The sequence below is a fragment of the Charadrius vociferus genome, unplaced genomic scaffold, assembly GCF_000708025.1.
Source record: "Charadrius vociferus isolate BGI_N301 unplaced genomic scaffold, ASM70802v2 scaffold278, whole genome shotgun sequence".
NCBI lineage: Eukaryota > Metazoa > Chordata > Aves > Charadriiformes > Charadriidae > Charadrius > Charadrius vociferus.
Window position 1 is genome coordinate 2368746 of NW_009649705.1, and position 63093 is coordinate 2431838.

General features: G+C 41.1%; 1 protein-coding gene across 1 annotated transcript; it reads left to right on the top strand.

Annotated features, from left to right (window-relative positions):
• The first annotated feature begins 3953 nt into the window (after positions 1-3953).
• Positions 3954-45288, top strand: LATS2 (large tumor suppressor kinase 2). The gene is made up of 7 exons (XM_009890623.1): positions 3954-4292; positions 32981-33113; positions 36980-38517; positions 41300-41882; positions 42513-42695; positions 43984-44090; positions 44794-45288. Exons 1-7 carry the CDS (start codon positions 3954-3956, stop codon positions 45286-45288), a joined length of 3378 nt encoding a protein of 1125 aa, XP_009888925.1.
• Positions 45289-63093: the final 17805 nt, after the last annotated feature.

The following is a 63093-nucleotide window of genomic DNA, read 5'->3' on the forward strand; positions in this document are numbered from 1 at the left end:
CGGGGGCCCTGCTGTTCCCAGTCAGTTGAAGGTCACTGCCAAAATTCAGCACTTCGCCACCCTCTCTCCTGCCTCGTGAGTGGTGTGCGTGTTGAAATCCCCCCTTCCCCGGCAAAGGCACTCGCGCAAATGACGCAAAAAAAGAGCTTACTTGGAGTGTCCAGGCTCTGCGGTCAGTTACTGCTGGTCTTCTGGGGACGGGGAAGGTGAGCTGTTTCCCACAGTGCTGGTTTGGGCCAGTGCTTATGGTTGGCAGTGGGACATGGGCACAGAGTTACTTTGGGACAATTTAGCTAGCAGGAGGAAGGAGAGGAGGAATCGCTTTCACTGTGTGACCACTTATAAAGGGAAGCATGGTTTGTATAATAATGAAATTCCTGAAACACCCACTCCCACCCAGACAATCTTAGACCTCCAGTACAAAGTGGACAGTCCCAGCTTCCTCGAATTTTTATCCCAAAAGACCAAAGCAGTACCTGTAAATTGAGGGAGGGAAGGCAGTTGTAGCTGTTTCTTAAAGCTTTACTTCTTCCTTATGCAGTGATGGCTAGTTCAGCTCACCACAGTGCCTGCACAGTTATAGGCAGGGAAACAGCTCAGGGTTTGGGACTTAGCTCTTGAAACACAACTGAGCTTTAGTTTCTTGCCTGTGTCCCAGCTCCGCAGAGCCACTAGCACATGCAGCCTGTTGGTGAATGAAGAAACAGGAGAGTGAATAGCTAGTGCTGCTGGGACCACAGACATTGGCATATAATTTCAGAGTGGTTGGTTGGTTCCTGCCAGAGCAGCAATTATTGGTATTCTTCAAATGAAGAAAAACAATCAGTTATTCAAAAATTGTTCTACCTTGATGCAATTAAAGTAATGCTGCACGTATTTGAAATATTATATCTTCAGGATAATGGACAAGCTTCTAATTAGTGCAGAACACGTAACATTTTGGAAAAAAAAAAAACTTAGGATTTTTTAGTCAGAATGGCTTGAAGCTCAAAAATAATTCTGAAAAATCATTTCTCATGATGGCAGGAAGGCTATTGATACATTTGTGCTGTAGGCAAGGTGCGGATTAGAAGGAGTTATACAAATCCAGATGTACAGTCAGAAATGCTTAAACAGAGTTAGACATGCTATGTATCTTTTAAAGCATACGAGTCTTATTTTTTGCTAAAAATGCAAATCACTGGAAGATTTTGAAAAGCAGGCAGCTTGTCTTTCTTTGTAAATCATCTGTAATATTTAATGTTCCGATTTCTTGGCTTATTTTACATATGTAGTTAAAAAACCCTTCTGCAAAATATGAAACACGTTTGCAGTTAGCTCCGGTACTTACTGTTGTTGCTGGTCTCATTCATACTCTCTAAGCGATCAATGTTTCTTTCTCGTTTAGCAGCATTGTAAATGTAAGCTGAGGAAGTTGCCAGCTGGCTTGACCTAGCATTATTAGACTCGAGCTTAGGCTAAAGGTCACAAAAGTTCTTTATGTGAAGCATGTGTGTAAGTGGGAAAGCAGTCCTTTGCTGCAAAAAGGTGGTGGTGGGAGGGGTTTGCAAGCATTTCCAGCATGTCCCAGGCCTGAGGATTGGCACAGGGACTGAAAAGGAAGAACAACTCAGATTCCTAAACCCAGCCATATGGTGCCTGCTGCTGTCAGGAAAAGAAAGACAGTTATAGACCAATTAATTGCTCTGTATCTTTTAAGCACTAGCTAGTTATGATGTAATCCTAAAAGCCTGCAATACTATTGTGTTTTTTTTAACAAAGCTATGTATTATCTTTTGTTATATTCTGTTTAAGTAGAAAATAAATCTGTTCTTGGGATCCTTCATTTGCTTTTGTCTTAATTGAGAACAATGAAAACTTGATCTGTTATTGACTAATACCTGATCTGTTCTTTGTGGAAATATCAAAATCTAGGTGAACGGCTTTAGCTCTTCCCTTAAAACAAGTGACAGACCCTATTCAATGTGCATGTGGGCATTTATGTCACTCTTAGTCCTGTATGAGTTAGGGTTGCAGGATATCCTTAGAGAGTACCAAGTGGAGGAGCTCAAGACCTCAAATACATTATAGCTGTCTTTTAGTTAACTGAGCATTTAAATCTTAGCAAAAGAGGTTGATATGGATTACTCTCAGTCTGTGCTCCTGCATTTCAAACTGGTGAACCATCGTAAGAGTCAGAGGTCTGACTTCACTGTTGCATTTCAGTCCTTGGTTGTAAAGGAAAGCTTGAAGTGGACCCTGTACCGATGAGGAAGTAGTGATGGGCTTCAGAGGTGAATTTGTCCAGATTCTCTTGGCCTTCACAGTAGTAAGCTGTTTGCTTGGCAGTGAGAAGTGGCGGTAAATGTATGGAAATGGTGGTTTTGTTGGGAAATCATATAGCTATCACAGGAAGAGTTGTTGCAATGAGTTGAGTTTTAATGTGAGCACATGAAAATAAAGAGCAATACTTTCTGGACAAACTCTTTCCAAAATGGGCTATGATCAGGAATGAAGTGCCTTAAAAAACCAAAACAAAACAAAAGAAACAAACAAAAAACCCCAACCACCCTAACAAGTCCAGTCAACTTCTGAGTGACTGAGAGGAACATACAGTCTGTTACCATCTTCTGTATTTGCGATTTGGAAACAACAGAATTCTAACCTTCCCAACCGAGTGGCTTGAGCACCATTCAGGAGTCACTTTGCAAGTGCTCATATCGGCAGCAGAAGCGAACTTGCGTAAGCAGCATCGCTAGTGAGATGACATTTCTGATTAAGCTATCTTTTTAGTCCTCTTCCAAATGCACCATTATTTAATATTTCTATTATGGTGGTGCCACAAAGACTTAATTAAGGTAGAATTCTTGTAACTTCATGTTGCATGGAGATCTCAGGTTGCACAATAGCTTGGCTATGCTGCAGAGTTGTTCTCTGCTGCATGTCGGAAGAGGTGCATAAAGCTGTCTCAAAGTCTTTTTTTTTTGTGTTGAGATGCTAACTGTGCTGGTTCTGCCTCTTCTGCTGTTACTGAGTAGCTCCATCTACCTCTCTTTTCTCTTTCTTCCCTACAAGGCACAACTAATGAAATATATACACACACACCCTTTTTTTTTTTTTTGTTTTCCCCCTCCTCCTTTCAGTTCTGGGGAGAATTCTTACCTTCAGGCTTTGTTAAGATATTCATGTGGAAAGGCAAAATATCTTGTGTTCTGTTATTCAGTTTGTTATTGAAATACTAGAAGTTGCTATGGTTAGAGTCATCAATATTTCCATTATAAATCTTTTTCATAAACTTCTGAAACTGAGCTCAGCTAGTGTAAAACAAACAAAATCTTAAGTGGGGGAAAAACATTTCATGAGCATACTCTTCCCTAATTATGAAATAGGATAGGCTTGTCCAGGATTTGGTTATGCAATTGGGTGGGAAACTTGCTGCAGTTAGGTACTGTAAAATTCTTAAATGTTGTAGTTTCTAAAGGTTTTAGTTTCATTTATTTTGAAAATGAAACTTTAAAGAAAAATGGATTATTTATTGATTATGTTGAGAAACCCTTTTGGAATCCTGTTCTTGAAAGCAGATAAAGTGAAAATCATTAAAGGGAATCCAGCTGTGACAGCTTAATAGGTTAAACTGATTCACTTGCACTTGATTAATTGTCATGCTGTCCCTTCAGAGGCATTTACAATACCAACCTAATTGCATGTACTTTCTATTTTCTTTTGTTTCAGACACTGTCAGTCTGCAAAACGATGATTCCAAGGATTTTCATTTTCTGTAGGAAATGTGAAGATCGTGACCTGAAGTAAAACGTTGGCAGAAATTTCTTGAGAATATTGCCTTTTCTTTTTCTCGTCGAAGGATTATGTTTACAAGAAATTGATACCATCAAGTGACACTTTTTTTGAACTAAAGTAATTTAAAAAAACTAAGAATAAATCTGTATTTATGCTCAGAGAAAACTGGATTAACAATGAGGCCAAAGACTTTTCCTGCTACGACATATTCTGGAAACAGCAGACAAAGGTTACAAGAGATTCGAGAAGGTTTAAAGCAACCATCCAAATCTTCTGGCCAGGGACTACCTATTGGACCAGGCAGTGAAACTTCTCTGGACCCTAAGATTTTAATAGGGAAGGATGCTGCAAGACAGCAGCAGATGAGACAAACGCCTAAGTTTGGACCGTATCAGAAAGCTCTGCGAGAAATTAGATATTCTTTGCTGCCTTTTGCTAATGAGTCAAGCACTACAGCAGCTGTTGAAGTAAATAGGCAGATGCTCCAGGAACTGGTGAATGCAGGTTGTGATCAGGTACGTATGAGTTTGGAGGGGGGATTGTCACTGTGTTCAAAACACATTCATACTCAGGACTGAAGAAAGGATTTTGATGGACGTTACCAAGCTTGCCAGTTGACAGGAGGCATCGATTCTTCTGGCAGTCGTGGTGCTGTATGACTAGCAGAGTAGATGGACTTGCTGTTGAGAGATGTGCCTAGTATGGGGTTAACTCATGTTAATGATGGTTATGGTGACCTCTAGGATTCTCTTATGATTTCTCCAGTTGATGTAGAAGGCTGTATAGGGTAGCTTGTCTTTTTTTTTTTCTTTCTTGTCTTTTTTGTCTTCTTTTTTTTTCCCCTAAATACTGGAACAAGCCTTAGCTATGAGTAATAGGGTGGAATTTAGTTTAGCACATCTAAGCTCAGTTCACTGTCAGAAGCAACAAGCAGAAATAACAGAGACATTATATGGTCTTTGAAGAAGGGCACTTGCTGTTTGCCACAAGCGGGTGGAACAGGCTGGATGCTAAGCAAGCAGCAGTGGTTGGTTTTCTTCCTCACCTTCTCTGCTTCTATCAAGAGGTGGAAGCCATGTCTCAAATAAGGGACTTGGCACAGAGGTGGTTGCTTTTGTCATTCTAAGATTGATGCTAGAACATATTCTTAATTCAAAGACTGTTCACCTGGTGCAAAACATGGTCTTTCTGTGTTGAGCTGCATTCATCTTGTATGTGCTTCCAGTGTTGGTATTGACTTTCACCTCTGTCCAGGAATAGTTCAAAATTTTGCTTTTTAGAGATGAATTGCTCTTCTGGGTTCGTATTCTGATTGCTGTAGAAACAACTTTTTTTGCCATGTGATCGAATGGCAGTTGTTGACAAGCTGAAACATTTCCATTTATAGTCCTTATTATAAATTGGAGAAATTTAAACCCAAAGTGCTTTCAGTGGCATTTCCTTGATTTCAAAATTTGACCTCCGTTCACTCGTGGCAGAGTGTGAGTCTCTTGACTCTCCTAGACCACATTCAGAATCTGTATAACAACACTAACATCAGGCATTATTGTAAACAGTCTCCATTTCTGTGGAGGTATATAGACATTAATTAGTGCTGTTTCTATTCAAAACAGTTTACGCTACATGAGACAGTCGGAGCTAGAGTAGATTACAGATCCAATGAGAAGTGCTGCAGTACAACTAAACACCTCCTAGTCCAGTGAACTAAGATACTGTACTGAATTATTTTACTGGAGGAACCAAGGATTTTCTCTGATCTTCAGCATACCATGAAAACACTGTGTTTTTTAGAACTCTACCCTCTAAATTTCCCTAGCTGTTTAGGATGAGAACACTCCCTGTGCATATGAGCCAAGGTTAAATGAGCACAGCTGGATTCTGGATTGGACATGTGCATTTGGTAGGTTACATAGACAAATTGTTCACACACAGAACAGGCTTGTTGGACTGAAATCTTGGAAAATACTTTGAGCACACTACAGCACAAAAATTTTAAGCCAATGTATAAAACAAATACCTGAGCACCTGTTAAAATGTCTTGGTATTAAAGGCAGTGTAATGTACTATATATGCAAAGTTTTTAATATCTTTAACTGTTCTGACTTCAATGTTCATACAATGGTATAGCTTCTTAGAGCACTGAGAATGAACCCAGTTCTGACTCTGATGCGGAGATTTTTGCTACCTCCTTGAATTTGGCAGCATGTTTTTGGTTGGTGTGTTTCTTTTCCTCATTGGCCGTGATCCTTCCATCATCACATTTAGGTTTTCTCCCTAGCTGTGACCTGTTGCCTGGAGATGATGTTATTTGGCCTATCCCTTCGGTGTGTTTGGTGTTCAGACCTAAGCATAAGCAGCATCACATTTGGCTAGAGTCCAGATAGGGGTTCCAAAACTGGAGTCTTGTGGCTAAAACTGCTGGGTTTCCTAATACGGGTCCAGGCCATATGAAGGTTGGCTGTCCTGGAGGGTTGTGAATGAATGGAGCTTCTTGAGATGGTGTGAATGGTATCTGGTCCTGGGGATGGTATGGTGTAGGGTGACAGACTTGATTACTACCTCTGGATTCTTCCTTTCCTCCTGGTGCCTGAACTGATTTGAATCAAATGCTGAACTGTTTCAGAGCATGATGTGTAGTAAATCAGCCATCCCAAGCTACCCTGTTCCTGCTTGTGAATCAAAGCCTTTAAGTGCCTACTGCATGGGCATCTTCTGTAGTCCTGTAGGCAGCTAGCAGATCTCTGATTTAACAGAGAAGTGAAGTCAGCTTCAGTTTCTCTGGGGAAAGAAACTTTATGCTTCATTTACCTGTGGACTAAATGCTAGTGTGAAGTTGGTAAATGGGCATTGAAGCCCATTAATAGCTAATGGTCTATTTGAGCTTTCCCCTCCAGCAAGGCTGCAGAGCACAAGATCTTACACCTCCTGATCCTGCTTCATGGTACACTAATCAGCTGTTCAGTGGCTGCAAGTGTCCTGAAGTTGTCAGCTTGTTGTAAGAAGCTCTAATCATGGACATTCTAGGAAATCGTGAAGAACGAATAAATGGCTATAACACTGTTGTTCAGTTTGATCTTATGTGAGCTCCATTTTCAAGTTGGGTTTGGGCTGATGCTTTTTGGTGTTCTAGGTGGAATACCAGAACATAATCCTAACCTTGTGGGTAGTCTGTTCTGGTGGACACTATGCAAGGATCAGGATTCTTCGGTGTGTTTATTGGGCCACAGTAAGGATTTTTGGAGGGGTGAAGGGGAGCAACGACAATTAAGAAGGAAGAAGTATAAATTTTAGAGGCCCTCAGCTTTAGAGGAAGGATACTTTATTTATTACTCTTACTAGCTCCACTCATTTAGCATATCTGTAGCATGGTGAGATTTTAACAACCATTTTACATACTACAAGAAATAATTGCCTATTAGGTAACATAAAGGTAGTGTTCCTAGCTCCCTGTTCTGCCTAAGTGACTAAGTTTTAAGATTAAATTGGTTTAGTTAAAAAAAAAAAAAAAAAAGGAAACATTATAACATGTTATTACTTTATTCTTACTCTATGAAAGACACACAGACAGGAAATTGGTTATAAGCTGGTTAGTAAACTTAATGAGTATATAAAATGTAGTGTAATTCGTGAAGTAAATACAAAATTCTTGTGTCTTTGTTACAGTCATCATAGGTGTTACAGTTGAAAACAGTTTCTTTTTTAATTTATTAGGAAGTTGCCAATGCCTTTTTAAATGACCCAAGTTTTCTCACAAAGATTTCTTTTCAGCTATTGTGAACCTTATGATTTTGTAGTGAAATCTGCCCCCACCCCAGTGAAATCTGCCCCCACTCCCCCAATTAATGAGGACTTTGCTGTTGACCTGAAAGAAACCAGGATTACACCCTTTTTTTTTTTTCTTTTTAAGAGATACAAAACAGAATTACACACATAATTAGTCATAGTTCTTCTCAAACAAATGGAGTAACTTGTCTGTTGTTTGCTTAAGTCATCTTTTCAACAGTAATTATGCAGCAAGTCTCAATCAAAAATAATTAGTGCAACATAAATTGTTTTGAAACTTGTAGAACATGACTGCAAAAGGCTGAACTTTTTTTGTTGCAAAAGCTTGAAGCCAAAAGCACTGCTAGTATACTGTTCGTTAGTAAATACAACTCCTCGGGCTTGGAAGTGTATCTTGCAGTCACTGCAGAGGGACAAAAGTGTGGAACGTCTGTCCTGGAGGCTGGTAAACCGCTGGAATCACCTGGGGCAACTGGATGGCGCTTGGGGTGTGGTGGTAAATGCAGCTGCTGTTGTGGATTGAATTTTTCTAATGAATAGATGCAATTGAGCATATGATCAGTGACATTCCAGCAACCTGAATGGGCTGTACTGTACTTACTGTACTTCCTTAGAGCATAAACAGCCACTGACATTGTAATTTAGAGTGGGCTGCAGCAGTTCTAGATGAACTGTGGAATGTTACACACGTGTCACTCCCTCCCCCCAGCAAACTTCTTTTCTTTGATCAAGGGTGCCTTTTCTGGGTGAAGATTTCTAGACATGGTTTGTTTGGGCAGCTATTTTTAAGAAAAAATGATGTTTTAGGATTTTTTACAGGCTACGTACCTTCAGTAGCATGCATCATGTACTATACGCTGAATAACTGTGTGAATTTGTGAAGTGGGGAAGTTCTTATGCTTCATTTTTTTCCAGAGGCTTTTATAAATATCTCTGTAATAAAACATGTACACCCCACCTGTGCCAATATCAGAACATTCCGAAGGGGAAGATGTGTCCTTTGGACACTAATTATAGTGTCTTTCAAGGAACTGGAATGGTGTTTGTGGGTACTGTAAGCGTCTAAGAATATCAAGCTCACCATCTTGTCATCTGTGTTGCACTGAATTAATGGAATTCACTTTGTAGAAGTGGGGTGGTTTGGGGATTTTGTTTTGTTTTGGTTTTTTAGTTCCTCCTTCTTGCATTCCAGGATTCTTTTGAGCTCCTTGTCATGGATGACATCCTTTTTATTTAATCCGTTTGGCAAAGATTCTACTCTGATTTGGGAACTACCGCTTAACTTTGGGAAACTTTGAGAATGGGGAATACAGTTTTTATCTCGGTTTGAACAAATATTTGCACTTTAAGTGAGGGAAATTAGTATTTTGTTTTTTCTTTTCTCTATAGAGTTTTAGTCATGCTTGTTCACAGTATGACTTCTTCATCCTGTCATTGGAGCGATGACAGGAAGCAGACACAATGCAAAATTTTGTTTTGGTAACAGACAATGCATGGTTGGAGTTTTGCTTGTAGGAAAATACCTGTTGTGATGTATATACAACTCTAAAAAACCAGCTTGCCTTCAAGGTGAATGGCAGCAAACTTTGGGGGAATTAATTTCATAACATTGGCCTGTCCCATAACAAAATTTTGTCTTTTGATTGGGTAAGCTTTACCTGTGTTAAGAGTTCTGCTTGCCCAGCTACGTACCAGAACCTCCAGGTTGAACATCTTAGTCATCAACTGTGTGGTTTGGGTCCAGATTGTTTTTTTGATGAAAAATGGCTGAAGAATGAGCTATTAGAAGATTGCGTAGGTTATTCTGTGGGACGTATGTTAAAGGTGGCAAGAGTCATTACAAGCTATGTTGCAGGCTAGGAAGAAATAAGTATTCTGGGGTTACAAGGAGAAAAAAGGGGCCTTCAAATGAGGACACTCACTACTGAATGCAGGAGAAGGATTTTATTTTAGCAACTGAAGTAGATTTGATAATTCAGGCCAACAGTCTCTTGGGTGTTCATTTGCCTCCCTCATTTTAAGGTAAGGTGTTCAGTCTGTCTTCTATTTGCTAGCTGTGTTGAGAGCTTGTTTCATAACCCTTTCCTATACTTTTTTCTTTTCTCTCTAACCTCCCTTTTTGGTTTCAACCTTTTTTCTCATTTCTGAGAAGTTTCCAGTATCATCCAGTGTTCTTCCATCAAGGCATATGTTTTCCCACCAGCACACCTGAAGTTATCCCCTTAAGTTTTTTCAGTTTTTAGCTGCTTCAGAAAAAAAAAGTGAGTCATAGCTTTTCAGGGGCTGAAAGCAAGAGGTGAGGACTGCTCTTGAGCTGATACCTTCTGACATTTCTCTCTTCTATCCTGTTTCTCTTGTCTCCAGTCTTCCTATGTTGCTGTCACTCCTTCATGACACTGTCTTAGTGAATATACTTAAATCCTCTGTGTCATGATGCAGTTCCTGCAATATATTTGGGAATGTGCTCTTGGATTTGTTCTGTGTGAGTGTGGCTTAGAGTATGCTCTTGTGCTGCAGAGGAAAGAAGAAGAATTTTGTGTCTTCCCTTGCGTTTTCACAGTGGTAGGTGATTGCATGTGCTCCTTCACATGACAAGATGTGGCTTCTTGGCAGCTGGGCAGTAAAATGGCACTGAACAAGACTGCAGTGTGTTTTTAAACGGTGCCCTTTATTCTTGTTAGTCTCCTTTCTTCTTTGGCAAACTATAGAATAAATTGCGTCTTGGTAGTAGAATTATGTTTGAAATGACAGGACAGGAATCAGATCCCAGACTTCAGCTGCAGATAAATGTGAATCTTGAGTTATGTTAAACTGATGCTTCCCTATTCCTCATGTCAGATAATCATTCTAGAAGCTTGTGAGGTAATACAGAAGTCTAAAATTGCTGTAACAGGGTGCAGGTTTAACTTGCATTGGATACTTCAATTGTATTTATTAAAATTTAATTGCCAGGAGAAGATTGAGCTATGGATTATTTTTTTTAATAAAAAAAGGAAATGCCTTTATCACAGTCACTAAAAATTCTTCATAAGCATTAACTTCAATCTCTGAATAAAAAAGCCCTTGTGACCAAAAGTGAAGATTGCCATTATTATAACAGGAAGTTGATATCACAATAGTAGTAGGGTGTAACTGTTCCTTTTGCATTTTTTTTGTTATTTTCAGCCTAAATCTCTGCTGCTCTTTTCAGCTTGTATCTGAGAGGAAACAATGTGATTTTATGCTGAGACTGAAGAATAGCATCTCTGCATGGGAGTGTGTGTGGGGTGTTTTTTTCATTGTGTTTGTTGGTTGTGTTTCTGGTTTTTTGTTTTGTTTTTTTTTTCTTTCTCAAAAAAATGGAATGTTGTTGTTAAACTTACAGAGATTTCAGTAGAAGGACTGGATGCAAGGCTTTTGCGTGCTACAGTCTTTAGAGGTAATCCAGGATGTGCATTTAGAACTCATTTAATTCAACCTAGAAATGCTTTTCTGGTAGTTGCTAAACTAAATAAAAGCTTATGTTAAAGCTGCTAATTGGATATCAGTAGAATGCAAATAAAAGTCCATGACTACTTCTTATGTGATATACAGGTATGGGCCATACTTGTGTGGAGTGATTTTTTTTTTGTTGTTGTTGTTGTTGTTTTAATTTTTTTTTTTCCTAAAGCATGGCTGAATATACATAGAGTAACTTACAATGGCGCTCCTTTTTCCTCACTCTTTTTTCTTGCTACACCCACAAAAAATATTTTGCAGACATTTTGAAATTAGTTGATCAGCAGAACTGAAAATTAACAGGAAGAAAAAAAAAATGAGGAATTTCACCTGTACCCTGTGTAGAAATACTAATACTGTCACCAGGTATGTGAGTTTATAGTAATTTAAATTACAAGAGTGTAGCCAGGCATTCAATTGCATAATATAATCTGATAAACTGAAGGGAACTAAACTACTTTTTCTTCCATTTTATTTGTAAAATATCATTGCCAGATACTGTCATATTTGCCCAAAGGCAGAATGAAGTTACTGTGACTGCATTTTCTGAAAGCGTGGCAGTATTACAACTGTCTGTCTGTTTTCTGGAAATATTCAAGATGCTGGCTGAATTCTTACCAGACCCCTGTTAGAAGGAGAAACAGCAACCAGCGTGGTCATGCCCAGGAGGTAGGGACTGAGGATCACACCACTGTTGCTCTGAAGGTGGATGGTTATGTGCTACAAAACACAGAAGTGCTTTTTGGTTGTGAGGTTGATCGTGTCACTCTCAAGCAGAGCACAGTTTGTTGGTGCTCCCTTGGGCACAGCGTTCAAATCCTGCTCAGCAGCTGCTTGTGGTGGTCGTGACTCCTATAGAATGTCCATGTCCCATATGTGTTGTCTGTGTATCCCTCCAACCTACCATAAATCAGGCTCCAGTACATGTAGTCTTTGTTCTTTGGGTACTGGCTGTCTCTGTGCCTTGCAAATGCATGTCTACAATGCTAGCTAAAATAGACAAGGAGAGACATGAAAAAGACCTTCAAGTCGAGTTTTCTTGGTGATGGCAGCTGCTGTTTTTCTCATTTAGTGGGTCTGTCCATTAATTCCCCACCATTAAATTTTTTCTTTTTTCTTTTTTTTTTTTTTTTTAATCTGTCTTAATGAACAGCTGGGCAGGCCCAGGTTTTCCTTTATTTGACTTAGGAAAGAATTCTGGCTAGATAGCAAGCTGCCTCATTATGGATATAGCTACTCTAGAGTAGATGTTTTACAATCAAGTACTGCTGGAACAAACGCAGTACTCGCTAGTAAAATCAAGGAGGGACAGACACCCTGTCTGTTTGCTTAAAGCTACAGATGTTTGTGTTAATTTGGGCTTTATCCTTATATAAGTCATGTGCACAGCATGTGAAATACATTAAACTTTTTTCATTCTTTCTGCTTGTGTTCGTAACCTAACCATGAGTGTAGCTTTGATCTGGCATTTTTGTGTTGCTTAGACTGGAAAATGCTAGTCCTTATTTCTAGGTTTTCATCGTTCCCTAGCTTTTTGAAAAAAAAAAAATAAATTAAAAATGCCTTTGATTATCAAAATAGAGGCTGAAGTTGCTGTGGCGTTGTGGTCTTTGGTGTTATCCTACCATAGCAGCCGCAGGCTCGTATTGTCCAGACTTGAGAGGGATCCTGATTTCCCATTTTCAGAAGATCCTTAAATAAAAACCTGGGGAAAGTCAACCAGTCAAACTCTTGCTGTCTGCCTGCTCTACACATCTGCTGCTGGTCACCCAAAATACTGTTGCTGATGGAATATTTTCGACTTCATGTTACTTGGCAGCTGATGTGTCTTCCCCAATACCATGTGGCTTCTGCTGAGGTGGTTCTGTCAGCTCTGATCTTGATGGGTTCACCCAGCTGGTTGTAGCACAGCAAAACTGGTTTTCTTCTAATGGCCTTGTCCTGCCGTGTGGACCGCCACTGGCAGTTCACAAGAAACTTCTTGTATACAAATTGGCATGTAGAAATTAGATTTCACCCAAGAGATGCATGTGTGCACATGTGTATAATGACAACTGCGGTGTTTGCATGGTACCAGCTGTTTGCAAAGAACTTAATCTGTAGGCTCTGGTACGGCACTGAAGATTATTTTTTTCAGTCTAAGTAAATAAGACACTAATGTTTGAGGCTGTGTTCTGCTTCCCTGCAGTGTAAGAGATGGATTTTTCCTGATGAGAAACTTGTGCTCTTCACTTTAACTGAATCCAGGCAATTACAAATATTTCCCCAGGGAAGCAAATGATGAAGAGAAGAGGAGATGATATGAAAATACTCTTAAAATAAAATTATTTCTAGGTCAGTTAATTTTCAGAACACTGAAGCCAAAGAACGCTGTGTACTCGTAACTTTGTGAATCAGGTAACGGCTATGGCAGGGACAGCCTGTGAAAATCACTATGTTCTGTGCTGCTTTGTCTTTGATTGTTATCAGTGTATGTGTGCATATGTGAAACTGTTAGTGCAACACATAGTCCTCTATGCATTTAAAGAAATATAAGCAATGTAAATATGTTGTGGTTTAAATGTAGATTGCTTGAATGACCAAGCATTTTGTAACTGTTTTCTATATCCTGTTATTCTAATGCATGGTTTGTAAGTTACTCATTCCATCCAAAGCATGCAACGATGCAGTGTATTACTCCTCACAGACATAAAATGCTAGAAAGAAGGCTGCTGATACTAGGTGATAATAAAGTTCTTGCCCTTTAAAGAGATTGACTTCAGTAGGACAACTAGCAGTGTAAAATTACTCCTCTGTGAGTCTTTATATGGTTAGGTTTGGATTTTAGCCACCATTTATGAATCCATTGGATGTGGGTTATTTCAAAACAGAAGAAGATGTCAGCACAGACTCGGAGATCATTGTTGCTGCTCTGCAGCTTCCTTCTCTCACTGTTCGTTTTGTGCTTCCACTATATCAAGTGTTAAATATCTTCAAGGCTATTCAAGTCTGTACCTTCCTTTACCTGTTGTGCTATCGCATTGTTTTTTCTGCACCATTGGTTTGAATGACTAATATTCAACAACTCCTACATGCTTTTCTCCATGTGCCTCTGAATACCCTAAATGAATTATTTTTTTTACTAATTGCAAACTATTAAGAAAGAATTCTTTTATAGGCATCAACCTTATTTTTTTTTGGTTTGATGTGACATCCTAAAGAACTATAGATGCAACTGTAATGTGACTTTGACAGCACACCCCATATATTTTCATTTCTGCATCTTTTCTTCCATTCAGTGTCAGGACTCTCTAGTCTGTGCTTAAACTAGCCACCTGTCCCATTCATGCTTTTCTTCCAGCTTTGGCGCAGTCACTGTGTTCATGGCACCTTCCTGCCAGACGTCAGCCTGATAAAGATGCATAAAATCTAATTTAATTAATGTAACTGGAACCTTGGAAATACTAATATGTGCAGGGTATCCTGGTTTACAAAACCAAAACAAATCTTTGGCTGTCCCAATTAAAAATACAAAAAGTTGTGACCATATGACAGAGATCTTTGAATCAAGGCAAATCCACTCCATATTGGGCTATTTTTGTCCTGGCTCCAAATGAGTGCTGAATAATTTTCGCCAGAGACGGGCATTCCACCTTGCTGGTGCCTGTTTTTTTCTGATTGTCCAGTGCAGTTCCTTGATTGTGCTTTTAGATGATCCCCTGATTGCCTGTGTAATGTGTGCTGCCCAGACATGGTAGTGACCAGCTGGCTGTGTGCTGGAGCGGGTTGGTATTCCTCTTTTTCTTTCAAGTGCTCCAGCAATTGCTGTGCTGGAAACTTGCTTCCATCTCCTTCCTGTGATTGTTTCTTGCACTTTGGCCATCCTTCCCATTCTGAAAATCTTTTTATTATGTTCTCTAATGCAAGCATTAAGTTCATTGAGTGCTTTCTTGAAGGTGTTTTATAAAGTACCTGTGAAACGTGTGGTGGTGTAGTCACACAGGCGGTGGGGAGAAGATGTTGGTGCAGTGCTCAACAGGGCAAATCAAAGACCTAGAGCCTTGGAGTTTACAAGCGGGCAAAAGTCATCAGTCTCTGCCAGGGCACATGGCGAGCCAGCTCCCCATACTACAAAAGCAGGACCTCACTGGGAAATGCCAGCAAATTCAAAAGCAAGCCACAAGAATTTTCATTTGCGTTGGTGTGCCTCCCCCCACCCCCCATCTCTCTGTTTACTGAGAAGTGAACCTTCAGGGTGTTTAGCCACATGAAAGTAACCTAGAAAAAGTATTTTTCAGTACTACTTTGGTGCTGTAAAACCTTCTGTAACAAATCGGTTCCACTTTTCCAGGAACTTCCCTGTGGTTTGTAAGCATTAGAAACTGCTGGAGGTTGAGAACTTGCTGTTGCAGGCCCTGCTCTATGCTTACGCTGAAATGGGTGCTCAGATTTACTGCCAGAAAGAAGCTGTTGCCTCCTGAGCGTGGAACACCTCTGCTCAGGAGGCAGAGGAGAGTCTGAGCTTCAGCACAGTCTGTGGCAGAGCTCCTGTGTTGGAGGCAGAGCTGCCTTCTTCCAGATTCCTGGGAAGGTCAGAACGTCCTGCTATGTGTTCAGCATCTCCAGGAACGCTATTTTGGGCAAATAGCAGTGCTTTGTGTTTAACGGGATTCCTTGGGTTTTTGCTAAGAGCCATTTTCTTCCTCTTGCTTTGTGGAGGAGGGTTTGTGCTCCCAGGTTCACTGCTGTCTACTGGAGTTGTAACTCAGTCATCACCCTGCCCTACAACAAGCAGTCATAGCATTAGTGGACCATCGAGGGGAGGCCTGTTGTCTTACTGTCAGCTGTGCATAGAACTTCCTTCTTTTCCTCTCTCCCATTACCTTGAAATAGGACCATTGCCCAGCACTAGACAAAACCCTGAGTCAAACTTGCAGGGCACCATCAACCCTCCTTGCACACGAAGTTTTGAGTCCATGAATTTGGGGAAAACCCTGCACCTAGACCGTAGATCTGGGGGGTTTTTGCCACTTTCGCGTGGTAGTTTTGTGGTTTCCCAGTCTGGGAATTGGGGATAGAGGAGGTATTACTGATGATTTCTCTGACAGGAAAGTGATAACTGACAATCATGAGGGCAAATGGGAAGCATAACAAGTCTGAAGCCCCTGCTAAAAAGCAGGAACTGGATGTGTGAGCAGAGAGGACGATGTTTGGCATTTACTTGGGGAGAAGGGCAATCAGGTCACAGACCTGGTAGTGCTGAGTTCAGCCGTTAGTAGCAAACTAGTTGTTTTAAGTGGAGGAACATTAGTGCTAATAAAGTATCTGCCTTGAAAATGGAATGTTGTTTCTGAGGATTAAAATCCTAATTGTGCACACTGAACTGCTGTTTTGATCTCTCAGCCTTCAAGCCAACCTGCATGACTAAAGCCACTGAACTAAAGTTCAGTGAGGGCTCGTGCTCAGGCGTTAGGAAGGTCCTGTTCCTCAGCTCTGCAGCGTGGAAGAAACAGCAGCCTGAGACAGAGCTGCTCCCTGCACCCCAGGGAAAGCAGCTTGGGGCTCCCAGCAGTGCCCCCCAACAGTGAGTGCCTGCTGCTTGCTCTAGCTGGCAGGCACTGCAGAGGAGGAGAGGGGCGTATTCCCCACCTTCCCAGCCTGTTGAATATAAAATATCCAGGTTTCCTTGCTTTCCTCCTCCCCGCTTCCCTCTTTTCAGTGTTTTTTGTGTGCTTGCTGTATTAAGTCATGCTTAACCCCTCATCCTGCCCACACGCTCTGTTCTCAAGGCTTAATTGCTTTTTGTACTTGTAGGTAACACCCTCCTCTATTCTAAATGCCCGGCTTCTATGCTTTTGCAGTGGTTGTTCCTGCTTTTGGGAAAATAAAGGATTTGCTTTTCATGTAAAAATAGCTTTATTATTTCCATACGCGAGTAGCAATCGGGGCAGGCATGTTTCCAGGTCAGCCAGGAGATGGGGTTGGATAGTGGAACCCTCTGTTCCAAAAATGGGCTGGAGCCGGCAACAGTTCTTGATGTGCTGAGCAAAGTTAACTGGCTTGGAGAGAAGAGGGATCCCTTTTTTGGGTGCACATGCAACATGCTGGTATTCTTCTGCTGTGGAAAGGAGCCAAACATTGACACAATGAGCACTTTACCCTGTTAAGTACTTACGTTAGTTTTACAGTTTTCTCATAATTGTATTCTTTTGGTAGTTGTAGGCATGGGTTTTGAATAAAAGATTACAAAGGAAAGTTTCTTAGGGCATAGTTTATAACTACAAGTGCTTAGAGTATCAGAGTAGAAGGGTTGTTTGCAGGAGCAGTCTGTATTATTCCACAAGATTGTGCTCAGTTGGGTACTGAGTAAATAAACAGTAAATGTGCAAATCTTGGATAATGTTGCTCTATGCTTGTTTAGATAGTCCAGCTGTACTTTGGATTTTGTTCTCTATGGTAGCTGTCTTGTGAGTCTTCTGGCTCATTGCCATGTGTTTCTAGATTTATATGAACATGATGTTGATCTTTTTCATCTTTGTATTTTGCTAGTTCATAGTTTTACTTCCTTCAGGCATATTTTAGAGGTCTCTTTAAGGCTTTTAAAAAATAGTCAACTTGAATTTTCCCTTTATCTTCACAAAAGTCACTACAGAAGTAAGAAAAAAGGCACAGAAGGGGAATTACAGGCAGCATTAAAAATGTTCCTTCAGAACAGAAAAGCAGATTTAACATGAATTAAAAACTCAGCTCTGTTTCAGAGTTGCAGAAGTCTTTTATTCACCAGAGAACTGTTAAAACTAGTCATTTTTGGCATACTATCGGTCAGGGAAGCGTGACAAAGTGCACTGGAATGCACTGAGCTGCGATCCAGCTTGTAGTGGTATATGACTTTAGTGTATGGAGCATTGCAGGAAGTGCTGGGGTGGGTGGGGAGGCCTTTTCATTTCATCAGCTACTGAGTAACAGCGTTCTTCTTCCTCAGACCCCACCTGCAACAACAGAGGGTCCCTTGGATGCTTGGGTCAGAAGACAAAATGTGAAGAGCCTGCACAGTCTGAGTTTCTGGCAGAATTTGGCTCTGTTCTCTGAGCACTGCTGTGCAGAATGCGGTGAGATGAGAAAGCTGGGAAGAGTTGTGTGGTTAGGATTGCAGATCAACTGTGCATATCTAGACTGGGACCGTGTCCCCAGCCCCACCATGCTGGAAGATGAAGATTCTGGGCTGAAATTCTGTTGTCATTGAAATCAGCAGTAAAATTCCTATTGATTTCATCAGAACTCCTGTTCCACCAGTACACACACATACTAAGTCCATTTACTTAGACTTACATTTTGGCACAGATTTTGGCCTTAAATGGAAATCTGTTCAAATCCATTTAATATCGTTAGCTTGGATTTCAGATTACATGGACAGTTAAACCCAGCTATATGTGATAATTAATAACCAGTTAAGATATTCCTGTAATTTGAAGTGTACCTGGTATTTTCCTTCTTTCTTCTCTAAATTATGATGTTGGTGTCCATAGAGTTTTCCAAGCATTTGTGATGACATTACAAGAAAACATGATGGTACCTTTCCTGGCAGAACAGGCTCTCTGGTCTATGACCTGTGTGCTGGAAATTGGGAAAAGCTTGTTGTAGTATTGATCATGTTACTAGTGTAAATTGCCAATGAGAGTTTTACTGTTCACTTTGGGTTTCACATTTGCATTGCTCCGTTACAGTGATAATCAAATATAAAGCCACTGTTACATTGGCATTGCAGTAAAGCTGTGTGGTGCAACATCATTGCAAAAAATTGAGGTCTCTACCCAGAAGATGTTACAACCTGAATTGGTGTTCCTAGGGTGGGGATGTAGGAAGGTTGCAGCACAGAGAAGATAAAAGGATAATGATATTTAGTATTTTTATTGTTCGCATAGGTATCTGTCATCCTTACTCTCTGCTTACTTAATGCTCTTCAAGAGGAGAGCTTGAGGTTATATTGAAAATGTGGGTAAATGTTCAGAGCAGGAGTAAATGAGTAGTCAGGTGGTGGGATGCCCCAGCCCACATGCTTCAGGTTAGAAAGAAAGCAGAAGCTGCTTGGCAGATAGATGGCTTAGATGGGAGCATTGTTATACTCATCGAAAGCTCGTTTGGCATTTAGGATATAGATCCTATTTAAGATGTAGACTGCCAGATTATTACAGGTTAGCGTACTTATGCTCTAGATTTTTAGCTGTACCCTTTTGCAGAGATGAAAACTGGCTACTAAAATTAATGTACCAGAATCATTATAGTCATTCGAGTAATGGGTTGTATGTGGAACTGCTGTGAGTATATTGCTATTTTCTTTGCATGGCAGTACTTCAGATAGTTCCAACACCTCAGATATATTGCATGTTGTGGAACATAAATCCTACAAATTTCAGTTGTGGAAAACAATTGTCTAATTCAGGTTTTCACACATAATTCTGTATATGTGTGTATATATACACATACTTCTAAGCTTTCTTATTGCTGGCCTCTCTGGTTAGTCTCTGAAGGTAGTGGCAGATACTGGAAAGCTTGATTAAAAATAATTAAACATAACGTCGACAATTTTAAGAGCTGATGGATGCCTTGGAGAAAAGGAATAGACAGTTGCAATGCCTGTTACAGGAAGTGAATGTTGACCTTGGAAGCAGAATGTCTTCTTGAAGACTGCCGGTCATGAACCATTGCAACTGTAATTATGCATTTCTTAGCATTATCCAAGGCAGTGTGCACACAAATGGGAGCCCAAGTAAGATGCACACACAGAAGAAGTGAGTATATAGTGTTTCTCTGGAGCTGTAGGAATTACTCCAAGACGACCTCTTGGAGCTTACTGGTGTAGCGTGAACTTGATAATCAAAATACAGGGACTGTCTCCATGTATCATTGCCATGGAGGCTTAGCTTTGTTTTGGGCTTGGCATGCTTGAAGAGTCTGAAGACAGATTTTCTCATGAACCTGCAGGGTGGTGTGATGCAATGACATCTGTTTAACAGTACTTGGCAAGATGCACACAGGTTAGAAACCAGTAGGAGTACTGTCTCCACCCAACTCTCTTAGGGAAAATTTAGGGACTTGGAACTTGATTGCCTAACCAGACTTATATCCTCACCTTTGGCAGCTTTGTTGAACAGGTGCATAGAAACTATACTTTTTTTACTCCTCTAGAAAGGGAGACATTCACCAGTGCACTACTGCGTATTGCTGAGTTCTAATTTCTGGGACTCTGAACTAAGCAGCCTCCCTTCCATGGCGTGTAGTGTTGTGCGTGTTACTCCTAGTATTATCCCGCCCAAGCACTGGCCAGGTTTCATTCCACATCTGAAATAATTGAGAAGAATTTTGTTCAGTGTGATTTTGCTGTAGACCTTACTTTTAAGAATATGTTTTTTCAGGGAAGAAAAGTGATTACTTGTCTCTTATTGGTTTCTTAATATTTTGTACCCTTAAAGATCTCAGAAGAAACATTGCTGTCTTTGAATAGTATTCATGCAACTGAGCATGTACTGTAATAATAATAATAAGAACAACAACAATCATGAAGCCTGAAAACAATTGCCAGTTGTTCTCCTGTCAAGTGGCATGGGTTGAGAGCATTGGAAAACAACAGTCTCCTAAAAATTTGAGTATAGGCTTGAAAGAAGGAGGTGAGGAACATTGATCTGTTGCCAGGATTACTGGGAACTAGTAAGCAAATGTGTCAACACTGAGTGACTTGGTCAAGGAGACGGTTTCTTTATTTTTTTGAGCCTTCTTAAGCTTCCTCCTCAGACTTCAACTGTAGAGGAAGGATGAATGGAATCATGTCCTCTGCTCCGCTTTCCTCCCTTTCCTTTGTTTCAGTCTAATCAAGTTCAGACTTCTTTAGAGTTCAAAATACTGTGTTTTCCTAAGAAATATAGTTGTTATGGAATAGGTCCAATATCTCTTAGAGTCAGTGTTACAGGGTTTTTATTGGCTTGATACAGTGCGATTTTTTTTTTTCTTCCTCCTGTGGTTTAAAATTACTTGTCTAACATGTTGATTTATAGCCTGTCATGTAAGACTGTTTCCCCTTGGCTATATCTTTTTAAGATGATCAAATGTATTTCTGAAAAATGTCCTGTTGTTGCCTTGAAATATTAGGTGATAACTGCACAAATAAGAGAGGGATTAGCTTGTTAAACTTAATATGACACCAACACACAAAATACTGCAATTAAAAACTTACTTAAGGCAGCATAGAGGAAAAAAAAAAAGAAAAACCTTGTGGGCTGAGATATCACAAGCATATTTCATTCACCTGGGAAATTTGTAAGTTGGTGTGAAGGAAGAAGAGGGCTCCAGGAGAGCAGCTTTTGGTGGTGCTGCCAGAGCCACCATCTTCCCACTGGTTCCTCCCTGGTTCATTCCTGAAAGCTGTGCCAGCACAGTGTTTGCGGAGCGGTGACTGATCAGGGAACTGATCCAGGTTAAAAATAACTTTTTGGGGATGGTGGGAGGGACATGAGCACAATTGGGGGGTACGGCAGGGGGGCACAGAAAGGAGCAGAGAATTTGAGAGTGGTGGCAGCTGCCTTGGCTGTCAACCACCATCAGAGGAAATGCCGAGAGAAAGCTCAGCCTGCGCTCACGTGCTCTCCTTCTTCCAGCTGTGCTCCCGAGACGGCCATCTGCTCAGTGCTGTCTCTTCTTACTCCTCCTCGCACCCAGGTCTTACCGCCCCAGCTGAGCTGCTGCTGGAGTTAACCCTAGCTCACTTGGGTCAAAATGAGCTGAGTTAGCTTCAACAGCTAAGTCATGCTAACCCAGCTGTCTCTGGTAGCAAGCAGACCGCAGTGTGGTCAGGCAAGAGGGAAGCAGGTGATACCTCGGGCACAGGGAGCAGTGACAGGCAGCCAGGGACAAAGTGGAAGTAGTGTTCTGCCGACACTTGCAGCTGGAAGATAATACTTGAATACTAAGTTATGAATGCTTGAAGTAGTACAAATGGTCTTTTTTCATGTTGCTGCAGCTGATTTCATTGATGGCTAATGGCAGGTTTGTGAGGAGATGCTGATGTTAAGGGGGTGGCATTGAGGAGGATCTTGCAAGAGGATTTCTTTTCTCACAACAACCTAAAATACGTATCACAGCCTTTGCACATAAATGGAGTGGAGCAAGAAAGATGCTTCTTCAGTACTGTGTGTCTTGACTATTAAAGTGTGCCACTTGGCCAGTAGCCAACAGAAATAACGTTGAGGTGAACTGAGTAAAGATACTGCTAAGGAAGTACCAGATAAAAAAAGGTAAATTTAAGAGAGATATTGTAAAAAAACTAGAAATAAATGGTTTTATACTTTCAAAAGATACTTTTGTAAATAATTGCGCAATAAAAGCAAACCTGGGTGACTGTGTTCTTTTTAGTTCTGTTCAGTATTATCTAATATTTCTCCCCTTACTCTTCTCTGTTGAACTGGACTTGGGTGCCTGTTTACAAGGTTCCTCTAGGACATCAATCAAAGTGTGTGTTACCAACTGTCTCTATTTCTATTTATTTATTTATTTATATTTAGACTTCTCTGTTCTCACTGAGCACACAAAAGGAGCGGTCATGTGAAGCATTACCATGGAGCAGAAGCAGTCTTGCATTTTCTTCCTGCTTCTGGTCAGTTTTGGGGACCCTGGTGGGCATTTCTGCCTCCCCCCTGTAGCTCTCGACTGAGGAAGATGCAGCTGCTCTCTTGGGGGAATTGTTTACCTCTCTGTGGAATCTTGTCCCGGTCAGCTATGTGCTAAGAATGTGAATAATTTTGCTGCGGCTGCTTTACATGTAAAAAGCCTGACCTTAAGATATTTTATCCAGCTGGGTTTTTTTCTTTCTCTTTTTCTTTTTTGCCTCCAGCACTGGTAGACTTGAGAGTTTTATCTTGCAACTGCAGAAGGCTGCAGTGACTAGCAGTCATATAAAGCATTTAGTACAAAGGAGTATTTTCGTAGTCTTAAAAACCATTAACTGTCAGTCAGTAGTAGTAAGAAATTTTTACTTTTAGACCTGTGGTTATACATGTGTATTTGATGGAGTTAATGAAACTAAGTGCTGCGTGGAGACGTCTGGAAAAGTGTCTAATGAGATCCCTAGTGTTGCAGAGTTTGAGTATATTGTATTACAAGGTTGAGCATATTGATTTTAAAATGTTAAAAGCGTTTTTTACATTTTTGAATGAAATTTTTTAAAAAAAGATAGCTAGCATTACAGTTAATACATAAAATTCAAAAATGCCAACAAATTTTTAAAAAATAATATTGTATGTAAAAATTCCACATCTTCCTAGTCTTTGAACAATAAATATGCCAAGTTGTCTTGCCCAGCACACTTGCACTCTGCGTGTGTGTGTATGTGTCTGTACTGAAAAATATTAGGAATCTCAAGATAAAACCCAGATGTTTCATCAGTCACGTGAGACGGGCTGCATTGCACTGTGAGGCAGAGAGAGATGTAGCCTTCATTTGTCTCACAATGGAGCTGTATTTCTCAGATTTTTATTTTTTTTTCATTTTGACTGTGCATTACTGCTTGATGTCAGTTGGGGTCCCATTGTGGTATAAATCCTCAAAGGACAGAACAGTTCAGTGGTAATGCATTCCAACCAGATATCCTGGAGGTTTTATAGTTCTATTAAATACTCCCCAAAGAAAAATTAAGGGGGACAAAACTCTCCTAAACTTCTAAAGGCCGTACCAGGAATACACTTGAACCTTGTTTGGAAAATTATGTTAGTATTTGACCTTGAATATGAATGGACAACTTAATTTTACTGTTTTTACTTGAATTTTTCTTGTCTTGGAGAAGAGGTTTTAAAACAACACTTGAAAGTTCTAGTGGTTTAAAACTGAAAAAAAAAACAACCACATAAAGTTACAAGAAAAGGAGGGGAGAGGAGTATCACCTCAAATGTTACAATCTTATGAAATAGAAGAAAACTTGTAATGCTTTAAGTAGGTGGCACTCAGTAAAAATGAAAGAGGCACCGTTAACAGAAATAGATGCAAAATTCAATTTGTAGAGTTGGACATGGAGAAATGCAATAAACAGTACTAAAGCATTGCATATTTGCAATACCATGTGACTTTCTGGGGAGCAGCTGACTTTAGCAGTGCAAAAGCTCTTCCAGTCTTTGACACAATTCTTTTCTGTGCTTCGGGGCTTTATTCCTGGACAACAAACCTCATAACTCATCTTGCTGAATCTGAGCACCCAGTTTACAAGTCTCTTGTATCCAGTTTGTCTAAGACATCATTTGCAAGCTCTGTGAATATTTGTAAAAATCCTTTTTTATGCATAACTCGATATGTATGTATCTTTATAGTAGAAGGAAGAGCAATGGGAAGCACTCACCTTAGTGTCTGTGACCACTGAAAAGAAATGCTTTGATACACAAATAGCATTATTGTAAATGCAATGCCAGCCAAACGCATATTTGGCTAATGTGTGAGCAATAAAATTAGCAAACACATCACTTGCTGCTAATGAAGAGGAATAAGCTCATCATGAAGCCTTCACTGAGCTGCTATTCTATCCAGCTTGATTTACTTGCCCTGCTAGAGTAAGAAACTGCCGTTTCCAAAAAAAAAAAAAAAAAAGGAGGGGGGCAGGAATGTGGGCTCTAGTAGGAAGGAGTCATGCTATCATTCTGACAGCTCAGTATGTGAAAAGTGGGTCTGAAGGAGAGCAGGGATGGCCTGCTGTTCTTGCTTCCCAGCCTATTTGGAAGAAAGGAAAGAAAAAAGTGGTATTGACAGTGGCTTTTGATTATTTTCACTCCCTTTCCGTTACTGTTGTTAATGCCATGGCCTCTCTTTCTCTGCCTGTTTGTCATTGTTCTTTCATGACACTTGAGCTTCATGTGGAGTGCAGGTTTGTTGCCTGGGGCAGGACTTCTTCCAGCTTCCTGCAGGCTCTCCCCTTTCCAAATCTTTTCCAGAGCACCTGACATGCTTCCAGAAATGCTATGATAAATGTATCTATAAATATATATAACGAAATTACTTGTCTTGTCTGACTGGTGACATAAATAAGAAATAAGGCTCATTTCTTCATGAAAGAAGGTGTCATCTTTTTTAGTACATTAATTTCAGAGGGCTCACAGGCTTACTTGAAATTAGATTAATTTCAACAGATTCACGTACACAGGCATGCACACTTTATATTATATCTGCATGCATGTCTGTATGTACACACGTACTCTCTGGGACATCAACAGGAGATGTCTGATTAAATGTTCTGATTGGATTTGAAAATTGACATTGCAGTGCATGTGTGTTTTTTCTCTAAACAGATTGCATCTCTTGAATAGTTCATCAGAGCTTCTTGAAGTGTTTACATACGCACTTCTTGTCTGGAGATGCCTTGTTATAAATAATCCCTTCATTTTACAAGCATTTGTTTGGAAATATGTTGAGCAGCCATGCTTGGTTTGATTCCAAATGTCTTCACTTTGGGACTTTAGATTGGCTTATAGTCTGAAGTTTGTATCTCTCCTTTTCATGCAAAGAGCCATATTTGAGCAACTCGTGGAACACAAGGACTGTAGTGTAAGATGGCAGGCATCCTCTCTGAAACACCCATGGCCAAACACAGGGTGTCTTAAAAGGAGCTGCTGGGGGGAATGTACTATTCAGTTCAGTTAAAACAAACAAATAAAAAAAAAAGTTATATGCTACTACTTCATATAAATTGCATAGTGTTAAAAAGTATTTTGATGTCACTGGTGTCTTTTGAGGCACACCTGCTAAGGAGCTATGTCATGTTTCCAACTGTTCTCAGCTCTTGGTTTTTTCTCTCTTGCGCTTTCCAAGTTGGTGAAGGTGTTACGGTAGTTGTTCTTTATAAGTACCCTGCTGCTAAGTCTAGAGAGTGTTTTTTTTCCTCTTGGAAGAACTTAAATAGCTTTGATTAGTCATGAACTTAAGGAAAAGCACCTGAGGAAAAAACAGTACAAAAGTTTCATGATGGCCCTTTTATTTTGAGTTTTTTGTGATACTTGTGAAAGAATTTGTATTAGCTCTAGCGCTAGTAAAATACAAAAACTAATGTGATAAATTTCAAATTTTGGTTTCATTTGTCTGGTTTGTTTGTTTACTTTTTAATCATCCAGAGCTATTATAATTCTGAAAAGATACTGGAAACATTTTGAACACCTATAATTTTAATCATCAAAAGATGCTTCTCAATCTCTAGTTACTTTTGTTTTATTTTGCCTCATTCCTTCCATAGCTACAGGAAATGTGCCATGTCCTGTGGCTTGGAGGATTAAGGTAGTCTTATTTCAGCAATGGTTCATGGTGGTTTTCATATGAGGGTTTTCATCCTGGGACCCAGGAGAATTGATACTTTAGCCCTCCAATGTCTTTTTGCCTATTACTCCAAGTTGAATATTTTGGGCTGGACTTAATTACCTTACTTTAGTAGTAAGTTGTCATACTGCCATAAACGCAACAATAGCAGGACCCCAAGTACTGGAGGTTGCACAAACACAGAATAGTAAAGATGCCTACATTCTGTAGGTGACTATCTAAATCAAGACTGAAAGTCTTTGAAGGCAAGCAGAATGAACGGTGTCACAGCAGCAAATGTCTTGTTAGTTTTGTGGGTTTTTTCCTTCTGATAGGATGTCTACCACAACATTGTATCATTTCCAAAATTCTCACTATCTTTTCCGCATACTCCCTTTGTTAGTTCTTCAAATATGCCTTGGAAATGTTATATAAAAACCTTCTGGTTAAAGTTGTTTCTTACCTGTAATTCCCCATTCCTAATTTACAGTTCAGTTTCTGTTTTTCATATGTTGATGCGATTTAACTTAGTGAGTCTTACATTTCATCACCTATCCATATTCTTTTTCTGTCTGCCCCAACTTTATGTACTACAGGGTGTTCCTCCTGCATGCTTTTCACATTAATAAGTCTGGTAATTAAAAAAAAAAAAAAAAAAAAGAAAGGAAGCACTCTGACAAAGTGAAGTGGGAATGCACAGTCAGTGCAAAGCAGGGCAGGAGCATCCGACCAAAATAATGGATGACTGTAAGGGCTGCAGTGCTACCAGAACTGAAAAAAAAACTTCAGGAGCACAAAGGGTAGAAATGCTGCAAGCAAGGACTAAAAGCCAGGATTAAAGCCCCAAATTCAAACTTCCTCTGCTGAAATCAGCAAAGGGAAGGAATGACTTTACCACAAGGATAACTTTTCCACCACCGTTCACGTCTCATCAAGAACTGGTGTGTGCAGTGCTTATCAAAACCATGTCCCGGTCTGATCTTTCTTGATACAGAGATGGGCTACTACAGGCATAAAGAGAATGAAGAGCCTCTTCTACAAGAGAAAACTAAAAGAATGTGGTTGTTTGAGCCCAGGAGCCCAAGCTGCAAGCATCCCTTGGGATGAAGGGGGCTCGCTCTCTGTATCTAACAGCAGAGCTGCTGAAGCTAGAAGTCAATCGAAACTAAAGGCAGAGGGAATAAACTGACCCTGTGTAATTTAAACTGAAAATAAGAGGGAGGTTTGTCACTACTAAAGCAGTATAGTTTTGGAGGAGCTTTATAACAGGAGCAGGGGGGACAGAAAACACTTAACTAGCCATGGGGTAGATATCCATTAGTTTCTGAATGTGTTATGTGGTTCATGAATGGACTTAAGTGATACTGCAGCAAACAAGTGGGTACTCAATAGGTTTCTGCCCATGCTGATTTCCTCCTGCTTTTTTGATACAGTAAAATCGAAGAGGCACTAATGATTCTCAGGATAGCTTCTTAATTATGTGGCTAGAATTTTTTAATCAGGGTTACAGTTGGGCATGGGAATTTGTGGGCAAAATTTAACCCCTGGTGTTAGCAACCTGAAAACAAGCAAAACAGAAGTAGAGTACGAAATTGGATCAAGCGTCCAAGATAGAGAATATTACAAAATAAGGTTCTCTGTTCTGCGGGCCTGCAGCAGTCCTGACAGAGCATATTGTACACATTGTTTCCTGGTTTTCTTAGGTTTTGTAAGTTGAAAATCATGAATGAAAATTCCTACAATGGTGGGCTATCGCAGAAAGGTTTGTAATCAATTCTGGATCATCTCTTCTGGCATAAGCTTCATTTTTTTCCCTTCCGCAGGGAACCTGTATCTGTTTCCTGCATCTGTCGCCCATCCTTCTTTGTGAATGGAAAGCAAGTAATTAATTTTTGTTGTTGTTAGCAATTAATTACCCTTGCCAAATCTTGGAGGACCTATTGTCTCCTTCAGACACAATGTTCTTGGGAAAAAGTCTTGCTTATTGTAACCTCTTGTGCAATCTTCACTTGGATAATAAATACATCTTGGCAACTAGGAGCTTTCTGAATGAAAAATGTTGCTGGACAACCCCGTAGTACAGCAAGAACGCAAGCCTCTGCCAATGCTAGTGGAGTACAGCCAGGCGGGAGGGTAAAACAGGGAAAGCCTTTCCCATTGCCTACAGAGCACAGAGTGATATGAAGTCTGTATATGCACACATCCAAATATCTGTTTACCATCAAACGAGGATTTTCCCTGTTGAGCATCTGAGCTCAAAGGTGGCCTTCCTTCTAGCAAAATCTTGAAATCTCTTGGAAAGCTGCCTTCTACCAGCATGAGACTGGAGAAATAACAGACCATGTTGACCGTGCAGCTGTCTGGTTTGGGTAGCCCACTGTAGAAACTAGCTGGAAAACACCCCCCTCCCCATTTTTCTCTGTGAACCCACAAATTTGGGATCATGCAGAGTTGTCTCAGTCTGCTTCATAGTTCATGGCCTGACTTTGGTTTTCCATTAGATCTGTCCAGAACCACAGCTGACCACTGAAACCTCATTTTAATATTGCAGCTGTAACATTTATTACAAAATTATTAGAGTTAATTGTAAAAGTGCGTTTTCTCCCCTTGTAGCTTTTCACCTTTACTTTTTCTGGTTTATTTTTTCACCAGCAGCTAGTGATGCCTGGAAGCAAAAAGGTGCATAAAAGCCCTGCATGGAGAGATGTTTGAATCCTCCAGAGGGAATACACAGAATGCAAAGAATGAGTTGGGGCCGGGACTGCTCTGTTCCCTTGTGGTTTATGTGCGCGCTGCCAGTGGCTTGTGTTTCTCCTTGCAGCCTGACAGCTGGCTGTGGGGTTAGCAGAACGCAGCCAGCGGCCAGGTTTCTCAACCCGTACTGCGGCTGACAGCGTTTGGCCTGGTGAAAAGGAAATGATCTGAAGCGGAGGGCCTGATGCAGTGTACCTTGCAGTTAATGGAAATCTTTGTTGACCTCAGTGGGAGCTGGATTTGATCCTATGCCTACTTGAATGTTTTGGCATTGGATACGGCTCCAAGCGGATTATTTTTTTTCATGTCTCATTTCTGGTCTTTTTTCTTTCTTTCTAAAATGTACTTACCTTAGAGTGGCATAAAATCAAGACAGGTCTATCTGTGTTGGTGTAGCTGTATACTTTTATCCTTGCCCAGTGTCTCTCCTCTTGTTTCCTTAGCCCTTCTACTGCCTACAGTATCAGTTTGCAAGATTTTGGCATTGATTTCTCTCCTTCTTCTTGAGCCATTCTGCTGCCTCTCACAAACACCCTCCACCTCTCTTAAGCCTCGGCTCTCCAACAAGTGTAATTACTGACACTGCTTAATCTATCTTCTGCCCTTCTTCCCATCTTTCAAAACAGTCTGTATATTGATTTCCAGCAAATGCAGCCCAGGCTCTGTCCCCTGCCACTAGCAGGGAGCCAGCTTCCCCTTCAGCAGGCTGCTGGAGGCCAGCCCTTCGCTGCCTTTACCTGGCTGTGCTCCCTCGCTCAGCAGAGCTCATCACTGCATTGCGTATAGGAAGGAGGGGGCCACCATCCCCCATTAGCCAGCGGCCACCTCGGGTACAGAGCATACCCTCTGTGAGCCTCAGCCTTGCATCAGCTTGTCCCCCATCCCTAATGAAAAGGTGCTGGAGTGGAGCCCTCTTCATTTGGCTGCCACAGAGGAGACAGCTGTGGGCATGGAGGATGGTGATGGGAAAAACAACGCGGAGGAGGCCAAAGGCTATAGCAGTGCAGGAGCTTCTTGTTGCCCTCCACTCTCATGGAGTATTGCATGCCCCCAGAGGGATTTTTCTCCTGACTGGAGAATTATGATTATATGTGATCTGCCTCTGAGAAAAACCTTTTCCTTTTGTATGTGGAATGTTTATTTTTTGTTGGTCGCTCTCCATTTGCTTGGAGATGATGCAAGACTTGTGAACCAGCATCAGAAACTGGAGCTATTTGTATACCGTGATAGCTATGGGGAAAGGGCCAAAGCTATGGGATGGTGTACAGGGGGATCCCAGGTGTTCTTTTGAACCGCAGAAAAACTTACTTCATTTTTTCCAGCAGTAATGTAAATGCTAAGCAAACAGGGTATATAATGAGGAAACCCTTTGGAGGGTGGCAGCTGGCCTAGTGAAAACTGAGAGATGGTGAGCTGGAGCACAGGGCTCCAGTGGGGTCTTGCAGGGGGAGGTTGCCAGTGACACAGCTGCCAGTCCCAAGGTCTTGCTGGCCCTCCTAGCTTGTCGTACCGTCCACAGTGAAATGTATTGGAGTTTTCTCCTCCTGTTATTCCCACTAAAGTTTAAATATGAATCCCCTAACATAATCTGCTGAAGGTAGAACACGCAGCTTCAAATAGACCAGTGTAATTTTTACTCTACTTTTCTGACATAAGCAATGGTAAAAAAAGAGAACAGTAATGCCACAGTGTGTGTGTGGGGGGGGTGTGTTGTTTTCAGAGATGATATTATTATGCCGGTGATAAAAAAACTAACCTGCTTTAGCCCCTTTGAATTGTATATAGCCAGCACAGCTAAGAGAGGGAGAAGTGGATTGTATGGACTGTTTTATTAATCATTAAGATAATTGCTTACCAAGCACCTATTCTCTTGGTACTCCATTCCAGACAAAATAACAACACAACATCCAAGCCAGCCCAAATGTGTGCATGGAGCACATTTGATTTAGGAAACTTTAAGACTTGTGATCTAAGGCTAGATCCAGCTGGTGTAAATGGGCAGAGGTATTAGCAGCCCTGTGGAACTGGGCTGTAAAGCCCAGAGTCCCTGGATGATGAGAATGCTGAGCACTAGGATACGAATTTGCTAATGCTTTAGAAATGCATCCAGAAGAAGAAAAAAAGAAAGAAAGAGGAATAAAACATTGTAGGAAATTCTTTCCTTCATACATAATAGTTTTCTGTTGATTTAAAATTGCCCTTAGTAATGTGTTGGTGCCAGTGAAATATTTCAGCTATAGGAAATGTGAAACAAACTACTGCCTTTCTATGAATTATGAGTCATAAATTGTATGAAAAATATTCAAACTTGCTATAGCTATTCCCCAAGCAGAGCCTCTGAGTAATGGAGAAAACGCTGCCATTTTGGGGGGCGCAGGGGGGGACTGAGCTAAGCGAAGCAAAATGCCAAGTGCCAGCATGTGGCTCTGTGCTGTGTGAATTAGTGTCATCTGAGATGATCCTCCCTTGCTAAGTAAACAGTGAGTATGTTACATGCACTTGCAGTGCAGTCGGGCAGAGTTGCTCTTTGCTCCAGGTGGTATGGGAAAGGGGGATACATGTTGGGGCTACCTGACTGCTAGCCAGGGTGCAGAACTGCCCTGTGGGAGAGCGATGTGCTTCTGCCAACCCAGCCATCACATCTGCAGTCCATAAGCCAAGCCAAGAAGGCACAAACTCCATCTGATTCCGTGCTCAGTGGGCAGGTTGTGATCACAGAAATCCCCTAAAAATGGCAGTAAAGTGGCACGATAATAGGATACTGACATTTGCAGGCAAGTCCTTGATGGTGACATTCATTTCATCCAGCTTTAGCTGTCTAAGAGCTAGGAGTCCAGTTCAAATTGGTCCTCTAATCTCCTGTCACCAATGGTCAGCTTATCTCCTGTTTTATCTTTTTTTTTTTTATGAATTGGCTTTTGGAGGTGATTATAGAAAGGATCTCAGCAACTACTTTTGACTAAGTATCTAACTTTTTGATGGGTGAAGTTCAGTGTGTTGAATTCAGCATTAAAGCTCTGGATTTCAGTTTCTCCATCATTTCAGGAAAGACCATGCAGCCTTGTGAGGATTTGTGAATTTTGCTTTGCAACCAGAGGCTAGAGTCATTGTTGAAAGGTATTCTATATACCTGACCTGTAAGTAGAAGGGCAAGCAAACTGCAGGAGAGTGGGACTTGCTGACTGTAAAGCAAAGGATGCTAACCATGGTTGTGATAGTATACTTCACTAGAGTACTCATATTTGTCCCAGTTTTAGTTTTTCAGGTTGTGTGTCTGGCACCCATATTAACTTCTCAGTGATGGATGCGTGCCCAAGAAAATACAGCTAAAAAGACTGACAATGTGAAATGCAGTTCGGTGTGCCTAGTCATTTTCCAGATACTGAATGATGTCCCAGCTGTACTGAAAACAGCAGTCTTTCTTCCCCATTGACTCTAGTGGGGCGAGGATTTGCTCAGCAGAAATCAACCCCTGCTTAATTAGCTTCTTGTGGTATCTGTGAAAGCATAAAGCTTTTACTGTGTTCAGGTATGACTAGAAGATGTGCTCTCAAATATCAAAAATTGTTTCATCCTATTTCATCCTATGTCAAACTATGCTGCCTTTTCGAGACCTGATTCAAAGTTTATGGAATGCTAAAGTACACATTTCAGTTTGGTGCTTCTTTAATTGCCATAGTCTAGGTAGGTTGTGTTTTTTATTATTCTTTTAATTTTTGAACTGTGTAAGGCATGCAAATGTTTTCAAAATGTGAGGCCATTTTGCTTCAGGCAGCTGTGATCTGGTGTGAATTATAAAACGTTTCTATAAATGTAAGAACGTTTACGGCTTTCTAGCCTGCAGTACAGTGCTCGGGTTTTGTCTCAATGTGATTCAATTCTTGTTTGCTTTATACAGGAGATGGCTGTCCGAGCACTGAAGCAGACGGGTAGCAGAAGTATTGAAGCAGCTCTGGAGTATATCAGTAAGATGAGCTACTTGGATCCTAGAAATGAACAGATAGTACGTGTAATTAAGCAGACCTCACCGGGTAAGCACGAACTTCTTTAAAAATTGTGTTATTTTTTCTTGCAATAGGGTTTTTTTAAAGTAGAGTCGGTGCTGGGGAGAAGTAGTGGATTGGCAGTATTCAATAGTGCTCTTGTAGGAGACAGCGATGTGAACATGGCCCTGCAAGGTGAGCTGGGCTGGAAGCTGGACGCAACTCACCTGCTTTGCAAGAGCACATTCATAGTCCACCTTCTTAAACACAAAGCTGTTTATCCTTCAGTGCAAATCACCTCAATCATATCAAGCTTACCGCAAAGTAAAAGCTTGCCCATAAGTAATTGCAATCGAGTTGTGAGGTAGCTTACTTCCGAGGAATTCATTCATGTTAACGTCCTTGTAAGTACACTGCAGAAGTAGCTTGGGCCAAGGTAACAGAAGCTTCTCCTCTCATCCCTGCTAGCCTGCGTCACTTCTGTTCCATGTAAATTAGCAAATGGGAGTATTTAGGCCCTGCATATGCCTTATCAACAAACAGCTGACAAAAGGCCCTGCAAGAGTTGTTTCCATTCAGGTATTAGCACTTACAGCACTGCAGAATGCTTTTGATCTGTGATCAGGATACAAGGTAGTCTGGATAGAGTTTTTTACTTTTATCTTCTTTCAGTTTCAAAAATTGGCCAAGCAGACAAATAACCATCCTCTGACTGGCTAAACCTGTGTAATCACACAGTGTTAGATGCTGCAGAGGGGTTAGTGGATGAAGGGTTGGGCAGATTCGAGAGCTGTTGTCAGGGGCCTGTTTTCTTGGACAAGTAACTTCTCTTGTGTCAGTGGCAACATTTATACTTTAAAGGTCTTGGCTGTGTTGGACTAGTTGAAGCTAACATATCCATTCAATCAATCCGATTACAGTAGTACAGACCTCTAAGTGTGGTCCGAAGTTGAGTTTACTGAGTGCAAGTGATTTCCACGTGACAAATCTCTTTGTGGCCACCTCAGCACCACCTTCGTCCTTGCCTTGTGATCAAATTGAAAATCTGCTTTGGGAAGGGTGTTAAATTTGGGTTAGTTGATAGAGGGGCATTTCCAGAGATGAGGAGAGTCAAGGAAGAGAAGGCCCATTCAGTTTAGAAAGAGAAACTGCTGGACAGAAAGGAGGTCTTCAGTAAAGCGACTGCTTTCCTGGGGGACCCTGAGGGTAGCCACATATCTAGAAGATGGAAAAGGGAAAGGAGCTCATCTTCCAGGTAGTCACTCTCAGGAATGGAGCTTCAAATATGATGAAAAAGGGTGCATGGTTCTGCCCTTTCTGTCAGTCTTAGGCTTCCTGTAATATTATTTAGGGAAATTCTGGAAAACCCTAAGAAAATACTTCCCAGAGTGTTACCCTGCAGGGTAAAAGACAAAGTAGTATTGGCCAGTATATTTGGAGAGCTCTGTCCTAATACATGCACAAATGTGGCCTCAGCTGAGCCTTAAGAAGAATTTAAAATAACTTTGACAGAATTACTGTGCTATATTTTGCTTTATATTATAAAGGCTTTATTCCTTAAAGTGAAAGAACACACCCAGTCCTAAAGAGCATACATTTCCTCTGAAAGGGTTGCAAAATCTTTCCAGGCTAGCATTTTAATTACTCAGTTGTCTTTCATTTGCATTTGTTTTTGCTTTCTTAACATTCCAATGCATGCAGCTGCTTTGAATATTTAACCTTTCAAGCTGAAGATCCGCCTTTACTTTTAGCATACACAGAATGCAAAACTTAAATATCATGCAATTAGTGCTTGCCTGCCTGAAGTGCCACAAAATCATACTGATTTGTTAGGTATGGTCTTGTTTGTGCTAGGATAGCATAGGTCTCCTCTAGTTGATTAGAAAGCATGCAATGCTACTTGGGAACCTTTCATTTGCAGTTTGAGAATTTAAATCTTCTAGTTTTGAATTCCATATATTGGTATATGAAAATAGATTTTCAAATTATTCACTTCTGTCCTGCTTTAACTTCAGTGGTAAAGTTAACAAGAGTTTCAGCATACTGGCAAGACTGGAATAAAACTTAGCAGATATTACTGTGGGACAGAGAGCTATGTATAAAAACAGATGATCCCATGAGTATAGTTGATTAATCTTAAGAATACAGACTCATCTAAAACCTTCACAGGCAAGAGATAGTCATAACAGTTACCGTGTTGGATAGGAATGTGTGAAAAAAAAATCATCTGCAGCTACCACATTTGGTATCTTCACAAATCCAAATATTCCTCTGTCAGACTACAACAGACTTACTGGTATGCAAATCTAGGAGGTGGACGCCATATCTCTCTTGACATCTGCAAGATTCCTTGCACAGCTGAAGTACGTGTCCCAAAGGAGGACAATTATTGCTGCTACTTTCCTTCATGGCCTCTGATAAGGAAAAACAAAGTCAGTTTTCCCCAGAGACTCAGCATGAATCCTACTTGACAGAGCTGACAAATGGGTCTTAGGGCTGCCTCCCACCTCTAGGCCAGAGTAGCCCCTTCTTAGGATGCTTTGGATTGCCACAGCCTCATCGGTGCATCTCACTGTGTCGCAACAGATGAGCTGTCAGGGAGTGCTGTTAGAAGTACAACCTCGTGGTATCATAGGAAAAAGAGCTGCCGATTATAGATTTCATTTTAAAGGATGCTTATTATTCGTCCAACTTGATTCCATTTCAAAACAATGCATTGTTTATGAAAGTGTAATTTACTATGGGGGCAGCCTTTCAGTGTGGAGAGATGGTGCATAGACGTGCACGTCCTTGTGTGCCTGTGTATAGCAGGGCTTGTGTGTATGGAGGTGAGGAGTCAACAGCTATGCTCAAGTGTGTTGCATCTGGCCCAACTGGGACATGCTGTAATACAAATAATTGGGAAAGCTTGCAATCCAGTGTCCAAGCCTGTTAGCGCAATACGACTCTTCTTGTAGACCTTGTGAAGTCAAGATTTTAAAAGGAAATTGTTCAGGCGTATATAGGCCAAGTCCTGTGTTATATGAAAATTGTAATAACCAGAAGGGGAATAGAAAAAAATAGCAACAGCACAGTCTCCCCTTGTCTTTCTAGCATAGCCAGTGCTTTATACACCTGCAATTTGTCCTCAGATCAAAGAACTGATGAAAAGTGCCATTGGCGCTTCCAGTGTAGGAATGCTGCTATCTTGTCTCTGCACATTCTTCCAGCTAAGATTAACATATTGACACCCTGAAAGATTTGCCTTCCAAACAGATGGAAGATGAGTAATATGAGGGGATACTCTGTGTCCAACACGTTGGAAAGAATACAGGACAAACTTTGTGATGCCTTTGTTGCAAATGAACAAGAGGGAGACAAGGATTTTTGAGGAGAATGATGGAACAGAGAGATGTAAACAGATCCCCAGCATGAGCAAGTGAGCTCACTGTGCTGAAGATGTGGACTGTGTGATGACCTAGTAGCTTATAGTAATGTTGACTTTAAGTTGTTTTGACAGTCCTTCCGGGAGCTTTTTTTCTCCCGTTGGTGCTGGATTTAACCCCCTGCTCTGTAGCTTCCTCCTGTCTGAGAGTAATGACTGGTAATACTGGCCCAGCTTTAAAAAACAGGCCGTAGTGTAATCTGATGATTTCATAGTTAAGGAATTTGTGCTTCTATTTTCATGATTTGGTAGAACTCCCTGATGATTCCTGGCATGAGCGGTGTTGTGGGCCAGTAGCTCATTATCAGTAGTAATACTTGGCACCTATAACTTTAAATGTGCTTAATTTAGATTTTGGAAGGTGTTTTTGTAACACATACTCCCTACACAGTGTGTGTGCATGTCTGTATGTATAGATGGATGAGTAATGCAAAGAAATTGGTTCACCTGAATTGTTTCCTAACATTCTTCTGTGTTCTTTTTTATAAAGGAAAGGGTATTGTGCCAAATAATGTAACCCGCAGGCCAAGCTTCGAAGGATCAAACGAATCTTTTCCGTCCTACCATCAGATCAGTAATGCAGCCTATGAAGGGACAGGCTTTGGAGCAGAAGGTGCAAATATGCTTACTGAAGTTCCAAGGCCATACATGGATTATTTAATCTCTACTTCACAGCCTACTGCTATGAATGCTCCTGTACAGCGACCCTCTGGAGTAGGCACTCACAGCACACCAACAAGCCATCAGCAGAAAACATACCCTGCAAGTATTGAGTCTTCTGTGATTAATTACCCAGTGGCTAATCACAGCAGTCAAGCTTTGCAGCTGCAGGCATCCCATGGCTCCAACAGCCAACATTACAGTAGGCAGCACATGATGGTGCAGGGGGAACCTATGGGGTATGGTGTTCAGCGAAGTCCATCCTTCCAAAACAAGATGCAGCAGGAGGGAGGCTACACCAATCTCCCAAATAAAGGGGCAGTTGTTCAGAATAATTCTGGTCATGCATTTCAGCAGGCACCAGCAAGCCTGTATATATCACATTCCCATCACAAACAGACAAGTCCTTCTTCTCATCAAATGCATGTGATATCCAGAGGTCCAGCCTTTGCTAATGAATTTTCAGACAGTCCACCACAAAATCTATTAACTCCATCTAGAAATAGCCTAAACATGGACCTCTATGACATGAATAATCCTCAAGTTCAGCAGTGGCAGGCAGCAACACCGTCACGCCGAGATTCTTTACAAAATCCAGGAATAGAAACATCTCCAAGGCAACATGTATCCTTCAGACCCGATGCCACAGTGCCGAGCAGAACAAACTCCTTTAACAACCACCAGCAACAGCCACAAGTGACAGTGTCTATAAGACAGGTTCCTTCAGGAAAACCCGATACTTCAATCACGTCTCCAAACACTATCACAGCAGTCACATCTGCTCATATTCTCCAGCCAGTGAAGAGCATGCGAGTGATGAGACCTGAACCTCAGACTGCAGTGGGACCTTCCCATCCTGGTTGGTTACCGGCGCAAGCACCAGCTGTGGATGGTTTGGAGATCATTGAGCAGCACGTGCCACCTGTTGGAGCAGCTAATGCCTATCAACTAGATGTGGATTACGGTAACCAGGAACTGCGGTGTCCACCACCACCGTATCCAAAGCATTTGTTACTTCCTGGTAGCTCTGAGCAGTTTGATATCAACTGCTTATGCATGGGCGTAGAGCAGACCCTCCGTGTAGTCCCCAATTCAACGTGCAATAAGGCTGAGGAGAACAGTGAGCGAAATGACAAAAGCAGCAAGAACGCTAAAGCTGAGAAACCAAGCAAGGATAAAAAGCAGATTCAGACATCTCCGGTGCCTGTGCGAAAAAATGGCAAAGATGAGGAAAAGCGAGAGTCCCGAATAAAGAGCTACTCACCTTTTGCCTTCAAGTTCTACATGGAGCAACATGTAGAAAATGTCATAAAGACCTACCAGCAGAAAATCAACAGAAGATTACAATTGGAGCAAGAAATGGCTAAAGTAATTCTCCTTGTTTTGTTATAATAAAAGCTAATGGGGTCAAATTGATTATTACTATTTTTAATCAGTCAAAAAATTTATAAAAGCGGGCTTTGCAGGAAGTAGTAGGTATCCAACACCTCCCTGTACCAGGCTATTTTTACTTAGAAGCCTGGATGCAGGTCTGGGAGGCTATTTGAAAAATCTGAGATGTGAAATAATGTATCTTCATACCAGAAAAGTAAAATGAAGCAACCCCCCCCCTCCTCCCCATAGTAGGAAAGTAGTACGTTTGCGTAGGCAAGAACTCAGAAGCCAGATAACCCTGGCAATATTGTGGCAGCTTTTGCAAAACTCTGTAAAAGGTTTTTTCTTTGCTCTGGTTCTTCCTCCCTGTTCCATGGTAGCCACTCACACACCAAAGCCATGGTTCAACTTGGCAGTATATTCACTGTGCCATATTTTGAGATGAATATGTAATACTTGACTGGAAGTTGTCTGTTGAACACATGTAAGTAATAATATTATGCAAGTAATCATATCTTGGACAGCTTGAACTGATCTTGGGACCCTTGCTGGAACTTGTTCTAGAAGCAGGTCTCAGGGAGGTGCACTTTTTAAGTAAGAGAGCTTCTTTCATGCTTAATTGTAGCTCTCAAACCTAAGCTGATTCACTGGTAGAGCTGCTTAAAACAAAGCTGCCAAGTTCTGATTGTTGCTCTGGCAGTTTTGTTTTTAATTTTTAAATGTGGAAGAGTTTTTTTTCCCAGGCATGACTGCAATATGACTAGTCTACTTTTGTATTTAAGGATAAACTCTAAGGAAAGCTATTATTAATGCATAATGGATAATAATTAACTACACGATCTTCCCTAACACAGTCAATTTCTGGAGTGAATTAATTTGATGCTTACATTGCTCCAGAAAACTCAGCCGTTTGTTTGTTGAGGTTAAAATTAAACCAGTATGATTCTAAATTCTCTTGAAAGGTTGGGCATTTTAGTGACAGTTAAGTTTGTCCTCACTGCAAGTACAGATTGTGTTGCATTGCTTGGATTTAGTGAATATCTTCCTGAGGTTGAGATAGGGAATGATCTCTAGAGAAGTAAAACAGCTAATTGCATTAGTTCTTCTCTTCTGACTCGTCAGCTTTCCCTCACTTCATAACTCAAAGATAATTCAGCTATAAACAAAAACAATTCCTTTCCCTAGCAACCTCATCGCTGGTTGGAATAATACACTGTGAACTCAGGAGATTTTGGCTATCTGAATATCGCATTATTTTTGAATTAACCAAGAGCACAACACACTAATTATTTTACCTCAAAACAATAAACACTTCCTTTATTATGGATTGATGTACTTGCCTTACATTTTAAAAACAGTATTACTTGTTTTGATTTGGCTGGTGCCTTCAGTCTGAGAATTCATCCTACCTGTTCTGCAAGTTTCTGCAGACCTCCTCCATCCTTTATTCATACAGATTTCATTTTTATACTGTGGGGATCTCACTGCATAGTCTGGCTGCCCACATTCATCTTTAAAGGCATAGACTGCAGATGTGAAATTAAATCAATCTAAGCAGCGGTCCTGTGGGTGTATGCTTGGATGTCTAGCCTGCTAATCAGTCAGCTTCAACTCCCTCCACCCTCCTCCCCATTGCCCCTTCCCACCAGGCACTAGTCTTCCTTTCAGAGTGCTTCAGTTGATGTCAGTTAATTCAGGATTCTGGAAACGGGGTATGCAAAAGAAAGAGGCATGCTGCAGAGGATGAGTTATCAGAGGATCCTGGGGATCAGCCCACGGGTTTCTACTGGTGAAGGCCACTGGTGGCTCTCAGGAGAGGGACAGGCACCAAAGCTGGCAGAATTGGCAGTGTGCAGGCTCTGTCTTGAAGGGTGAGGAAAGTCTGGCTGGATACTGCTGCTTCTCCCTTTCTCAGGAGGTCTCTCCCTGCAACCATGTGAAATGTTACTTGCAGTTACTTGGAGGCTGTCTGGGAACAGGAGGTAGGCAAGCCAGCTTTTTTACAGCTTAGGTGCAGAGGGGAAAATAATATGTTTAGAGGGGAAATAGCACCAGGATCTGGGCTGCAGTGGCTGGGGAGAGGCCAGAGCTGAGGGTGACATGCACGTATTTTGGGAGGAAAAGGGGAGAAATTTATAGAACAGATGGTCAGGAGATCTACAGACTTTGAGAGCGGAGGCTGTGTATGGCAGAGAAGAAAAGCAGTTTCTAAAGAAGGTGGTTCCCAAGGCACTTGGGAATCTGTAGGTCAAAACCAGCTTCTTAATTACAACACAAAACCCAACAATCAAACAGCACTTAAGGTAGGAACTGTTAATGTGAGTTGCCCTGGAGAACAATTCATGAACAAAGTGGACTGCTGCATTTAGGTTTAAGTTTCAGTTTATGTTAAGGTATACTGCAGTGTGCATACATATGGTGGAGTGCGATGGCAAAGTGCACATTTGAAAGGTGTAAACCAAATCCCATGATCAGGTTTGTTATGTTGTATTCCCCTTTCTGACAGTATTGCCTCATGCCTCTTTGTTCAGTCAAATGAGAAAGGCAGACCAGCTGGAGATATGGCAAATTCAGGTAACAAGTTAGGGCTCAGTGAATTTGCCGGTATTTCAGAAATGCCTCAACAGACAGACAAGACAGTATATCTCTCATGAATACATCTTTTCTGGTTCTTCATTAATTTTTCTGAGAAATGCATTTTGGGAATGCTAGTTTATTGTTCTCTTGCTATGAATGTAACAGTACTAGCTCTTGTGGTTTGCTTTCTTTCGTAAAGGCTGGCCTTTGTGAAGCAGAACAGGAACAAATGAGGAAAATTCTCTACCAGAAGGAGTCCAACTACAACAGACTTAAAAGGGCCAAAATGGACAAATCTATGTTTGTGAAAATCAAGACTCTGGGTATTGGTGCATTTGGAGAAGTATGCCTGGCCTGCAAAGTGGATACCCATGCCCTGTATGCCATGAAGACTCTGCGGAAGAAAGATGTGCTTAACAGGAACCAGGTGGCTCACGTCAAAGCAGAGAGGGACATTCTTGCTGAGGCAGACAATGAGTGGGTGGTTAAACTCTATTATTCCTTCCAAGATAAAGAGAACTTGTACTTTGTGATGGACTACATCCCTGGTGGGGATATGATGAGTCTACTGATTCGAATGGAGGTCTTTCCAGAGCGTCTGGCTAGATTTTATATTGCAGAGCTGACTTTGGCTATAGAGAGTGTGCACAAAATGGGATTTATTCATCGAGACATCAAGCCTGACAACATTCTGATAGACCTTGATGGGCATATCAAACTGACTGACTTTGGACTATGTACTGGATTCAGGTGGACTCACAATTCAAAATATTATCAGAAAGGTAGTGTTCTTAGGCTTTCTTTGTGATGGTATTGCATTACTTGTTTTGAAACAAACAAGTACCTCTTAGCAGAAATGCCAGTTCAGAAAACAGAGGTGTGTACATTAACAGAGAGTCAATGACAATATGAGGTGTCTGTCTCTCACTGACTCATTCCATTAGTTTGTTTCCAGTCCTTTGTTTCCAATACTGTTTAAATCCCTGTCAGTAGTCTGGCTGACCACTGCAGTAGTAGCAGTTTTTCAGTTTATGCTTGTTTTGAGGGTCTCTTTTGATGGTGAAATAATTTAATCTCAGATTTAAAGTAGTCCATGCACCTCCTGTGTGTGCCATTGAGAAGTATTGGTGTCCGTTAGCAAAAAGGTCATAAACAATTGGTATAGCTAATCTAAATGTACTCCATTGTTCTGTGTCTCCCATATGGGAGCATACTTCCTTGCACCAAGACAGGCATTTTGCTGGTTATGGAAGACCAGTTGTGAAGGGGAGGGGAGAAGGAAATGCCTTGGGTTTAAAGTTTAAATGCTGTTCTTCCATGAAAGATGGCACAAATAGATCTAGATAAATACTTTTCTCTTTGTGTGTTGTATTTTATGACCATGAATGTAAACTTTCTCTCCCATTTGAAAGGGAGCCATATCAGACAAGACAGCATGGAGCCCAGTGATCTTTGGGATGATGTGTCCAATTGTAGATGTGGAGACAGGCTGAAGACATTGGAACAAAGAGCTAAGAAGCAGCATCAGAGATGTCTAGCCCACTCGTTAGTTGGAACTCCTAATTATATTGCTCCTGAAGTCCTGCTTCGTAAAGGTAGATAACCTGTATTTTTTTTCCTATTTAAGTGAGCATCGATGCTTTGAAATACTTTTTTTGTTTGTTTGTTTGTTCCTTAAATAATCTTGCTGCTTTGGAAGACTGTCATTCTGAAGGCTGGAAACACTTAGCTCAGATTAAGGAGAACATATTTCTCTACATGCTCCACTGTTTAGCATCACGTTGCTGACATTGATGGTGGTCATACTTTGTGTGTCTGTGTATATCTACACTCTGAGGCCTTTGAATGAGGCTGCTAATAAATGTGTCAAATGATGTTGGCAGTGATACTTTTCAAGTATAAAGCAGATTATCTGTGCTCATGGAGTACGACTATGACCACTAGCAAGTTTACATAGACCAGTGAGTAGCCAGCTGATGGTTCTGAATCACCGATTCAGACAGACCACTTGAATATGGATTATATAAACTTGTGGGAACATGTCTTCCAGACTCCCAGCCAGAATCTTGGGGAAACCCAGCAAAACATCTTCCACAATTTACACTGGACGCCCTGCATTCAAAAGCTCGGCTTGAGGAATTTAGACAGCACTCGGTGTCTATCCGTGCAGAACAGACACGGTCTGTTCTGTAAGACTGTAGTAAGGAGATTAGATGTTCAGAGTTGTCTACAAGTCAAAGCCTTTTCAAGTTGAGAGATTTCACACTGGACCCTACATCATCCAATCACACAAATCTCCATTGAAATCAATGTTTAAATCCTTCATTCCTTTTTCAGAGGTCTCAAACATAGTTGTCTTGTCACAGCAATTAAGTGATTGAAATTATTCCTCTGCTTGGAACTTGCTCAAAAACTCATTGGTGGCTTTCTTCTGTCTATAGAGCCAGGCTGTGTCTTTCAACAACTTTTCAAACTCGTCGTGTCGCCTCCACTGAACTTAGGGGGGACATCAGCCACTAAACCTTTTTGTTATTTTTTGAGGTCCAGTTTGTGCTGTGTAGTGATGTAGTTGTGGGACAGGGCATGAAAAAAAATCATTCTTTCTAATTATATGATTTCACCACTCACTTTTGTTGAGAATTAAATTTATTCAGAAATATTCCCAGACAACAGGATTAGATCTTTACTGACAGCAGTAGAATTCAGGTCAGCAAGCAGAAACGACTTTATGATGGAAGTGGATATGGAGTCCTTTGGTTTTAGGTCACAAATTGTTTGAGAAAAGGCAAAAATCTCTGCTCTATGTTTTGATACTTAATTGCAAGTAGCTCTGTACGCATTCTCCTTGGTTGGTGGAGGACAACCTTTTGACTTGCCTTTCAGGATACACTCAGCTCTGTGATTGGTGGAGTGTTGGTGTGATCCTCTTTGAGATGTTAGTGGGACAGCCTCCTTTTCTGGCTCCTACACCCACAGAAACCCAACTGAAGGTAAGTTGAGAATTCTAAGCTGTGGCAGCAAAATTTTAACCTTTTCCCTTCCCTTCTCCTCCATGCACAGACCTATCCTCTCTCGTTTTACTAGAGAAAGGAGCAGTGAGTACAAAAGCCCTTCCCAATCAATGAAGATACCGAGTATCAGACTGGAACTGACTTGTCCAACTGCACAGATAGTTATTAGTTTTATGAGTCTTCTCAGCACAAGTTCATCCATCTAAATTTCTTAGAGTGCCTATCAGATTTGAGTAAGCTGTTATACTAGTGATAATTACAGTTGGCAATGTAAGTGTTTCAAAGTCAAGCAGTGAGTAGTTTTTTATTCGAAAGGATCTATCTCACGAGCACTTTTCCTAGTTCGCATTTTGGAGATGAAAGGAAGTAATTCCTTGAAGTCATTCCATGAAGTCATGTGTAAAGTGAGTATGTTCTCAAATGGGACTATGGGAGCACTCAGGAAGGAATTTGCCTTTTTGTAAAATGGAATCGCTCCTTTTATCTGCTATCCGACAATGTTTCTTGGTTCATTAAAGTAATTATTAACAGCCAATGCAATCTCATCATTGGGTTCTTGAACCTCTAAAATAGCTATACAGACTGTGAATTGACTCGTTATTTGTATACTTCTGTACAGTTGACAATCGGAAGGATTTTGTATCTGAGATTAGAAGTTGTTTAATACTTTTCTTACCTCCAGGTGATAAATTGGGAAAGCACACTGCACATTCCCTCACAGATCAAGCTAAGCCCTGAGGCAACTGATCTCATCACAAAGCTCTGCTGCGCTGCTGAGGACAGGCTTGGAAGAAACGGAGCAGATGATATTAAGGCCCATTCTTTCTTTCACTCGATGGACTTCTCTACCGATATCCGTAGGCAGCCAGCTCCCTATGTTCCAAAGATCAGCCATCCAATGGACACTTCAAATTTTGATCCAGTTGAAGAAGAAAGTCCTTGGAACGATGCTAGCGGTGACAGCACCAGGACATGGGATCCACTAGCCTCTTCCAATAGCAAACACACAGAACATGCTTTTTACGAGTTTACTTTCCGAAGGTTCTTCGATGACAACGGGTATCCGTTCAGGTATCCCAAACCTTCTGGAATGGAAGTTGGCCAGTCTGAGAAATCAGATGCAGAAGACAAAGGTGTGGTGGATCAGACTGGAGCTTGTCAGCCTGTATATGTGTAAATTACTGTATAGAGTACTCCAGATAAGACTAATCTCAAATCCAGTAGGGCCTTTAACTGATCTTTTAGGAGCTGATCCTGCAGTGCTTGTTAAGGTGTAACTTCAGCTGGAGCTGGAGTTGTCCTGGGGAGTCAGAAGCTTGCAGGGCCAGGTCCTGAAGATGGCACTCTTGAAAGTTCAGGTCAGTTTTACTGTAAATAACTTTGGTGATAATTACACTTGAAATCCTGGTCTTCACCAAAATCTCCAAGGCCAGCAGTCTGTCATTTCTAGGCCTATTTTTATTTGAGGTCAGCATCCCCCTACTCAGATTAACATTTACAGACTTCTGCAACTGTCAGCGTTATTTTTTAAATGAATAAAGAGCACTTATATTTTGTTTATAGCAGGGTTTTTTTTCCTACTAAATTATAGGGATTAACTTTGACAAATCATGCTGCTGTTCTTCTTTTCTACGTTTTTATTTTATCCATAGCACTTATTTCACATTTAGGAAGATGCATAAAGCTGAAGAACATGTGATGAAAGGTCTCTGTGCAATAATGTAAGAAAGAAAAATGAAAAAAAGAAGAAAAATGAAAAAAAAAAACCAAACCTGCTCTCTAATTTTCTAAATTTACTGATGCCATTGTATTCGCACCGTGATTTTTGTTTATTATATGTATTTTCCACATTTCAAAATTGTGACATAACCTTAAAGCTGCTTTATTTCCTTCTGCTTATTGGAGTGTAATAGAAAGTGTGAGCAAGTGACAATTTGGGTGTGATTTCATTGTCTAGTGTGTGAAGAATGTTGCATGAGCAGTGTTTTTCTATTTGAAATGGCCTTTTCTTGCCATTCACAGGCAGGTCCTGTGGATCCATTTTTACTAAGGGTCTAAAATGAGACCGTTTTAAACAGTGTGTTGATAATGTATTGTGTGGGTGGTTTCCTCTTATGATTGTATCCAATATTAATTTTGTAAAACAGATTGCAACGGTTATAACTGAATAGTGATTTTGTGGTCTGATGTAATAGATCGTTTTAGTAAACACGTGTCATCGGCACACACGTTTCCCCACAAAGGATCGATAGCAAGACCACTTTACAAAGCTGATTTGTGGCAACAGTCTACATTGGGCTCGTTCACGTAGCATGGAGCACAGTGTCCGTTGTTTAATACTAGCAGTAATGCAGAGCACCAGTACTAACATATGTAGCTCAACGTCTGCAAACCAGAAGGTCGAAAGCTGTGCTCCCGTAACACACCGAGATCCCAAGTGCGATGAGGCTGATGTTAAGTGCGTGCAGCTCCACGGACATCTGTGGAACCTGGAAGTACGTGGCTTTTCCAGACATCAGATCCCTACGTGTGACTGGCTGTGTATCCGTTTAGGATCCTAATGTTTTGGGCACTGACATCTGAAACTTGCATTGTTCATAGGTCATTCTGTCCTGTTGTCTGTAGATAAAAATGTTGCTGTGATGGAGCACAATAGTCCTGCATTTCTCTCAAATTATAGGCATACTTTGAAATATCAATTCTTAACTATGTTAAAATATGCATTTTTTTGTATATGTATAAGTGAGAATTATTCAAGGTGATATCAGAATACTAAAGATAATTAAGCCATACATATTTGCATATATATTATATATAACTAAATAAGTAAACACACACACAAATCCTTAATTCAGATTAGTGTAACAGTCCTATTTAAAGTGATTGACGTAATAACATTTGAGGAAAACACTCCTTTAATGTGTTTTTGCTTTATTTTATTTTTAAATCTGGAGCTTCATTATTTTTTCCGTATATTATTCCACATATTATTCCTTAATGTTTTAGCATATCCTATCCTATCCATTGTTTAGATATCTAAGCAACAACATATAAATTCATCAGCCTAAACTAAACAAAAATGATTGTGTATTTGTTTACATTTGTATGAAAGGAATGTTCTGAGGTATGCAGTGCTTGTGTTGTGACAGTTTATGTAAGATTCAGTATTACTGCTTTTTTATATAGTAATGCTTTTTTGTTATTTACATCTATCTGACATTCTTTCATGTGGTAGGTTCTTTCTCAGGAACTCAATTTAACTGTTATTTATTGATATATCATTGCCTTTGAAAGCTTCTACTGGCACAATTTATTAAAAATCTGAATCAAAATCTAAAACGCGTTACATGTTCTTGAAAAGGATAATTTCTGCCTATTTTAAGGCAGAAATTTTAATTGGGTTGTTATTGTAGTGTTAGCGATGGGTTTGAATTATAAACACGAGACCCAAATCTCACCTCTCCTGCAGCATTTGATGTGGGATCTCTGGGTACATTGAGACAATTTCTTCTGTCCTCGTGGCCCTTGAGAGTAAGGGGCGAGATTCCCGGGTAAAACTTGCTTCGGTGTCACCAGGTCAGTAGGTGGCATAAAATTCAGCACAGTCACTTTCTCTGCAGCGGTGGCTGTGCCAGAGCATCCGCAACCAGTGCGCTTGCCCCTTCTGGCTGTTGCCTCTGATGTATTTCTAAAACGTAAACAATTCATCTGCAAATACAGAATCTTTGTAACTAAGCAAAACAAGAGAACCTAGCCCAGAAGGAAGCAGGTGCTTCCACAACAGATATATTATTCATTTAAAATCTATGCTGCAGGGAACAGAAGCCAGCTCCCATTTCACCTAAAGAAGAACTCATTTGAAAAACAAACCTTCCTAGCTTATCAGGTGCTGTCTCTAGAAGGCTCACCTTCTTTGCAAACATTTCAGGGGTAAACAGAAACTTGGAGTAAATTTTATGAAATTTGGACAAGGAAACAGTATGCCATATATTGGGACTGTCTCTAAGCGTTCTCAGTTCTGCTGAACTCCCTGCAAAAAGCATATACTATCTTCTTTTAAGAAGTTAATTTAATGTTTATTTTAAAAAATCTCTTACTTTAAAAAATCCAAACAAACGACGAAAAGAAAAACCTAGGTGTATTTATTCCTGACAGAAAGTAAGGAGTTCATTAATTTCAAAGTGGTGTTCTTAGGTAAGGGCACAGGTGACCTTGGAGATGTAATCCAAACTTCACTAAGTCAAGGTTGAACCTGCTGCTGATCTCGGCGAGACAGGATTTCATTCCTGGGTTTCAGCAAAGACATGTATGCACAGTGACACCACTAACTGTGTGTAAAAAAGTCTTAAGTAATTGCCTCAGAAAATGTAAGTAATTGCTGTTTCCAGAATGGAAACTTTATAATGCAACAATGCCGGTGGCACAGGAACAGAAAGGGCCTCTGCAACCTTTCATACCTGTCTTCTTCAGCGTGGCCAGATTTGCTAAGAAGCAGCAATGATTCTTGATAAGCAAATTATCCCCAGTTGGATGCAAAAGAGCTACCAGTAGAAGTCATAAGCAGGTACCTAGCTTGAATAACATAAAAGCTAAATGAGGGAGAGAAGCATTTGACTTTTAAATGGAAATGGAAGAATGAGGCTAACTATGCTGGAAGCAGACGATAGCCTGGAACTTGATGGAAAATCACTCATAAGAAAATTCTCTTCTTTTCCCTGTAATTTTTGAGGTATGAAATAACTGCCTTAAAAGCTTTCCTAGAGAAAATACAGTGAGAAGAATTTAGAACATATAATTTGGTTCTATCCCAAAATACAGAAACATTGGCAGAAAATGGCAACTGTTGCTAAAATTGTTATTGGAATTAAAAATATTAAATCTTTCCCACAGGAAATAATCTCAGGAATAGATAATGTAGAAATAGTAACCATTAAAACACACATACAAAAAAAAGTGTAAAAATGTTTTTCATGGCAAAGAAATCTGCTGCAGTGAGGACACGGAAGTTGTGCCGCCTTCTGGTTTCTGTTCTGAGCAGTGAATGAGCTGTGAGTGGCACTCCGTAAAAACAGAGTCCCAGGTTCATTCTTATCAAAATAAACTGAGGATCTGATCTGTAAAGCTGTGGTCACCTTCTGCAAATGCAACAGTTGCTCTGAGCCCTGCAGAAGAAGCTGGAGCCTGGTGACATAGAATCATAGAATGGTTTAGGTTGGAAAGGACCTTGAAGATCATCGAGTTCCAACCCCCCTGCCATAGACAGGGACACCTCCCACTAGACCAGGCTGCCCAAGGCCACATCCAGCCTGGCCTTGAACACCTCCAGGGATGGGGCCTCAACAACCTCTCTGGGCAACCTGTTCCAGTGCCTCACCACCCTTAAAGCGAAAAACTTCTTCCTGATGTTTAATCTAAACCTGCCCTCTTCCAGTTTATATCCATTCCCCCTCGTCCTGTCACTACATGCCCTAGTAAAAAGTCCTTCCCCAGCTCTCCTGTAGGCCCCCTTTAGGTACTGGAAGGCCGCAATAAGATCTCCCCGGAGCCTTCTCTTCTCCAGGCTGAACAGCCCCAACTCTCTCAGCCTCTCCTGATAGGAGAGGTGCTCCAGCCCTTGGATCATCCTCGTGGCTCTCCTCTGGACACGCTCCAGCAGGTCCATGTCTTTCTTATGTTGAGGACTCCAGAGCTGGACGCAGTACTCCAGATGGGATCTCACAAGAGTGGAGTAGAGGGGCAATTTAAACTCAAATGGACCGACAGATGCACTGATGTGTCAGCTCTCGTGGTTTAGAAGGTGCTTTTACTTCGGCTGTGTGAGGTGAAAAATACCTGTGCCTGCATCTGTTAATTTTCAGATAGTGAAGAAGATGGGGCTTCATGAAGCAGGCCTTGTGTGATCATAAGTATTTCTTAAACTTCACCAGGGCTCAAAAAATTGGAGGGTGTAAGGTGCAGTTCATCTCCTGGTCTTGGTCCTGGGACCTCCATGACCCAGGAAAGCCCCAGACACTTGGGTCCCCTTTGGCTGTCGTAAGAGAAGGGGGAATTGAGTGCGCTTGGGTGAGGGGAGATAGCTGATTGTGTTAGATCACACATGGCAGCCAGGATAAAGATGGTCCAGCCTTGCTGCAGCGCACAGCTGTTACCCCATGGGTGTGTGTGTGTTGGGGAGAACATCTATGCCAGCACCTCCTGTTTGTCGTACACTTTTTGGGAGCACATGTCACACAACACACTCCTCAGAGAGTCCTGTTGGGCAGGAGAGAGCTTGCACGCATGGTCACGTAGCGAGCCAGACCCACACAAGGGCAACTGTTCATTAGCAATTTCTTTGGAAAGGTTCAGTTGTCCAATGAATATATACACATCTCACAGGTATGTTCACCAGCAATTTGTAGTGTCTGGCTGTAGCTCAACATTGGGGGATTGGTAAGAGGGTTTTTGGTTTGGTTTTCTAGACCTGAAATTTAACAACTAAGAAAGGTGAAAATTCAGGGCTCATTTAGAGGTTAACAGCTTCCAAAGCATCAGCGTAGAGTGTGGTTTAACCTGATGTTATGATGAAACTCCAACAAAAGGAGTTTTTTTTAAGGGAGGAACTCACTTGGGTGGAAAACAGGGAGACTGCAGATACCCAAACTGAACAGGGATGGACAGAAACAGCAGTGGGTGTCAAGGCTGGCTTTGCAGCAGCATTTGCTTTGGATGGGGCCGGGGGTGAATAAACAATAGGACCATAGAAATGCCAGTTGGAAGGGACTTCTGGAGATCCGGTCTGACCTCCCACTCACCGCAGGCCCACAGCCAGTGCTGGTCTGCCTGGCCAGCGCTTTGTTCAGCAAAAGCCTCTGGGGGTGGCACATCCTCCCCCAGCCTGAGGGGCTGAGGCTCGGTGGAGCAGGAAATGGCCGTTGCCAGCCAGATCTGCTGCTTTCCAAGCCCTTCAGAGAAGTCTGGCAGTGGGGACTGCACGGTTGTTGCTCTTCTTGAAATTGTGGCACCTCGCAAAAGCCTCATATTGCCACTGAGCATTGTACCGTGGCTGTAGGAATGCTTGGAGAGACAGCGTCCAGCCAAAAGACCTCAAAAGAAAGTATGGCTAAACGGCTGCATGAAGGATTAGGAAGTTGTTGAGGTGTTGGTGCACAGATCATCTCAGCTACATCCCCAGCCTCTGCCCACCACTGAACAGAGCCGTGCACAGCCAGTCTCACCCGAAAGGCATCCTTTTCAGAAAATGTGCACCCACATAGCCGTAGATAAATGGGTTGACTGCCAGAGAGCGGATGCCATTTCACAGGCCGAGGTGCCAGACGACTGGCAGAGGACTGGTAGGGGTGACGATGATCTGCTGCAAGCCTTGCAGGACAGCCGTGGCATGTCACCAGGGGGAGTAATGCCTTTTCTATATTCAGTTTCTCAACATATGCCTTGTCCTGGCTGTGCAGTAGGACCGTAATGCTGACACAAGTCAGTGCTCTGCCCCCCAGATGCTTAATACTGGAGGAATTATCTAAATAAAAGTATCTCCCAGCAGAAAGTTGTCTTTCCGTTCCCAGGGATTGGGTGGGGACAGGCCGTTTCCCTCAGGGAACCCTTGTGTCACTGAAGACCAAGTCACTGGGCAGAAAGAGGTGAATTCAAATCCACAGTGGTCTTTTTTTTTTCCAAAGAAAACACTTCTCATAGGAAAATGTTGATTTGACAAAATGGAAATATTTTGTGGGAACTTACTGGTGCGTTTACAATCATACTTCCAAAAAATGATAAAAATATTTTATTTCAAAAAAAAATCAAAGCAAAAAAAATGTAATAAAAAGGCCAAGGGCTTGTATTGTCTATAACACAGTATATTCAAAATTATAAAAATAAAAATGAGCTGCTGTGACTAGGTCATTTTGATGTTTCCAGAACAGATTTTGGAAATATAATTTCATGGAAATTTCCAACCGTGCGTTCCAATTTAGGCCTAAAGGATTTTCTTTTTAACATTCAATTTCCCACATAACAGGACCTGCCAATTTAAACTAGCTCTAAAAATAACAAAAGAGGTCAAACAAATCCAAATAATATCTGGCATTAAAATGAACTTAATTGACAACCTCATCTCGCGTGTAACTCTCATACAGGCAAGCATGGCACACGGAGTGCCTGGCAGGTGTCAGGCTGAGCATGACACATGATGCCCTCAGGAAACAGCATTCTGGGGCACCTCCACCTTCGCTGTCCCCACAGACTGTTGCTGTTTGACAGAGGGGCATCCTGGTGTTCCTTGGCTGAAAACAAAGCCCATGTAGTCATGGCAATCAAGAGCAATCCTTGCCATGTGTAGCTCATATGTAGCCAAAGCCAATTCCATGTTCCTTACAGTCTTGCACTTGGCCCTGGTAATTAATGCACTCGCGACCTTGAAGCTTAATTACTCAAAGTCTCAGTAAAATGAGGAACCTCAGGCAGGTTGGAGACGACGTACTCGAGGCAGTCTGCTGAGCAACTGTGATTGCAGCGCCTCTGTGTCTACAGTGCTTTACTCTTGTGTTCGGTTTCTATTAAATTGAGAATACTTCAAATCTTTTATATAGGGTGAGAAATGTGGTGGCAAGCTGCAAAATTATAATTGCTCAATGTGGAGATTGCTTGGAGGGATTTTTAACATCTGGTTCAGGAAGCAGCTGATTTAATAAGCAGTTTTGCCAAAGCAGAGTGAAATGCTTCCAGCACATTCTTGCTTTTGTTCCTGCTCCACCTCAGCTGTAAGACACCTTGAGGTGACCTTACACTGCCCTAAGCAGCCCGGTCTGAATTCACATGGGAGGTTGGACTGGAGACCTGTGGGGCCCCTTCCAACCCAGAGAAGGCTGTGGCTCTGGGCCAAGGATGGCCAGGACTTGCCGGAGGATCCCCTGGCCAGAGGATGGAAGTCTCAGCAGCAGGAAAAAGGACCAATAAATAAGATGGAAACCAGTTTATCTGGAAGGAAAAGTCCTCTTTTCCAGCAGCTAAGATCCAGCAGTGAAAATGAAGCATGGCCGTACCCACCAAGAAGAAGAAAACGGTGATGATTGGTGGGCTTAGGAGTAACTTCATGGTTCCCTGCTAAAGAGGAGTTGTGGTGCAGCACAGACGGGCCAACCCCAGTGACAGCAGCTGGAGTTCAAGGGACAAGGGAGGAAACTTTCCAAAGCAGATGGCAGATCTCTGGTTTTTTCTGCTCTTTTCTAATGCATTGAAATTCATTTTACAACTGACTGACTTAAATTAAATGATTAACATCCTCACTCTTACATAAAGCTTCCTCATCCCTTTATTATGAATTTGGATGTTTCTTTGCATTTTCTGAGTGTCAACATACATAATCAGGCTTGACTTCCTTTTGAGAAATATCAATAAAATAACAACTTCTGCTGTCAGGCTCTGGCACGGTTCCCAGTTATTGAGCTACTTGAAACATTTGTCATTGCTAAAAATCTTTTTTTGATATAACATAGAATAGAAGTTTAACTGCTGCCCTCTTTTGGGTAGGATAATTACTACTCATCTCTGTTGAGATACCCTACCATCAACAGATACTGAATTGTCTCAGCATTGGGAGCACAGTGATGCAATGGTTTTGTGCACAGCCTAATATCCTTTAATCCCTCAAATTCCACTTGCTGGTTGTACCTTCCTTTACAATTAACAGTGGCTTCCCTATGAAAGACTTCCGCAGTGATGGTTTCTGTGTTTGCCCATTCTTCTTCTACAGTTCCTGTGGGCACCGAACCACTTTGTGCTGCGGGACACTGTGGATCACAAACTCATATTTTTGGCAAGAGTTTTAATTGCTTACAGAATACCAGGGAGAATAGCGTAGGTATATCCAGTCTCCGTAGCCTGATTTTCAGATGGTTTCCTCTTGCACTGGGAAGCCCAGAGTTAATATGTACTTATATTAACATGAACATATTGTGCTTCTATTAAGACTCTTTCTCCTCGTGTCTTATTTATTTTAAAAGCGAATAACAGCAGTTAAGTGGTCACCAGGGGGATACCAGAATCTGTCAGAGCAGATACTGGTAAATGTCCCAGGACAAAAGCAGTAGAAATGTAGAGGCAGAGAAGGATGTTTAAAGCTCAGGGAAAAGACATTAAGGAACACCTGTGCCTTTGCAAACCAACTTCTAGCTTATTTTTAAATCCTGGATGTGAGTCAAAGGTGAAACATTTCCCTTTGAGTCCCTGCACAAGGCAGCTATAGCTGATTAGCCCCTGTGAGAACAAGCAAGATGTGGCCAGTATGGAATCAGTGGTGATTTTTTTGGGAAATGCCTGTCCCTGGGTGGCACGCTTTGCTTCGTCTTTCACATTTGCTGTCAGTGGACAAAAAGTGAAATGAGGGGAGATGTAGGTTCAGAAAATGTGTTGTCATGTGATCACTCCAGTCTGCCTTTGCCTCTGGCTTCACTTTTGTCACTGGGGTTAAGCAGAGGAGATGCAAAGGTTTGTCACTGGGATTATTTTCCCTTCTCCATCACGGCTCTCCCTAACAGACTCTTGAGCAATGGGTTGAAAGATGGATGTCTCGTGTCATATCTTTGAAATGAACTGAAACCCAGTTCCTAAAAGGTGCTTACATGCATCTGATGTCTTAGTTGCCTCTTGCCAACTCTTAGACAACTCTGACAACTCTCAGGTTGCTGCACATGTACTACAAAAACCCCTCCAAAGTCCAAATCCCATGGGGACCCTGAATTCATGGGACAAAGAAGCTCAAACACCAAAACTTGCCCCAGTCCTTACAAGCTGTTGAGGGTCCTTCTTCAAGCTGAGGCCAAGTTGGTACAAAATGAGATTCTCAACCTAGGCAAGGGAGTTCTTACCTGACCAGTAGAGCCCATTTTGTTAGACATGTTCTGGGGGTCTCTAAGGCAAAAGGGTGGCTAATTGTGTCTTGCTCATTAGGGCACTGGAGTGGGGTACAGGGTGAAATTTCTGCTTCAGAGCAAGATTTTTCAATTCCTTTCTTCCATATCTCAAGGCAGATGCTACCGTATAATCTGTACTAATTTATATGGGGGTGTTTTGCAAGAGATTTTTGGGTAAGCGTGTATATTCAGCTTTTAAAGGAGTGTCTGATTAACTGGAATTAGACTAAGTCCCTCTCTAGCTTAATACTGCTATTTATACAAAATAAAAAATCTTTACCGTGAAATCAAGAAAGCTTCCATGATATGACAGCCAGTGGTCCGATGAGATGGACTGTCACAAGAGTGGGAAGAGAAACTTCTGGCTCCAGGAGAGGCAGAGATCCAACATGAGCCCCTCTACCACCTCCAGCCATGAGGCCGCTGACTATGCTCAAGTGAAAGCAGCTTTCTATTCGTTCATAGGTGAGAAAGATGGACTTTGGGTGTCTACTGCCCATGAACAGATGCAGATCCCTGACCACAGGGACCAAATGGGTGACATAAGTGTTGTTCTTTTCCTCTGTACCACTCTTGGCTGTATCAGGTGGCTCCCTTGACAAAGCACCGTATAAGCTTCTACTAAGGTACCCATCTCACCCTAAAAATTATTTATGGGACCTGGTTATGTAATTTAAGGCTATAGAAGATAAGCGACACCACAAGTTCAGGCACTGATGTCCTTTTTGTTGATCTACTCTTGGAGATCTTTAAGGCTGAGGTCTGGACGTCCTCAGCAACCACTGATGCTAATGAGAGCTGAGAGCATCCCACGCTCTCACTAGACTAAGCGCTAACCTTAATAACTGCTCATCTGAATGTTCCCACTCCAGCAGCCAAGGAGAGGAAAAATGCTCTGGAAATTTAATTCAGCCTCTCAGGACGAGTGTCCCATGTGCAGCCTTGTCCCTGGCTGACGGAGCATCTCTTCACAGATAGTCTCAGACACCACCTTTGAGGGACCTGCTGATACAGTGCTAAAATCTCATCCTAGATCTGATCAATTTAGATGTCTAGTCTTCACATAACTACAACCAAGTTAACTGTGTAAAGAATTTGCGGTTGTGATGTTTATCACCTCATGAACTCAGCAGAGAGTACTCGGCGTTTAGAGTAGTCACTGGAGCCCAAGGGTAATCGCTTCCCACAGGCTTCATGCGTTGGGAAAGCATTTAGTAGAATAGTAGAATAACATGTAATGATAATAATTCCCGGACCCTGTAAGAAACAGAAGTCAATGGTCAGCGTTTCCAGGCACTGCCACGCAGCCGTCAGACAGGCATGAGCTGCGGTTGGTAGGGGCCATCTTGTGGTAAGTCGCTCGTACAGTCATTTTAAAATGGTCCATAAGGAGATATCGTTAGGTTATAAAGAATGATTTGAGCCTCCCCCGACATTTTTATGTTACTGATAGTATTTTAGGAACCCGAGAAGGAAAGTGACTGACTCTGAAATAAAGGTTTGCATTAAACACAGACTGGGCGAGGGCCTGCAAATGCTGCCAAACAGCAGTCAGGCCCTGGCAACAGGCTGAGCTGGACTGGAAAGAAAAATGGATTTGATCTTTTTCAGGTAGATTTTAGAAACTTCTCAGGTTTTAAATTTAATTGCCTGGCAGTTTTGAAAACAGTGTCCGAGAAAATTTTTAAAAATCAAGACCATAGTTACGACAACTCCATGGAAATGCTATAACAAATGTGTGACATCCAGGATGCTGCAGTCAGGGCCATCATCTGCACGACAGAGCAGAGTATCACAGGTTGTCATGTGTCCAGTCGAGGAAGTGAAAATAGTGTCAGACCTGAATAACTTTGGGAACTGTGATGGAGATGCTCCGCTGGTGCGTATTCTGGCCAAAGTGCAAGGACACGTGCAGCTTGGCTTCCTTTGCAGCAGAACCAAGACAACTGCCACCTCAATAGCTGCTTAAAACAAAGTTACACTGTGTTGTAAACAGCAGTAAACTGGTTGTCTTCTAGAATTTTCCAAATATTAAAAAAAAAAACAACCAACAGTAAGAATTCTTTATGCTTTGCTTTATTGATTTTTGCTAATACAGCCTTGAAATTGCACTACATTATGTATTACTCATATATTGTTCTTGCTGTAGGGTGGATCATTACTTACAGCTTAATTAATATCAATGTCTAACAAGTGGCACTTACCTGTTTGGTTTTTTAATACTCATTTTTCAGAAAAGCATCCATTCACAGAATTGACAATAAGATAATCTTCTGCTTCAAATAACTGGCAACAGCAAAATATTCGAAGAATAGTTCCAGTACAAAACAAGAAGGAAACCAGCACCTGGAAAGGGCATCTTATCTTCATGCCAGAGAAAACTGCATCAATCACTCTGGGGACTACCAAAATATTTGTAGTAGAGAAACTAGATGCATTCCTTCTAAACAAAGGTGGCTTTAGTTGCAGGATTGGCTGAAAAAAAAAGAAATTGCCCATTCTCAGACAAAAGTTAATGCAGTTGCCATCATTATTCCAAGATTTTAACAACATGGAGAAAAGATGACTGATACGTATAGCTATGTTGGAGTTGGTACATCGGCCTCTAGTGCATTTCCTGCCAATTTGGTAATAACCACTTCCTGGCTAATAAACAGTCTCAGAGTTTATTTGCCTTAATCACCTTGGCCTTCCGCTTCAGAGTTCATCCAGCCCAAAACAATGCTGTTGCATTTCTTTTTTTTTATTATTTTTTTAGGCACATCCTGATGCAAAGGAACAGGACGGAGGACACTGCACTGCTGGATCTCAGCAAAGGGAGCAACTGCTAGTGGCGTTGACTGAACTGTTGAAATGTTCCTGTGCTGGATCCTACAGACCTGCTATTGCCTGTCGTGTTGTGGTTGGTGCCATTTTTCAGCATATTAGCACCAATACACGTTTTAATTAAGTTATTCTGGTTGAGTTATTCCTAAATGCTGCTGCTGACAATGAGGTATACTTATGGTAGCAAATAAATCAAGTTCTGTACTAATAACTTTGAAGACTGGAGGCACTCACAGCAGCAATAGAACAAACAAAACACAGCCATAGTCTGACTCCTGTCACACTTACCATCACAACATCCTAACAGAAAACCTCCTTCAGCATTTTTTTCAATGTGTATATTCTTTGAATACTCAATAGAAACAAACCAAATCTAGTTCAACATAATACCTTCTTGTTACACATGTGGCATTTCTCCCTCCTTTATTCATACAAAGTCACGTTTGGATGATAACATTTTCTCTCTTGAAGAAAAGGAAAAGGACAAATTTTAGTCAATATTTCTGCGCAGAAAATGGCACTTCCAAACCTTAGAAACATCTAGCTCTGCTGCATTTTACTGTGCCACCCTGAAAACTTAACCCCTCCAGCAATTGGAGTCTGAGGGAAACCATTCTCTGAGTAAATAATCAATAATACTATCTTTGAGGCTAACAAAACTGTTTATCTCAATAGTTCTAGTCATTTAGGCAGACTGTTTACTCTGATGCTCACTTTCAAATGACACATTATGTAGAATTACTGAAAAATGTGCTGGCAGATGCTACAGCTAAGAATAACATGAAGCAGTCAGGTGATTTGCACAGGGAAAATTTCTACTTATGAAGATGAGTAATCCAGTAGATAATATTGTTTTCTTAAATTAAAATTCTAATTAGGAATATTTTCCTGAGGGCAAATTGTCAATAAATTGTCAATTTGCTTTTTAAATTAGAAATTTTAAAATAAACTCTCAGAGCATTCACAAAAGATGTGTAGAGACTGATTATAAATTAGGATTGCTGCCTTCATTTCTCCCATGCAGGACCCTTACTTACTATTTTTGATTGTGTAGGACAATTACTCTCAATATTTAAATTTGACATTAGTTCTTTGCTCACCATGTTTTTTTTATTAAGGATTAAGCTGACTTTAAACTTGGTAGGTTTTCATATATTAAATAATCAAGCGTCATTCTAAGGGTAATGCCCCCAAAATCCCCAAACCAAACAAAATCCAACCCCTGAGGAGTAAGAATGATTCTGTCATCCCATGGTATTTGGGAAGCAAATTTTCAAAATGTGAAACATGCAAAACCTATCTCCATTATAAGATTGTTACCGTTCTTTACTCAATATGAACATTTTGGGTGGCAGACTAGACTATGTAATTAGCCTGCTGGGCTACCAAATCTATGATTTGACGTTCGGGATCTGTACTAGCTGAATATACTGCATTGACTTTATAGCCCCATGTCACCCTCTTCGCAGGACAGGTCTTTGCATGACCATAGGACTTTGCAGGTTGGGGAATTAATCTTGCTGAAAAATAAGCCAACAGAACTGCTAGATTATTTTTTTCCCCGGTTACGAAAGTTTCCCCCAGCACAGGTCACTGCACAGCCTCGCGCATGCTTGTGCTAGAACAGCACAGGAGGCAGCTGAGAAGCAATGACAGGATCAAAATGTTGCTTATTGGCCTTGTGTAGGTGAGGATGACACAGCTAATGATAAGCCGCTCTTCCCCGCTGCCTCTGTGATGCCTCCTCGGTTGTGTTGGCATAATCGTGCAACTGGGCAGCAAACTTAAAGCAGAAAGCTTAGGCCAAAAGACGACCGAGTAAAACAAAGGCTGCTAATTTTAGCAGCGTTGGTTTTCTGAACCACTTCAGTGCCTGGTGACAGGAACAGTTGTGCCGAGATGGTGAAGGAGAACTGGGGGGGGCTGGAAGGATGAGGTCAGGATGGATAGGGTGGGGAGTGCCTGAAGTGTCCCTCTTGCTGAAAAACATCTGTAATGAGACTAGCTCTAATCACCTCAGGAAAATTGATGAGTACAGTCTGGCCTGTCATGAGTCGTCATTCTCCATGTTACTGTTTTTCTTTTGGAATAGATCACACATTGGTTTCAGGTCATCAGCTTTCACCTCTGATCCTACCCTGTGCCCATGCTGCCGTGGGAATTACTCCCAGAATAGGTCCTGAGGTTTTGCGCACATGAGACTAGTGGCTCACCAAGAAAAAAGATTGTCTCACAAATTCAACATTATGGTTTTCTTCATTCACAAAATGTTCACAAGCAAACCATAATTTTAGCAGCTTTTTAGCTTTGGGAAGCCATGGGAAGCAGCAGATTTCAGCTGTTTACAATACATATTCCTTTGAGAAGTCAATACTGAAGACTGCTTATCTGAGATATGATGCCTTAAATCATAACATAATTTTTCAATTTCTGACTGACTAACCATATTTTTAAGTATTTGCTTTCCTGGTCAATACAAACATAATCACAAAACTCTGTGATTAAATAAATCAAAGCCTTTATCTGAAGAAACAAGTGAATGCAACCTTATCTAAATTTATTTGAAAAAAATTGAATGGAACTTCACTGACATTCTAGGTGGACAACTATTAACAAAATCACTGCTGAAAATTTTTAATATGCATTCTTTTAATACTCTGCTAACTGTGAAAGAAGACCGGGAAGTCATGACATGAGAAAGCCGCAACAGCCTCAGGGAGGTAAAGCACATTCTGATGACGCATTGGTCATAAAATCATCTTAGCCATACTGCTCAAAGTACTCATCTTTAACCATTGTGTGAATCTATCTCCTACACCAGCTGTAGCTCTGAAGGGTTAAGGGGGTGGTGATGGTTGTGCCTGCTTTGTAAAATAACTCGAGGTTGGGTCCTGAAAAGTGTAGATCAGTAGAACTTTTATATGTATCTGATTATATATATATCTGATTTTCTAGGCAAAAATGCCTAGAAAATCATGAGATGCTATGCTAATATTTAACTAGCATGCTTTCTGTACAAGTCAATCCTGTTCCAGCAATCTCATAGCAGTACTTAAAAATTGTGATAAAATAATGGAAAAGGGGGAGGTAATTTATATTTATTTAGTCTTTCAGGAAACTGTTTAATAAATTATGTGACCCTGAAATGAGAATTCAAATAATATAATAGAAATGAACAGGATAAAAATACAAAAACCTAGAAGAGATTTATGCTGTAACTGATAAAATTTAAGAACAGGTGCTTCAAGGTTGTGCGTTAATTCTATTATTGTTTAAGATACTACCATCTGGAAGGGGAAATATTAGATAAAAAAATATCTGCAGATTGTACCGGTAAATTAATTATTAAAAAAAACCAACCAAAACCAAACAGGCGCAGGCCATGGTACTTAAGAGAGATTTAATAAGAACATATGAATGTACAACATAATATCAAATGAAAATTTAATAGTAACAAATACAATAAACACTGCAGACAAAACCATAAACTATCCAGACACCTTCAAAGGGTCTAAATTAACTTGATGAGCTCAAGAAAAGCACCTGTGCACTAACATAGGCAGCTTATTGAGTACCTCTGGTAAACATGCCACATAGCCATGAAAGCATGTAAAATGTTACAATGGTCAGGGAATATATAACAGTATTAAGCAAATCAGTGGAGTATCTCCAGATGGTACCTTCCATACAGCCTCTCTCAAATTTTTCATTTTTAATGGAGGTAGAAAGAGCAAAATGAGAGGGGGCACTTTTGAGGGAGACTACACGCTACACAAGTAACAGGAAACATATTTGCACAGAGAGTACTATGTAGCACAACTCTAAGCAAATTTCTGAGGACAAAAATTTGAGAAACACAAAAAGATTAACTATGTGCAAGGATAGTAAAAGTTCACAAGTGCTGTTGTGTATTTCTATACCCAAAAGTTAATAATAAATGTCTTTGGAAAGGATAGTTTATTCCAGGTCTGTCTTCCACCATTGAAGATGTAGATGGTGCACACTGGTGCACACGTGAGTCTGTCTGCCAGCTGTTCACCTGCTTTCACCTTCCTCTTCAGCATTTCATTCTCACCACCCCTAGATACAAGGTGCAATATTACAGCTATATAAGGTCTAACCCAGAATGGGAATGTTTATGTATTTATGCATTTATTTTGAAGAACCAAAAAAACTACAGAGTCAAACCATTATTTTATTCCAGATGAAATTTTCTAGAGTTCAAAAAAAGTCATTCCATTGTTCCACAGAAAATTATTAGTTAAACTAGAGATGCTTAAGATTGTTAGAATGGAAACTATCAGGGACAAAGCTAAAATGGATTGTACTGGAAAGAAAATGGGAGGAGAGGATTTTGACTGAAAGCTTCCAGAGCCATAAAGAAAAATCCATTAATAACTTTCTGTCCATTTTGATAGGACAAGAGGAAAAGGCCTCAAGTTGTGCCAGGGGAGGTTTAGATTGGATATTAAGAAAACTTTCTTCACTGAAAGGGTTGTCAAACACTGGAACAGACTGCCCAGGGAAGTGGTCACCATCTCTCTCTGGAGGTATTTAAAAGATGTGTAAATGTGGCGCTTTTAGGGATATGGTTTAGTGGTGGACTTGGCAGTGTCAGGTTTATGATTGAACTCAGTGATCTTAAAGGTTTTTTCCAACCCAAACAAGTCTACGATTCTTGTCAGTGGCAGATTACAGTAGCCATGAAGTACGTCTAGTGTCTCAGCAGTGGAGTAAGCGTACCCTAGCTGCACCGATCAAAAGGGTGGACAGCACCTGAAACATGTAACTGGCAAGCAAGCAGTTGCATTCGCCCAGGACTGTTTGAGAACTTCCAGGGGAAAACCCTAACAGGAATAAGCTGAGATATCTATGGGAAGAACTGTGATCCTGCAATACCCCCCTGGAAAATCAGAGAGAATCTGAGATACTTGTCCATCGACCTCCCAGAACTAGAACACCAAGTCTGGGGGACCAAAGGAAAACTCAACCTAGGAAAAACAGCTTGAAAGATCTATCCCCTAGTTCCTCCATGCTGACATACCAGAGGTAGAGTGGCACTAAAAGGATTTGCTGACCAGTTTCTCCAGCTAAAGTCGCAGAGTTGACCACCAAGGTACCCACTTGCTACCCTGCCAGACCTCAAACCAGAGAAAGCAAAGCAAGATCAGGGCTCTCAACTGCCAATGAAGGGGCCGGCTCAGGGGGGGTCTCGGAGAGCTCCCACTAGGAAGGGCTGGTTAAATAAA

Bases quoted from the DNA above. Each gene is read 5' to 3' on its own strand.
- LATS2 (XM_009890623.1), top strand. From the start codon at position 3,954: ATGAGGCCAAAGACTTTTCCTGCTACGACATATTCTGGAAACAGCAGA. The intron at 33,114-36,979 runs GTAAGCACGAAC...TTTTTTATAAAG, and splicing joins AATTAAGCAGACCTCACCGG to GAAAGGGTATTGTGCCAAAT. The intron at 38,518-41,299 runs GTAATTCTCCTT...TCTTTCGTAAAG, and splicing joins TGGAGCAAGAAATGGCTAAA to GCTGGCCTTTGTGAAGCAGA.